Source organism: Notamacropus eugenii, chromosome 3 (assembly GCF_028372415.1).
Source record: "Notamacropus eugenii isolate mMacEug1 chromosome 3, mMacEug1.pri_v2, whole genome shotgun sequence".
Lineage (NCBI taxonomy): Eukaryota > Metazoa > Chordata > Mammalia > Diprotodontia > Macropodidae > Notamacropus > Notamacropus eugenii.
In genome coordinates this window covers 211364672-211425619 of record NC_092874.1, presented here as the reverse complement: position 1 = coordinate 211425619, position 60948 = coordinate 211364672, and the positions used below count along the sequence as shown (strand labels likewise).

Sequence of the window (60948 nt, the reverse complement as noted above, 5' to 3'; positions counted from 1 at the left end):
AACCTCTGTACTCTTCTTCCATTCTTATCTTGACCCTTTAGTAAACCAATTCCACTCTACATTATCTTCTGATCTTAATTCTTGGACCTATAATTTTATAGCCTTATTAAGCCCAACCCTCAGATTATCAACATCTTTACTGTTGATCCTTCTGAATTCATGTATTGCTAAATGGAGCTAGAGAAAATCATGAAACCATGAGAAATCATTACAAATTAGGTTACATAATCTCAAATAGGCCTTAACTCCATCAAGGCAATCCTTTTACACCTCTGTAGCTGATTCACTATCTCACTTACCAAAGCTATTTCAAACCTTTTGTTTCTTCCTCCATCTTCCCATTACACACCCTCACCTCACTCTTTCATCAGAAGACCTTGACTCATACATCACAAATAAATAATGGACAAAAAAGACCAAACACTCAAAGGTCCTTCTTCTCCCTTTCTTCTCATTTTACATCACTCATGTGTCTTACCTCTTTTGCTCTCCTTCATCCTTTCCACCCTTCTCCTTATCAAAATATGCACCCTTGAACCCATTACATCCTACCTTCTCCAGCAGATTGGACCCTCTATCATACCTACTCTCAGTAATCTTCAGTCTCTATCTAATGGCTGCTTTCTATCTGCCTACAAAAAGTCATATATCTCCGTCATCCTTAAAAAAAGTCAGAATCAAGTGATCCTTCCATTCTTAATAATTTTCATCCTATATCTCTCCTTCTTGCCAAATTCCTTGAGAAAGCTCTCTCCCATGAGCATCTCATCTTCTGTATCTCTTACTTTCTATTAAACTCTTTAGTAATCTGGCTTTAGTAATCATTCAAGAGATACTTCTTTCCACAGTTACAAGTGATTTCTTCATTCACAAATCTAATGGCCTTTCTCATTCCTCATCTTTGACATCTTTGCAGTCTCTGACAATATCAGTCACCTTCTTCTCTTGGATGTTCTCTCTATTCTAAAGGTTTTATCATACTATTTTCTCCTGTTTCACTTCCAAACTTCATGAATGCTCCTCAGTCTCCATGGCTGGATCTTCCTTTGTACAGGTCAAGTCCACGAACTATGGGTTTCCCCCAAGAGTCTGTCCAGGGCTTTCTTCTCCTCTCCCTCAATAACTTGACTTGGTGAACTCATTATATCCCATGGGTTAAATTATTTTCTCTATACAGATCTAACCACTTTCCTTAGCTCTAGTCTTACATCACCAACTGTGTCTTAGACATTTGAAACTAGATGTCCTTTAGATATCTCAAATTCAATATGTTCAAAGGCACAATTCATTATTGTAGCAACCACCCAGGATCAGGTCTTCATCACCTCATATTTAGGCTATTACAATAGACTTATAATTGGTCTTCCTGCCACAAGCATTTCTCCACTGCTTACCATCCTGTCAAAGTGATCGTCTTAAAGCACAGGTTTGACCATATCACCCACACTCAATAAAATCTAGTAACTATTACCTCCAGTATCAAATATAAAACCATATTTAGCTTTAAAAGCCTTTACAATTTGCCTGGTTCCTATCTTTCCAACTTTCTTATACTTCAATACTCATAGTCAGCAATTTAGTGATTCTGGCCTTTTTGCTGTTTCTCACACAATAATATTCTATCTCTCAATTCCATGCCTTTCCATTTTATGCTTAGAATGCTCTCCCTTCTCACTCTTGTCTTCTGGCTTCCTTCAAAACTCAACTCAAATCCCACCTTCTGCAAGAGACCTCTTCTTTACTCCTCACTGCTGGAGTCTGCCCATTCCTTGTTCTTCCACTTTGAGATTATCTTCTATTTATACTATATTTTCTATGTATTTTGAAAAGATAAAAATTAATATTACCTCTGATTTCTATGGTATAGATTTTACAATGTAATTGATTTTTATGATGTATTGAGCTAAAACTAACTGTCTGAATTCACCTTGCTCAGAAATTCAATTTTTTCTCCAGGTTACTTTAAAGATATAGTTGAAAGCGTATATTATCACTCATGCAATTAGCCCTTGAGACATCTTTTTGTTGTCTGTAAACCCCAACCAACTTGACCTGGTGCCATCTCTCCAAAAGACCACACCTGTCCTTGTACAATTAGAGGAGGCTAGATACCCCCGAAGGATACAACAAACCCAGTGGTTCTGGTTTCCTAGCCAAGATTACATGAAGCAGATGAGTCCTATAAAATAATTAACATTCATTGTCAGAGAGGAACATAATTAGCCACACCTGAATGACACCCATTTTTCCTAGTATCAATTGTAATATTTCAAAACTACCCAGATCACCCCTTCCCCACCATTTCTTGCATACCGGTAAAAAAAAGATCCATGCTTCTTCATTGTAGTCATTGGTCTTACTGAGGTGGCCAGTTTGACCCTCTTTGTTAACAAGTTATATGCGTCATTGCTAATAAACTTACTATGTTTGGACTTTACTGCATTTACTCACCACAGTTTATAATTCTTTTCACATTGTCTCCTCATTTAGAGAAGACCCTCAGGGTTCCTGAATAATGAATATCAGGCCACTGGATCCAGGTGGCTCAGGAGAAGAAAGTGAGGTTGGTGACCAGCCCTCCCTCACTCAAATCAAAGTCAATTGCAAGTCATGTCATCATCTTGATGTCTTGGTCCTCTTTAAGAATGAAGGACAAACACAACCTGTGAGTGAGTAGCAGCTCTCCTCCTCCTCCTGCTCCTCTTCCTCCTCCTTCTCTTCCATTTCACCCCAAAAGCTGCCTTTTTTCCTCTGGGTTCACTGGCTACATTTCTTGCTCAAAGATTAAGCCTCAAACCCAAATCATTATGGAGCTCATAGACTGTACTATAAGACTGCACTCACCTAGCACAGAGTGGATTTAAATACTAAATAGCAATTATTTCTCTTTTACCCAGGAACTCTGAGGGTCTTCTCCTCCCAGTAGGTTTTTCTCTCTCTCTCTCTTTTTTTTTTTTTTTTTGATTAAAGGAGCCATCCCTTGAGCAACTACTTAAGGAAGCTTATTCATTGAATGGGTGTATCTCACTCAAAGTGAGAATGCTATAGGACCTTAGCCTGAAAGGGCCACGATCTTACATTGCATCCTGGGCCATCTCCAGTCATTCTGATGAATATAAGATCGCTGCATCTAGATGGTCCAGCAGGGGAAGTGAGGCTGGCCACCTTGCACAACCCTCCCTCACTCAAATCAAACAACAACAACAACAACTTTCTTTAGAATATGAGCTCCTTGAGCATAGGGGTTATGTTTTGGTCTCTATATCTTCAGAACTCAACACAATGCCTGGCCCATAATAATCACTTAATAAATGCTTCTTGACTGACAACCCCTCTGGGCTTCAATTTCCTAATCTGTAAAATGAAGTGGTTTGATTGGAAGACTGCTAAGGTCTGTTATAGCTCTTAATTCATGATCCTATTACCTATGTATGTTTATATGCACCTATTTATATATGCATCTATGTAAACATTTGGCTATGTAGAAAAATATATATGCATGTTAGCACATATAGACACAGTGTTATAAAGATAAATGTATCTGTATAAATATAGGTAAGGATGTACATATAGAACCTCAACTGAAGTCCTATGCCTACACCTCATTATAGTGTAGAGGTGACTCTAGGTTTCTGAGGTGAATAAGTATTAGCAAGTGCTACAAAATTGGAAACTCTTTGAATATGGACCTGGTGATTGAATGCATGTCTTTTGTCCTAACTATTTTAGGATCCATGGATCAACCTAGCTAATTTATGAGAAGCTCATCACCAGGTCAGCTACAACAACCACAAAACAAAATCAAATAAATTGCATATGAATTGTGATCTGCACTGGTAGAGGAAGTTTCCACATTAATTTAATTATGAGTATTGAAGTACATACGTACATACACACATAAATATGTGCACATGTGAGGCAGTGAAATAAAACAAAGACAAATTTCAGTTTCATTTTGCACTTATATTTCCTTGAAATTTCTACTACAAATTTAGCATAAGAACAGTAACAAAATGAGAGAAAAATGAATAATGGAAAATACTTCTTATAGTAGCAGTTTTCACATTTTTCCCCAGTGGTGTTAAGAGCTTAGACACTGGTGATACATAAACTAATTGGTTTTAGTGTTCCAGTATTGTTAACTTTTTAAAAAGTATCCATTTCAACTCTCTGCTTTTGCAATCAATGTATAGTTTTCAGTTATTTTTCATATGGCTTCAGTAATTCCCTTGTCTTTAGTGTCTGCTTCAGAGTACAAATGCAATGAATGATAGGAGTTTGCTTGTGGGAATGGCTGCAATGAATTTTCATTGTTCAGTCTTTCTGAAGGCTCTGGTGAATTTTCCCCCCATCTTGAACTTGAGTGCTGTTGAGATACTTTCCATATTCTGGAACAGGGGGATGTAAAGCCTAGAGTAGATCTTGAAATTTGATTCTCTCGAAAACTTTCTTCCTTGATATACTGATTGGAAAGTAGTTCTTTTTCTTTGCAGTTTCGCCATTTCATTCTTCTATTTTGAAACCAAATTTTCACCTATTTGTAAAAATAATTGAATAAGTAATTGGTCTTATCATTTTACTCAACTTTTTTAAATCCACTACCTGTGCCAAAGATGATTTGAAAAGAATAGCTGAACCTGACATTTTTTTTTTTTGCTAAACTTAGTGATGTTTCTTACATATTTTTCATAAAATATCAGACAATATTATATGTAATCAGTACCAAACAAAGATCTGGAAAACTTGTACACAGCACATATCCCTAGACATAGATAGATACATGTGGATAGGTAGATACATACATACATACACACATGCATGCATGTGGATACATATTACAGCCTAAAAGAAAGTCAGACACACTTAGAGACTACACTGTTTTAAACCATAAAGAGCATTTTTAATGGGAGTCAAAGATTCAGGAGGAATTAGGTAGGCAAAGTTGAAGGGAAAAGGAATAGTATAAATAAGTGCAATCACAGAACAAGAAAAGTCCATGATATATTCAAGAAATTTCAAGCAGCCCTGAATATTTACATGGTCATATGCATATAGTGACTGGAAAGTCATAGATATAACTGGAAGGTCACTGAGAATCAATCATAAAAATGATTTGAATCTCCCTCAGAAAGAGTACTTTTGACCTTTATGTGGTAGATTTTGGATTATATTAAAAATTTTTGTCATAGGTATGTTATGATGAAATTTATACTTTAGGAAGTTTAACCTGGTAGTGGTATGTAGAATAGACTGTGTGTATGGGAAGTGACTAGAAGTAGTGAGACTAGTTAAATGACTGTTCCAATAGATCATGCACCAAGTATTGAAGGCCTGAATTATGGGACAGTGAGAATGAAGAGAAAGGGAAGGATCCAAGAGATACTGGTGACAGAAATTAATAACTGATTGAATGTAAGAAGTGAGCCATTAGCAGAAATAATAAAGTAAAAAGGAGAAGAGTATGCTTTATGTGTAATAATAATAGCAGCTAATTTTTACATATCACTTTACATTTGCAAAGAGCTGACCATCTCAAGTATAAAATGATAAATTCAGTGGTAGATTTGTTGAATTTGAGGTGTTGCCTGGACATCCAGGTAGAGATAACTATCAATTGAAAATCGTCAAAAATGTGGATCTAGAACTTAGAGAGGAGGTCATAGGTACAAAAGTAGATTTGATTGTCAGACATTTAAAGTTGAAAGTTTGAAACCATGGGAATTCAAGGGACTGACAACAGAAATAGTGTAGAAAAAAGAGAAATCAAGAGCAGGACACTGGGGTAATACACTTTTAGTGGATTAGAGGAAGAGAATGAGGAGATAAAAAGTGAAGTATCACCTAACTCCTAGGAAAATAGAATTTCAAGACAAACAGTAAAACTAAAATCCATTTGAACACAGTTTAATCTAAAAACGAGACATAAGCTCTATACTTTTGTATAATCTGAAGAATATCATTATTTATTAGGGTAAAACCAAAGAGCCTTTTACCAAAAGTTGGCCAAATGCAACAGCAATCAAAGTATGATGTTTTGCTCTTCTTTTGGATTGAGTTTTAGTTAATCAAGTGGCTTTGACTGAGTTTTGACTTTGAATCAATCAAGAGTCTTTGATTAGAAACAATATAAATTGTAGAGAGAGTAGAAACAGAAGCAAAGCTGAGAGAGAGAAGTAATCGTAAGCAGGCTAGGAGAACTTGCATGTTAGAAGGCCCAACAGAAAGAATATTTGTACTCTGTTAATCTGTGTCAGTTCTTCAGACAGAAGCCCTGTCTGTTGATCTGTGTTAATTTCTCTGACAGAAGTGCCGTCTGTTGATCTGTATTGATTTCTCACACGGAAGTTGTGTCTGTTGATCTGTGTTAATTTCTCAGACAGAAGACCTGTCCATTGATCTGTGTTAGTTTCTCAGACAGAAGCCCTGTCTGCTGGTCTTTATGAACGAATTGAGATGATGACACTGATAATGCGTATAAATATAGCTATAGCCCTGTTAAGCTTTGTTTTTCTAGAAACAGAACCTGTGGATAGGAACCCCTGGAGCCTGCTGTTGGGCAGAAGCAGAAAGAGTTTTGAGTGGAACAGTCCCGATGAGCTGAGACAAGGAGCAGGAGTAGAGAGCTGCCTGTGTGTGAACCCAGGCAAGAGCTAGGAGTTGTTAGCCCACAGAGGAGGAATCATGGGGCTTGGAAATAAGCCTTGAGTCAAGATGAAAGAGAACTTCACTTAGACACTGTGTATAGATTAAGGATATTGTTCTTACAATCACCTAGGGGTGGATGGTGTGGTATTTTCTGCTACCTCTGACAGACACATGCTGCTAGAGAAGACTCTAGCTTGTGACCCCCTGACTTTGGGGATGTAATGATATATGCTATGGCATACTGAGAGTTATGAGATAAATATATGACATATGTTTTGCTTAAATATATTGTTTTACTTTATTGAATAATTTTTAGCTTATTGCTGAATAAATAGAGAGTCCATTACACTATATGACTGGACTCTGAAAATAATTCACAGCAGCACCAATCCTCAAGTGTGCTGTTGTGATTGACTTTGCAACACATCTACAAGATTGACTTTGCAACACATCTACAAACACACTAGTTTTCAAACACAAACAAAAATACATAATATGAATATTTTTGTATCTCCAGTATTTAGCACAATGTCTGGAACATAATAAGTGCTTAATAAATGTTTTTTGATTGTTTGGTTGATTGATTGAGCTCAAATTAATGGAGTTTCAATTGTGCTCATCATTTGATAAGCATTTATTCAATGCCTACAGATAAGATACTAGGCAAACAATGATAAAGCACAAGTCCAAGTGAAAAGATAAAAGTCTATGAACACTTTTTTATCATTAGTACCTGTGACTCCTTAAGTCCCAAATTGATGGAGAGTTTCTTTCTGTCTGTTTTGTTGATATACTTCTGCTTCTGAAACATTTTCTCCAGAGATTTTCTCTGGTCATCAGAAAACACAGCTCTTCTTAAAACTCCTCTTTGTGCTTTGGAATTGGAGTCTTGTGTCAGTAGAGGCAACATGGTATCCTCTCCTAGGGGAAACACAAGGTACAAGCTGAATTTAACAAATTTAATGAATTTAAGTATTTAGTTTATTTTAAGTATTACATGAGAGTTGGGGAAGAATATTAATTTGGACTCTTCAAGTTAAATACTAAGGACTGTATTAATTTGGAATTAGAACTCAAAGAGACCTTAAAGATCAACTAATTCAACTCTCTCATGTTAGGAAGCTTATTCAAGATTACTTACAGGGTACTAGTAGCAGATTTCGTATTTGAAACCAGATTTTTTGTTGTTGGGTTTTTTTTACTCCAAATTCAGGGTGCTTTCTAATATATTACTTTGCAATTGAAATGAATAGACTTAGAGTCTATGTATTACAGGAATTTGAAATGAGATTGAAGCAAGAAGAAGATTTGAAAGTTGGTGTACTCAATGAAAGATATACAATTCAAAGAGATGAGCAGAAAGCCTATAATATGAGATTTGGGATACGCTTTCAGTTAGGGTTTAAGAGCACATAAAGAGAAACTGTAATATTGTGGAAGTCCAAGAATTATAAGATGTCAACAACGTCCAATGCCAATCATGTGAACTGAAGAAAGGTCAATGGATTTGGCAAGCAAAAAGCCAATAAGAGGGCAGCTTCTGTAGGACAGTGATAAAATAAAACTGAGTATCCATAAAAATAGAGGTGAGAAGGCCATATAGAAGAAGAAACTAGAGGTGCTAAAGAGGATAAGCCTACAACCAGTCTGACCTTGTGCAAATGAGTTAAGCTCCCTAGGCCTTAATTTTCTGACTGTAAAATGAGAGGATTGAGCTAGATTTCTAAGATAGCTTCCTGCTTTAAATCTATGATTCTCCATCCTTTATCCTTTTATCCAGTATCAGAGGATAATTATTCTCTCCATCATCTCTGTAGTAATATTCTAGATTCCATTCCTTCCCACATCTTCCAGTACCTCACCCCTAAAATCCCGGATTAAAGATACCTAAGGAAATCCTTTCTATAAAGCAGGTTGTAAGGGGTCATCTGCTGAAAGTATGTATGGAGGAGTAGGAGTGAAAATAGAAAAATTATACTTTTGAAAAGAAAGGGTAGGGGGCGGAGCCAAGATGGCAGAGTAGAAAGACACACATACACATAGCTCCGAACCCACAACCCACAGAACGGCTAGAGGGGACCAACTCACGGTGAATTCTGCACCCAGAGGCCACGGAATATTGGAGCGAGGGAGATTTCTGTTCCGGAGAGACCTGCAAACCTCTCGCGGGGGGTCCTTCACGCTGCGGACTGGGTGCCGGGACTGGGAGCAGAGGGCAGCCCTGCAGTGGCTGCGACACCGTGAGGAAAAGACCTGAGCGGGCTACGGGGACGGGATCTCCAGTGGCCACGCGGGTCCCTCCACCCACAGACAGACCTGCAAACCTCTCCCAAAAGGTCCGTCGCGGTGCAGACGCGGAGCCCAGCCCAGACCTGCCGTGGCCGCAGCACCGAGAGGAACAGATCTGAGCAGGCTTCAGGGATGGGATCTCTAGCGGCCGCACAAGCCCCTCCACCCACAGGTGACGGGGGTCGGTGAGAGAGTCTCTTTGGTGGGTCAAGAGGAGAGTGGGGTGCCCCCATGGCTCGGGCCCCCCCGGCAGATAGAAGCTGAGAGGCGGCTGCAGACAGGGGCTCCCCAAGCGGGCGGGAGCCTGGATCCATTGTGGAAGGTCTGTACATAAACCCCCTGAGGGAACTGAGCCTGAGAGGCGGCCCTGCCCTGACCTGACCACCTGAACTTAATTCTCACACTGAATAGCAGCCCTGCCCCCGCCAAAAGCCCTAAGGCTGGAAGCAGCATTTGAATCTCAGTCCCCAAACACTGGCTGGGAGGACCAGGAGGCGAGGTGGGTGTGAGGAGAATATTCAGAGGTCAAGTCACTGGCTGGGGAGAATGCCCAGAAAAGGGAAAAGAAATAAAACTATTGAAGGCTACTTTCTTGGAGAACAGACATTTCCTCCCTTCCTTTCTGATGAGGAAGAACAATGCTTACCATCAGGCAAAGACACAGAAATCAAGGATTCTGTGTCCCAGCCCACCCAATGGGCTCAGGCCATGGAAGAGCTCAAAAAGAATTTTGAAAATCAAGTTAGAGAGGTGGAGGAAAAACTGGGAAGAGAAATGAGAGGGATGAAAGAGAAGCATGAAAAGCAGATCAGCTCCCTGCTAAAGGAGAACCAAAAAAATGTTGAAGAAATTAACACCTTGAAAACTAGCCTAACTCAATTGGCAAAAGAGGTTCAAAAAGCCAATGAGGAGAAGAATGCTTTCAAAAGCAGAGTTAGCCAAATGGAAAAGGAGATTCAAAAGCTCACTGAAGAAAATAGTTCTTTCAAAACTAGAATGGCACAGATGGACGCTAAGGACTTTGTGAGAAAGACAGATATCACAGAACATAGCGAGAAGATTGGAAAAATGGAAGATAAAGTGAAATATCTTATTGGAAAAACAACTGACCTGGAAAATAGATTCAGGAGAGACAATGTAAAAATTCTGGGACTACCTGAAAACCATGATCAAAAGAAGAGCCTAGACATCATCTTCCATGAAATTATCAAGGAAAACTTCCCTGAGATTCTAGAACCAGAGGGCAAAATAAATATTCAAGGAATCCACAGAACACCGCATGAAAGAGATCCAAAAAGAGAAACTCCTAGGAACATTGTGGCCAAATTCCAGAATTCCCAGGTGAAAGAGAAAATATTGCAAGCAGCTAGAAAGAAACAATTCAAGTATTGTGGAAATACAATCAGGATAACACAAGATCTAGCAGCTTCTACATTAAGGGATCGAAGGTCATGGAATAGGATATTCCAGAAGTCAAAGGAACTAGGACTAAAACCAAGAATCACCTACCCGGCAAAACTGAGTATAATACTTCAGGAGAAAAAATAGTCTTTCAATGAAATAGAGGATTTTCAAATTTTCTTCATGAAAAGACCAGAGCTGAAAAGAAAATTTGACTTTCAAACACAAGAATGAAGAGGACCATGAAAAGGTGAACAGCAAAGAGAAGTCATAAGGGACTTACTAAAGTTGAACTGTTTACATTCCTACATGGAAAGACAATATTTGTAACTCTTGAAACATTTCAGTATCTGGGTACTGGGTGGGAGTACACACACACACACATGCACACACGCACACATACATAGAGACAGAGTGCACAGAGTGAATTGAAGAGGATGGGATCATATCTTAAAAAAAAATGAAATCAAGCAGTGAGAGAGAAATATTGGGAGGAGAAAGGGAGAAATTGAATGGGGCAAATTATCTCTCATAAAAGAGGCAAGCAAAAGACTTATTAGTGGAGAGATAAAGATGGGAGGTGAGAGAAAAACATGAAGTCTACTCTCATCACATTCCACTAAAGGAAAGAATAAAATGCACAATCATTTTGATAGGAAAACCTATCTCACAATACAGGAGAGTGGGGGACAAGGGCACAAGCAGGGTGAAGGGGAGGATAGAGGGGAGGGCATGGGGAGGAGAATGCAATCCGAGGTCAACACTCATGGGGAGGGAAAGGATCATAAGAGAACAGAAGTAATGGGGGACAGGATAGGATGGAGGGAAATATAGTTAGTCCTATACAACACAACTAGTATGGAAATCATTTGCAAAACTACACAGATTTGGCCTATATTGAATTGCTTGTCTTCCAAAGGGAAGGGGTGGAGAGGGAGGGAGCTAAAGAAGTTGGAACTCAAGGTGTTAGGATCAACTATAATGTTCTTACCACTAGGAAATAAGAAATACAGATTAAGGGGTAAAGAAAGCTATCTGGCCCTACAGGACAAAAGAGAAGACGGAGACAAGGGCAGAGAGGGAGGATAGAAGAGAGAGCAGATTGGTCACAGGGGCAATTAGAATGCTTGGGTTTGGGGGGAGGAGGGGATAAAAGGGGAAAAAATTTGTAACCCAAAATTTTGTGAAAATAAATGTTAAAAGTTAAATAAAAAAAAATAAAAATAAAAATAAAAAAAAAGAAAGGAAAGGGTAAAAGAACCTGGAAAAGATGGTGGAGTAAAGTGAAATAGTACAGCCAAGCTCTCTCACACAACTCCAATAATAATGATGATAATGATAACATAACATTAGCATAGTGTTTGCCATGCGGCAGGCACTGTGACACTCACTTTAAAATTATTCTTTCATTTGATCCGCACAGCCCTGGAGAGGGAAGTGCTATTATAACCTTCTTTACCGATGATGCAACTGAAAAAAATAGAGGTTTAGTGACTTGCCCTGGGTCACAAAACTGATTAGTATCTGAGGATGGATTTGAACTCAGGTCTTCTTGACTCCAGGACCAGGGTTCTATCCACTGTACCAATAAAAAAATTAAAGAACAGCAACAGATTGAGTAGTGAAGAGGAAATCCAAAGTCCAAATCCAGAGTAAATTATTTTTTTTCAACTCAGCCAACACAAGGAAAGAACTAAAGGCCAGTGGTACTGGGAAGAAGATTCAACCAGGAAGGCCTATATAGAGCCTTATAGCACTCAGACTAGATTCATTCTATGGTCTATGAACCAGACGTGGAACATGGATTAGGCCTGAGATTGTGTACCAGGCAGGGAAGAGAAACAGAAATGAGTCAGTAAGCTATATCATTCTGATCTGGGAGCTGGGTGACAATGCTAGTATAGATTGAGTCTGGGCCTATAGCTGTGTAGCAGGGCATGAATAAAGAGTCAAAGAACCAAAGATCCAGGACAGCCAGAACATGAAACTGTATAGCTGTGAGGGAGCAGGATCAGGAGGAAGCCCTTCCAGTTAGCCAACAGGGGTTACAGTCAGCAACTTCAACTAGGGCAATCCTGCAGTTGAGTTGGTCACACTCAAACTAACCGGGAGCTTACAAAACTCAGGCCAGGAGGGCAGTGATCAGATTTCACCAAAGAACAGACAACTAAGGGTGCATGGAAAGTATGCAGTTCATAGGCCTGAGTCACTTATTAGACCTTGATGTACACAGTACTCAATACCTAGAGAAACTAGCAATAAGACCCTAGTATATATAAATTAGGATCAAAAAAAGGAGGTGATATACCTTTACATAGTGACAAAACCTAGAATGAGTGAGTAAACAAAACAAAACTAAAGGCATCCACAACGAAGAGCTGTTAAGGAGTCTGGGATGCCCGAAACCAAAACCCAGAAGAGAATAGCTGCAATATCATGGTCTTCTTCAAAAACAAACGATGAACACAGCAACAACAACAAGTGCAATGTCTGCAAACAAAGTCTCATACGAAAACATAGCTTAGATACCAATTCAGCTAGAATAAGGGAAGCAAGAGGGTTTTTTAAAGTTAAATATATGTTTTTATAAGTGAAATGAGAACACAATGGGGAAAATTAGAAAGGAAATCAGAGAAGAAAGAATAAGAAAAGTAATTAAGTACAAGAGATACAAAACCATGCTGAAACAACCAATTCCATACAAATTAGAATGTACCAAGTAGAAACCAATGATTCCATGAGACAAGAAATATTAAGAAAAAAGTCAAATGAATGGTAGAAAATAGAAGAAAACATAAGACAGCCCACAGCAAAAACAACTGACCTGGAAAGCAGATAGATAAGAGACAATTTTAAATTAATGAAAAGCTATGAAAACCATGGCCAAAAGAAAAGAGTCTAGAAATCATATTTCAAGAAATTTTGAGAGGACACTGCCCAGATCTTTTGGAACCAAAATGTAGAAATAAGAAGAATCTTCTTATTGGTTATTGTCTTTTGTTCTTGAAGAGAAGTAAAATGACATCACTATGTTGAGTCAAGGTACAGTGTATCTGACTGTGGCTGATTAGACCAATATAATCATGGAAGACTCACAGGTCAGGCACATTATCCAAAACCTGTGTGAACATGCCATCATAAAATTGATGTATAATATTGATGAACTCCAGAAAATCAAATTTTGCCACAATTTTCCATAATCCCTTACAAGTGAAAGTATCAAAGGGTTTGGTTAGATAAACATGTATACAGATCTGTTTGTGCATTTGTTCTGAAATTGTCAAACAGCAAAAATCATATCAACCATTCCTCAGCCCTTTCTGAAGCCACACTGACTCTCAGGTAGATGACCATCTTCAAGGTGAAGAATCAGTCTATTAAAGAGGACTCTGCAATCTTACTGGCAATAATTATTGTCACAGAATATCCTCTTTGCCTTTCCTTTTTAGAAATGGACAATGGAGTCATCCTTGAATTCCCAGCGGATAACCTCCTCTTGCCATACAACCTGTAAAATTATATATGAGTAGTGGACTCGTCTTATAAGTCTCAGTTTGAATAGAATTAGCACCAGAAGTTTTTCCATATGAGAGGAGCTGAATGACATTCAAAACTTCTTCAGTTGGAAGTTTTGCTAGAGAGGGATTGACTTCAACTTGAAATATATGGTCAATGGATCAGCACTGATTGGTTATAGTCCATTGCAAACACTATGGGAATATTCAGTCCATCTTTCCAGGATCATGTCCTTATCACTAATCAATAGGGTTATATCAGCACTGAGTGGTCAAAATGCACCATAGGCCTCTGGTCAAATAGTACTTTGGATTGTTACGATCAACATAATACTGAATTTCATATGCCTTCATACTGAGTCAAGAAACCTGCATCACTTTTAAGCTTCACTTGCACTTTATTTTTGATGGAGTTAAAGGCTGCCTTCTTTGAGATGAATGAATCATCCTGCCAGTAAATCCTGTGGAGTTCTAGTTTTTTGTTTATCAGCCCCTGAAATTCCTCATCATTTTCATCAAACCAGTCTTGATGTTTGCAAGTGTTCTGGCCTAGATGAGTAAATGTGATGCTATACACCAAATCTCTATGAGCTGCCAGCTCCTTTTCTGCTCCACTGTTGACAACCATGTGTTAATTCAACTTTCCCTCCAAATTAGCAATGAGCTATTCATGCTCAGAGAAACCCTCTAATCTGTTGATATTAAGTCTTCTGGTAGTTGTCTTCAGTTGGAGTCACCACTTTTGTTGAATGTGAATGTTTAGCTTGGAGAGAATAAATCTATGATTGGTCCAGCACTCTGTGCCACATATACCTTTATTACTCTTACATTCTGTTTATCTCTTCTCCTTACAATGGCAGAGTCTATTAAATGCCAATGTTTGCTGGAAAGGTCAATCCACAAAATTTTATTGTGTTTAGGTAAACAGAAGACAGTGTTGGTGGAGGTCATGAGACACACAAGTCTTTAGTAACAAGTAACTTTAGCTGTTGCTTGTTGGACTCCATTCCTCCCAAGGACTCCCTGCCATGTCTGATAGTCTATGTCTACTCTGGCATTAAAGTCACCCAGAATTATAAGCTTGCCCTCTTTTGGCATGTTGATGATGAGGGTCTCTAGGTCTTCATAAAATTTTCCTTTGATCTCATTAGGGCTCATGATGGTGGGAATATGTACACTGAGGATGGTGACGTGGCATCAAGTAATAACAGCATTGTCATGAGCCTGTCCTTCACTCCTTTTGGTAGACATACAAATTTGTTGACTACGTTAGTTTGGATTTCAAAACCTATACCAGCCTCACAGTGACCCACTTCACTGTGGCCATTCCAGAAAAATGATATCCAGCTCCAATTTCAGTAAACTGGCCCTCATTTGCCAGCCTTGTTCCACTCAGTTCTGCTATTTGGATACGATGCCTGCTTAGTTTTCTCACCACAAGAACCATTTATCTTTCAGGTCTAGTGAATTTGATGTTGTCCATAAGTGTGTGCACATTCTATGCATTGATAGTGAGTGGAATTATCTTTGCAAAAGTTTTTGTACATTTTTCTGTGTTTCAGCTATAGGGTTGAATCCCTACATGCCATGGTAAACAGACTGGGCAAAACAGACAATGACTGTTTAAGACACTTTTCTAGTCTCTTCCTCATGCCAGAAGTTGAGCAGTGCAGTCCTTCAAAAAGACTACTCAGATACCCAATGGGCTGCCAAAGTCCACTGCTGCTTCAGTTCAGTAAGAAAACAGCCCTATAGCCTGGGTTGCCTGTAGATTGTGACTACAGCTCCCAATGTATCTGCACCTGCTGTTTTGTCACTTGTTTGTTACCACAGGACCCTAAGGTAAGTAAAAAGGGTATGGATTATGTCTTTTGATTAGTACATAAAACTGATTTAAGTGAGACAGAGTTGCATGAAATGGTCCTCACTCTCTTCCAGACTCATTGAAATCTAGTGTCACTGCAAAATCAAGATGACTTGGTGATTTCTCAAGATACAGTAGATGACTATAGCATCTTCAATGTCTAACCAAGTTCTAAGTGCTTGACAGCACCTGCTTCAGCCATCTTCATGACTATTGGTACAAATTGTTCTCATCTGCCCATTCAACCAGAGAAAGTCTTTATATGCTTTGTGTAGACACCCCCTAACTCATTGACAGGTTTGGGACCACTCAGTGACCCTCAACCTGATTTGGCCTGTCTTCCAAAACACTTTACCATGGTGTGGGTCCTGTTCACTCTACAGCTTCTTGGAGCCGCAGAAAGCTGGGTGAATCAGGAGGGACACCAAGATAGAAAGCAATCATGGAAAGGTCTCAGAATCCCTCAAACCAGATGTTCTTCCCTGAACACTTTATACTCCTGGGAAAATGCTAATCACCTTCTATAAGAAACTCTGAAATAAAAACTCCCAGGAACATTATAGCCAAAATCCAGAGCTTCTAGGCCTAAGACAAGAAACTTAAAGTAACCAGAAAGATAGAATTCAAGTGTTGAGGAGCCATGGCTAGTATCACACACGATTTGGCAGCTGGCACTAAGAAGGAGTGGAAAACTTGGATATTCCAGAAGGCAAAGTAAATAGACTTACATCTTACCTAGAGAAATTTACTATAATTCCATATAAGGGAAATGCACACACACACACATATATGTATGTGTGTGTGTATATATATATATATATATATATGTATGTATGTATGTATGCATGTGTGTGTGTGTGTGTGTGTGTGTGTGTGTACGTGGGAAAATGGACCTTTAATGAAACAGAGGACTTCTAAGCTTTCCTAATGAAAACCCAGAGTTGTATGGAAACTTTGAGTTAAGAAAAACATAAAGAAGTAAACATAAATAAATGAGGATAAAAGACTAAACAAAGATAAACTTTAGATTCTAAAGAAAGAAGATGATACCTGTGTCCCCTCTGAATATCATGATGATCAGGGGTAATAAAAAGAATATAATTACTCAGAAGGCTTGGGGTGGGTTTGTTACATTTTAATTATCTTAACATGAGAATGAAAAGGGAGAAGTAGAGGAATATATGGGGAGGGGAAAAAAGGAAAGAAAGTTAGGGGAAAACATCACACAAGAGGAAAAGGGAGGAGGAGAATAGGTATTAGTGTAATGACCAATTCCAGACTTCTTGTTATGAAGCATGCTATCAACTTCCTGACACAGAGACAAATCTTTAGGAACATGGTAATGTGGGAATTTATTCTACTTAATATATTTATACGTATATACCCACAGAGAGATTATATACGTATGTATATTAGTAAGTATGTAGTCTATGTGTGTATATATGTATATTTCTGTAACATAAATATATGTATATATATATATATATATATATATACATGCATACACATTATATATATTAAAGCCTTGCTTTTCTTTCCTTTTTTTTTCAATGGAAGAGAAAGGGGTTTGGGTTAGAAATAGAATTTCTAAACAACCACAAAAAAGACAAAAGAAAGATCAGAAGGGATCACAGACAAGCAGGAAAGCTTTGCAAGTTACATGTTGAACTTATAAACTTTTTTTTTTAAAAAGCTCCACCTAATAGAGTATTGGATTTCCATGTACAGTCCTATATGGTTCTACAAAGTATGTGGAATACATATTTTATTTCAATGTTTGTTAAGTTCTCAATAAAAATATTGATTATCATAAACAACTTTTTCTGTTTTGTGGAGAGGCAGATCAAAATTTTCTATTAAAACAAACAAGCAAACAACTTTGGCTGTCAGACGATGAAGAATTTCCCTTTTCTGGATGTCTAAATATAGGCTAGATGACTTTTCCTGAGGTCATCATAAATAAACAAGCATTTATTAAGCATTTACTATGTGCCAGGGACTGTGCTATGTACTATGTGTGTAAATTATAGAAGGAATTTTTGTTCAGGACCCTGTTAAACTAGAGCTAGATGATCTCTGAAGTACTCTCCCAACTCTGAAGAGTCTATGAAAGATAAGCAGGTAATGAAGAACAAGCAATGACAAACCAACTTCATTTCTTTTTTTAGAAATATTACTAAACTGGTTGAAAAGGCCACATAGAATATATTACAAAGATTTTAGCATTTATCTTCTGTGCTTGTAAAGAAGATAGAAAAATATGAGCTTGATGATAGTAAGGCTGAACATCAGAACACAAAAAGAGCTAATTAGTGATTCTAAGTCAAAATATTGAGAGATCTAGTCTTTTCTCAGTATTGTTTAATTTGTAAATGGAGAACTATAACTAGCAATTTTGGCACCGAGGTCAACTAAGCAACATCATATGTGGTTTCAAATGAACTTTTAGTAGGAAAATGCCTGATATCAGTCTTGTCAGAAGATAAAGAGGCACTGACCCCTGCTAAGCTACTACTTGGGAAAGTTTTCCTACTTTATCAGATTACTCTTATTCACTAGGTTTTATACTTCTGAAACAGTAAAAGAGCTATGAAAATGTATGTGTAAAATACACAATGGATAGTCTGTCCAACAGTAAAGATTGAAACCTATCCATGCCTGCCTCCCCATTTTCTGCAACTCTATATGCTCTCATTAAACCACCACAGCAGTCTAACAATCTAGACTTCTTTGCTTTCTCTTAACATTATGAAGATACCATTTCAACACTCAGATTATCTACCTGTCATCCCTCACCTTTGACACAAAACCAGCCCACCTTTTCTTCCAAGAATACATGCCCCCAGTGACATCATAAATAATTCTTTAAAATTGTTACATTAAATTTTATTTTCTTGGGCCATAGTCCCAATTATTCTGTGTTTATTAATAATTTGGAAGAAAGCATTGAGATTTATGTAGCAATCACTCTGGTTTAATCTCCCAACTTTAACTTGCACTTGTGAATAGCACCGGGTCCCCAAAAGATGACTGTTACTCCCAAATTATAGAGTATAACCTCTGCAGTTGTACTTCTAAAATTATAGCTCAAGATCTCATGGATATAATTCTCCTCAATAGCCAGCCAATAGCCATAATTAACTCTTAGAAAAGGCATTTACTAAGATGATATAGTAAGAACAATAACTAAAAACATTTCTCTGCATAGCAGAAACCTGGAGCATGCTCTTCTACAAATAGTATCCATGAGAATATTGTGTATAGATTAAGAACACAATGGAAGTGAGTCACACATGTAGGGAACACATGTATCCAAAGCAATTTATGCCTCCAAAACTGCAGGGCCTTGAGGTCTCTTCTCTTTTTGTTGAGCCTTCTTGAAGTTTCCCCCTTGGACTCAGAGCTTCTGTTGGTAGAATCATTCAATTGGACTCCTCGTTGCAGCTTGACTCTCATTTCTCAGGGAGGTGGCCATCAACTCCATTGTTTACTTTTTTCTCTGTTGCCAAAGGATCTGTTCCTTTAAGCACCATCTGACCTCAAATGATTGCATTTTTATATCCATGTTTAATTAGACAGTTTCTTCCTCTGCTCCCTCAACTATGCCTCAAACATTCTTGAAGCAACTCTTCAACTGGTGGATAGGGTGTCTCCTTGTGGGTAAGTTATTCCAGTATTTAAAGGTCATGGTTGATTGATAGTGGGGAGAGAAGCTTTCTCTCACCTTGCTGTAGGGAACAATTCCCAGCACACTCTACAAAGTGTTCTTAGCCTGGAATCACCACCAGAACTGCCTGCTTTTGTTTTAAGGGTACCTTGAGGGAATAGCCATTCATTGTTCTGCTCCCTTCAGATTCAATCAGATGAGGAGAAAGAGAGAGAGAGAGAGAGAGAGAGAGAGAGAGAGAGAGAGAGAGAGAGAGAGAGAGAGAGAGAGAGAGAGAGAGAGAGAGAGAGAGAGAGAGAGAGAGAGAAAGTGGGAGGGAGGGAGAGAGAGACTGACGGAGAGATTCTCATTTCCTACAATGATAGCAGGATGTTAATACATTGACATCATATCATCTGTGATTAAATCTTGTTATTATATCAGCTGAACTGGGGGCAAACCAAATATCCTCTTTCTTTTAAACCCCCTACCCCTGCCAGATAAGCATTTACTTTGCCTAGAAAATCAATTCTGATTTTTTTTTTTTTTTGCAAAGCTCACATGGAACAAAATTCAGAAATTAACATTGAAAATCCCTTAACTTCTGCCTGCTTCAGTTTTTTCATTTGTAGAATAGGACTAATAATAGCACCTACCTTTCAGGACTGCTGTGGGGATGAAATTAAGTAATATTTGTAAAGTTTTTTGCAAAGCTTAAAGTGTCATACAAATACTATTGTTGTTACTGTTGTTGCTATTATTAGATATTAAGAAAGGTGTAAAGAAAATCAAGTCTTCCCCTGATTCTCTGGGAAAAAAACAACCAGTGTCTATAGAACCTTCAAAACATGTGGAGCCCTCTGTGGGGATTGAAGTCTTGAATCTGCTAGAAGTTGTCCACTTATCTTCACACCTTTAAGTGAGAAAGCAAATTTCCTTGTTTGGTTGCTTATGTAACAATACAGACCTGCTGGAGTAGGTGGTAGTTGTGGAAGGATGAGGCTGGGACACTCAACCTCTTCTACTCCAATGTTTTCTGTAATCTCTTTGCTATATACATACACATAGCTTGAGTTCAGTCCTGGGGGAAGTAGCGGGGGTGGTAAATATTCTTCTGGGCGCCTGTCACACAAAGGACACCTGAAATTTCTCTGAGGCAACCTACAACACATGGATCATTCCAAATGGAAATTCAAACAGAAATTTTCCCCTTGTTTGCCACAATACAAAGGACACTGGAATTTCCCATTGGATCCTTATAACATAGGATCAAGATAAATGGAGGTTTGAACTCATCCCTTTCTAAGAATATGCTAATTTAAAAAAAAAATAAAATTCATAGATCATAAAAAAGGGAAAAGGACCCACATGTACAAAAATAGTTATGGCAGCTCTTTTTGTGGTGGCAAAGAATTAGAAACTGGGTGAATGTCCATCAGTTGCGGAATAGCTGAATAAGTTGTGTTATATGTATGTAATGGAATACTATTGTTCCATAAGAAATGGTAAGCAGGTGGATTTAAGAAAAACCTGGAAAGACCTGAATGAACTGGTGCTGAGTGAAATGAGAAAAACCAGAACACTGTACACAATAATAGCAATATTGTACAATAAGTAACTTTTAGACTTAGCTCTTCTGAGCAGTGCAATGACCTAAGACAGTTCCAAAAGAGTCATGGTGGAAACTGCTATCCAAATCCAGAGAAAGAACTATGGAATCTGAATGCAGATTGACACATTCTCTTTTCGTTTTTTCTGTTGTTTTTTTCTTTCTCATGGTTTTTCCCTTTTGCTGTGATTTTTCTTTCACAACATGACTACTGCAGAAATATGTTTAACACGATTGTGCATGTATCACCTCTATCAAATTGCATGCTATCTTGGGAAGTGGAGAAAAATTTAGAAACCAAAATCTTATAAAAGTGAATGTCAAAAACTAAAAAGAAATAAATTTTAAAAAATCACACTCTTAAAAGCAAGACTCATTCCTCTCCCCACCACCAAGAAAAATCAATTAAGAACTTGTGGCTTGTTGTTCATGGTTTGTAGGCCAACAGGCAAACTTTAACCAATGGAATTGCAGTCCATAAGAATCTCAGACAAGTTATCTATATTTAGGTCTCATTAAGACAAGTGGTCTGTCTGCTTAAAAATGGGAGAAAAACTGATCATAGATGAACTCCCATAATATGTTCCAGGTGAATTATTAGGCTTCATTATTCCAGGGATGCAATATTCATATTGCTCATATTAGCTGCCATGCCCATAATGGCTGAAAGCATCAGTCAGTTTAGTCAGCAGGCATTTTAAAAACATCTATTTTCCAGGCACTTGGTCAGGCACTGGGAATACAGAAAGAGCCAAAAACAGTCCCATCCTCAAGGTCAACAAGTGAACATTGTGTATAAACAAGTTATATCCAGGATATATTCATTTTCATAAAGGATCAATGACATCACATAATGGGTAATGTCTTCACTTACACATTAAATGGATTTAAGAGTCAGAGCTTCACAGTCATCAGGCTCCCTCTTTTTTTCCAGAATCACCAAAATCCAGTGACAAGACAAAAATCAAGATGACTGGTGGTGGCCTGGGATACAGTGGATGACCTCAATATCTTCAACGTCTGTCCAAGCTCTAAGAGCACCTGCTTCAAGCGTAGAACATTGGAACATTCATCTGACTTTTGCACCAGGGGAAGCTTTCCACCAAAGATCTTTGAGACCCCTCAATTACTCCCAACCTGGTTTAGCTCAAGTGCCAACATAATTTTACCATGCTGTGGGCACTGTGCATGCTCAGGCTTCTTGGACTCACAGGTGAGAGTGAGAGATAAATAGGAAATAATCAAAAGAGGGAAGGCACTAGAAGTAACAGAAGAGGGAAAGCCTTTCCATAGAAAATAAGATTTTAATTGAGACTTAAAGTAAGCCTGGGAAGCTAGCAGGTACACATGAGGAGGAAGAGCTTTCCAGATATAGGGGACAGCTGGAGTGTCTTGTTTGTGAAACTGACCAGGATGCAAGTGTCACTGGATCAAAGAGTTGATGCTAGAGAGTAAGATATAAGCAGACTGCAAAAGTAGGAGAGGGTTTGATTATAAAGGGTTTTGATTGCCAAACAGAGCATTTTGTATTCATTCCTTAAGGGAACCATTGGAATTCATTGAGTAGGGGGTGACATGTTTCAATCTGCATTTTGGGAAAAATCACTGTAGCAGTTGGAGCATGGATTGGAATGGAAAGAAATAGACCCACTAGGAAGCTATTACAATAGTCTAGGTGTGAGGTGATGAGGGGTTATATCTGAGTGGTAACAGTGTTGGAGGAAATAAAGGGGTATATTGGAGGAAAGTTACAAGGATATAATCAATAGGCCTTTGCAATATATTGGATATGGGGTGAGATGGGAGGGAGAAATTGAGGATGACACCTAGGTTGTGAACCTCAGGGACTGAGGGGATGAAGTTGCCTTATACAGTAATAGGGAAGTTAGGAAGGGGACAGGATTTGAGGGAAAGATAATGAGTTTGATTTTAGACATGTCAAATTTGAAATGTCTACAGGACATCCAAGTCAAGATGTCTGAAGAAAGAGATAGAAGATTAGAGTTCAACAGAGAAGATGCAGGAGAGTGGGTAGATTTGAAAATTAACAGCATAGAGATGGTAATTAAATGCATGGAAGCTGATGAGATTACCAAGTGAAGTAGAAGAAGAAGACAAGAGGACCCAGGACAGAACCCTGTGGGATAGATACCTGCAATTAGAGGGCATGATCTGGATAAGGATCCAGCAAAGGAAACTGAGAAGGAATAGTTTGATAGGGAGGAGGAGAGCCAGGAGGAGTAGTGTCACAGAAAACTACAGAGAATAAAGTATCAAAGAAGATAAAGTGACCAATAGTATCAAAGGCTACTGAGAATTTAAGGAGAATGAGGATTGAGGGAAAAGCTGTTGCGTTTAGCAATTAAGAGATGATTGGTAACTTTGGAGAGAAAAGTCTTCATGAAATGAGATTAGAAGGGGTTAAGATTGAAAGTAGAGAAAGTAGAGATAGTCTTTTCAATGAATTTAGCCACAAATGGAAAAATAGGTATAGGATGAGAGTTAGAGGGGATAAAAGGTTCAAGTGAGGGTTGTTCAAGGTGGAAGATACACAAGCATGTTTTTAGGCAGTAGGGAAAAAGCCAGTAGACAAGGAGAAAGTGAAGAAAAGGGATGGAATGACAGAGGGGTCAATCTGTTGGAGGAGTTCAGTGGAATAGAGTTGCTTATGCAAGCAGAAGGGTTAGCTTTGATAAGGAGTTAAGGCCACCTCTTTATATGAGATATAAGTAAAGGAAAAGATAGTGACTGAAAGCATATGAATGAGGAATATGAGATGAGGAAGAAAAGATTAGAGTAAGCTCACAATGAATAACTTCAACTTTTTGTGAAGCATAAAGAAGGTTCTCAACTAAGAAGATGAGGAGAAGCTGAGTCATAGGAGGTTTGAGGAAGGAAGAAAGAATTAAAAGAACCACTGTGGAGAAGAGAATAGTGAGTTGAGAAAAGAGGTGTGGTAGGATTCCCTAACCAGTCAGGGTCAAATGAGGTTGTGTAACTTAAGTTTTAGTGGACCTAATCAGAACCATTGCTTGATTTTCTCTACTCTCATTCAGCATCATGTGTGTAGGAGCAAAGGCAGTGGATGGTGGGAGTTTTCTAATGCTGAGGCTTAGCAGGGTACAATTAGTGATACGATAAGCAGGTTAGGGATTCAAGAGGACAATGTAGAACTGAATTGTTTCACCAAAGGGTCAAGAGAGGGAAAAGAGTAGAGAGTGACAAGAGAGGAGAAGGCCTGGGAGAGATTTGAGAAGTTGAGGGATTAGACGTCATGATACAGAGAGAGGTGGAAAGCCAATATGGTCAGATAAGGGGATTTCAGAATTCTTAAGTATGAGGTGGTACATTTATGGCCAATGACAAGATCAAAGTGTTGTAGAGAAGTAGGCCATTATTAGGATTTTTGAGGGATACTCTCTCTCTCCTAAACACATACACACATACACACACACACACACACACACACACACACACACACACACACACACACACATTACTAAGTATGAGAGCAGGAGTTTGGGAGGGAAGATTGTGAACCAGGTACTGAACTCACTGAGGAAATAAGGGAAGCAGCCTGGAGGTCTATAGACAATAGCTAAGAGATTAAGATTGTATATAAATGTAAAATCCTATGTGCATTAAACTCTTTACAAATTTTATGGCACTGTTCTGTAATAGTTGCCCAAAATCTATAAATGATCCTGGTTTCTCACTTTGAAAAATTAAAACTATTCAGAAAAATTGCTATGTTGCTTTTCAGAAGTGAAAAATCTGAGAAACTGTCCAAAAAATTCCCAGGAAAAAATCCCCTGTACTCTCTGATAGTGTTTTAGCAATTTTCCGTGATTACTTTCTGATTTAAGAGAAACAAAAACCTTCAGCCTACTCATCCTGCTGGAACATTTCTTTCTACTCTATTTCAACAGTCTTGATGATTGCTCTTGCTCTATCTTAAACACACACACATATACATATATATACACATATATAAGTACATATATAAACATATATCTGCGTGTATGTGTTTTATGCTTCCTTTAAATGTTTTAGTTAGTTGACCAAATGTAGAACATCATACTCTCCACCTGGAAGGTCAATGGCTATTTAATATATCTCTACCATTATTTCCATTCACCATCTTGATAAGCCTTATAACAGTATAATTAAGTTCCCCTATAAGATTAATAATATTAACAATAAAAAGCATATGACCTAGGAACTTTGAGTCACAAAAGCCAAATCTCTACTTTTATAACATATTCTTTTGCAATTTAGTTCAGTTTCTAGAGACCCAGATACTCCTCTGACTAACACCTCTAATACAGACATCGTTTGTCCATTTGGCAAGGAGTTGGTATTAACATACCAATTATACTATTAGAATCCACAATCATCTATTTGATCATTTATTATTTATTTGATTATGGTTATTATGCAGCATTTATTAAGCACTTACTTTATGAGCCAGACACTACTAGAAACAACACATACAATCTATCCAAAAAAATTAATAATGAATTTCCTGACTTTGTCACCTCCAAAGCCATCTCAATTAAATAATTAATCTTATTAGGTTAAAACCATTAAGTACTTTGAGGTAAGGAGCTTAAGAGAAGATAAAAAGGAAAGAACATAAAATCATAGTAAAAAATAAAGGTTCCTCTCCTAAGCATGGGGCAGGTTTTATTGAGAAGAAGACTTTGCTTGCTCTGGTCAATGAGCAGCTTTATCTATAAAGCTTTTAATTCTTCATCAGCCAAATACAGACTATGGATTCAAAGGCAGAGTGAAACAGTTGATGGGTTTCCAAAATTTCCTTTTAAAATGTAGAAATAGAAAAGACATTATTTAGGTCTATTTACATTATCATTTAATTTTGTATTTCACTTTCCCCATATAGATACAGTTATAATTTATTTTCAAAGAGAGGAAATGGTTCTATAGATGTAGTATAAAAGGTTTTCCATGGAAAGCTTTGAGGAGAACTCTTACCACTATCTTCTAATTTTCTGAACAGGCTATTCTGAAATAAACTGGTAAAAAAAAATATACTACAATGAGAAGAGTGGGTTAAGAATAATTGTTTTTATCTTTTTTTAAAATATGGACTTAATTTCAGAAATTTAACAAGCAAAACTAATATTGGTGTTAAACAAATGAATCATGATAAATTTAAAGGGCATAAATTAGTAATTCCTTGATTACTCATAGAAGTGCTGATCTAACCTGTTCCCATTCCAAATGTTAATGAAAAGGGGTAAAAATCAGTATTATTAAGTGATGATGGGACATCCTGATCATTCAGATATAGAGCACTTTGTTTATGAATCTTTGCACTGAATCTAATCTGAAGCTTAATCTTTTGGTTTACTTCTGTTTCACAGTGGAGGGGATTTGTAAATCATATGCAGAATTCTTGTTCCTTTATCTGCAAGAGTCAGTTGGACTAGGAAATACATGGCAGATAAAAAGTGAGTTCCAGTCAAGATGTAGTAGTCAAGAATAAAAGACAGAATAGGTTGAGAAAATAGGAATATGGGACAGAAAATAGGAATATAGAACAGAATAGAAAAATTCTCAAATGGTACAACTAGCTCAATGGCTCAAATAACATCACCTGTAACATATGAAGTACATAGCATTTAATTGTTTTGGGTGTTTGAAAATATGATTATATATTTGCGTCACTTTGACAAAGAGACTAACATGAAAAAGAAAAACATGTAGGTAAGTTAAATGAAGCTAAGTTGGAATTTCCTCTTCTCTTTCACCAATTTACAATACTTAGAAAGATTTAATTTCACACTGATGTTATCATTGGTTTAGCGACAAATATTTGATTTTGAAGATTTTTTCCTAAAGTCTTTCCAATATACTTATGTATGTTGATAAATGTCATTCTAAGTATAAGATGTATAAGAGTTTGCATTTATTTGCATGGAAAATTACATTGAAGGAGTAAATAGAGAGGCTAAGTCATAGTTTCTATTTTTTTCCCAAATGAATTGTTAACATTGTATTTAAGTGGACAATTAATAGATCATTTCCAAAATGGTAATGTATCATCTTGTTAATAAACAATCCCCTCAGGATTATGGGTTTTAAGTATTCAGCAAGTCCCTGTGTACACTCAGGTCATCCACTAAATCTTTTTTCAGGTAGGTAGGGTTATATGGGAAGATGAGCTAGAATGAGTTCATAAAAGTCAGTTTCATTCACTGTGCATTTTTCAGTCAAGTACTTTATATGCCCAGAAATTTATTTGAAATGTGAGACAGAAGAAAAAATTGGCACACAGAGTATTGCTTTATGACCACACAAAAGGGCTGCTGACCCTTACCAAACTTTTTTCTATATGAAACGGTTGCTAAAGTTCATCAGCACAGTGAAAAATTGTGATGAGGTCACATGCGGATGAGTAAAGCAAAAGTGATGATTGGTCATGGTTCTCTCTGCCATTGTTATTGAGCCTGGACCATGTCAAATGCTCTGTGGGAAAGTGTCAACCTCTTAAATAGGTGCTCAGAAACTTTCAGCTCATTAAATTGCCCGCATTTGCTGCCTCACTTGTCCAGAATCATTCTGTTTAGCAACTGCTATCCAGTCATATTCATAAAGCACATCTTCATAATTAGCATATGTCTACATTAAAATGTGATATAACAATATGCTTTAGAAAAACTGAACTTTGATCTCACTTTTCACTTGAGAAAATACTCTATATAAGTGTGTGATGAGATATAAAGATAAGCATATGATCCAATTTTTTCTTGAGATACTTCTTTAATTATAAACTTTAAAATTCCCTGATAGTGAAGAACTTTAACTTATCTATACATTTCAAGATCAAGTTTAATTTTAGTTAAAGACTTTTGAAATTCACATGGAAGAAAGATGTTACTTTAAAACATCAAAGTATTGTTTCCTAGTACTGGGGAAAAGTTGCTCTTCAGAATAATTCTTAAAAAGTCACTGTTACATTTTTTTTCAAAAATATGAGAAGCATTTAGTTCGTTATGGGAAAAAAGTTATTCAATGTAATTACTTTTCAAAAATCATAATTTTCTAAATCACAGTTTAAGAGAATCAAATATTTATACCCAGCTTATGCTTTCTCTACACATTTATTTTCATTTCATTTATGAATAATATTTCTGTACATTTCAGTAATAGCCAAGTTGATTCATTAGAGATGTTTAATATTAGATCAAAATCAAGGAGTTTTACTTGGCCAGCAGAGTTTCAGGATTTTGATGCCATTAGAAACTTCACACAATTGCACAGTATGTCTGTGACACACCATGAATCCTTGGAAACCTCCTGAATGGGGTTGCTGTGATTTTTATTGAGAAATTAGCTCCTTGACATTGCACTACCAATTAGTTTTCTAGAACACATTAAATCCTGCTGCTTTGGTTTACAGAATAATTCAAGCATTACTGATGAAGCATAAAAACTTACTTGGTAAAGCAGTGGGGGACACAGGGTGCTGACAGGACCCACCGCAGCAGGTTGAGTAGAATTGTGGGGATCTCAGAAAGAAAAGTTTGGAAGAAGCTGCAGATAAAACATCAATCTCATTGGTTATACATTTATTTTAGACAATATACCAGTTGTTTAAAAGTCACTAAATGGTGTCTTCTGAACCCCATTTTTGCTTGTCAAATAGCAATCCTTTCAAATTAAAGTCATGATTAGCCAAATGATCTGCCAAATATATTAATAGATTATTTTAGCAAGGTTTCATGGACTTTGCAGGTTGAAATAAAGTATGTTATGAAATAAGGAACATATGCATATCTGTATACACACACATCTATGTATATATACGTACATATGTTACTTCTACCATGTAGTCATATTTATTAATATAACATGTTCTAGATGCCCTGAAAATCAGGAAATAAACATGTTTGCTACATGTATAAACATAGATTTTTTCAAAAATAAACTATTTTACTATGTATTTATGGGAAACTATTTAAAATAGTCAGATTCCATGGTTACTGACATTATAACACATTATTTTATAGTACAATGAGTGAGTACATATAAAATATTTCAGATTACATTAGCAATATGCTAGTATCTATAAATTTATAAAACTATTTTATTTGAGAAAAAATCCTATTTAAACCAAATCACTTGCAAACATAACATATATAACACTTCTGCTTTTAAAACTTTGCACAATTATTTGTTTATATTTTCAGCCATTGATTCAAATTACTTTTGGAAATACTTGAACTGAATTATAATCTCCTTTCCTCATGACATTTTACATTCATATCCCTCTACCTCCATTCATAGATAAGGAAACTTAGGATAGGAAATGGCTAACACTTATCTTGGGTAGAAAATGACAATAGTTGAACCCCCTAAAACCTAATATGATATCAAATGAAATGGAATTTTTAATTATATACTTTAAAAAATACACTTATACTTTGTAGCATATTAAACTAGAATTGTCAACTATCAGTCATGAGTGTTTGCTTTAAAATGTCCACTTTAATCATGATTGTCTTAAGACAAAACCAAATGCAGAAAGATAGACAATGAAGCCTAGTAGATGACACCGGTAGAAGGAATCATAATAGTTATTAGAAACTATTCTTACAAATAATGTAGTGGTTTAAGTTCATTCATTTTTTTATTTAACATCATAAATTATGTTCTGATGTCCTAAGGGACAGTTAGTTATATGAAGATGAATGACATATATATATATAAGGGAAGAATGTGGCTCATTATTTAATACTTTTAAATTTTATACTTTCTGATTAGACATTTCAATTAATTCCAGAATTAACATTCCATAGAAAATTAAAAGTATAGCTGCAATGTTGGTTGACACTCTTTTTTCCTTTAAGAGGAGAAAAACTGAAAAACTGCATGTTTGCTTTTCTGTAAATCTGTATGAATTGAACACAGATCATGTCAACCGACAAAGCTAAGTAGGGAAATCTCACTAAATAATTATCATAAACCAACAGCAAAAACTGTACCAACTGTGCTATATGTGATTTTTATTTTATTTAACCTGAAATATTTTATTTCCTGAACAACATGTAAAGACAATTTTTAACATTCATTTTAAAATTTTTTGTGTTCCAAATTCTTTCTCTCCTTCTCTCCCCTGGATCATCCCTGACACAGTAAGCAATTTGATATAGGTTTTTTATGTGCAATCATGCAGAACATATTTTCATACTAGTCATGTTGTAAAAGAAAATAAACCAACTTTTGCTATTTTCATCTGTAATTCATTTAACTTTTTCCCTTAAAAATTTGGAAGCTATAGTATTTAGTGCATACATGTTTATTACTTCTTCATCTTTGGTGTCTTTTATCATAATATAATTTCCCTGTTTATTTCATTTGATTACATGTATTTTAGTTTGAACTTTGTCTGAGATCATGATTCCTACCCCTCCTACTCCAGCCTTTTGTTTATTCTCCACATGTATTTCTCATTTTAAAATGTTTTTTCTTGTAAGCAACATATTGCTGGATTCTGGGTATTACTCCATTCTGATATACTTTTCTATTTTATGGATGATTTCATCCCATTCACTTTCAAAGTCATAGTTATCAGTTGCGTATTTCTCTCCATTCTTTTCTTCTCACTTTTTATCTTTCTCACCTCTCTTTTTATCCTGTCCTTCCTCAGAAGTCTCATTTACTTCTGACCACTGCCTCCCTAATTTATACCTATTCTAAGAATCCTTCCTTTATTCTCTCCTCTTTCCCTTCTATTCCTTAATTTGTCCACCCTTCTAAGAGTTCCTATTTTTATCCTCTCCCTTTACCCTCTTATTTCTTGCTCTGCACACCCTTGTGAGTCCCTACCTTATCTATCCCCTTGCCCTCTTATTTCTTAATATCTGAGTTTCTCCCTTATCCTTTCTCCTCACCTTCCTATTTCTCTGTAAGTGAAGAAGACTTTTATACCCTTCTAAATGTATGTTATTTTCTCTTTAATCCAATTCGGATGAGAATAAGATTCTAGCACTACCAGCCCTCCACCAATTCCTGTCTTGTAACAATTCTTCCATTTATATCTTGTTTGTCTGAGATAATTGCTCCATTTTGCCTCTCCCTACCCAATTTTATTTTTTAGGATCATTCCATCATATTCAACTCAACCTGAAATTTTCTATCTGTGTAGTAATGACAATGTTCTTAAGAATTATAGCTAATTTTTCCCATATAAGAAGTAAACAGTTTGACTGTACTCAATCTCTTATAATTGGTCTTTCATGTTTGCCTTCTAAAGTTTTTCTTGATTCTTTTAGGTAAATTTTTCCATTCAGTTCTGGTTTTTCCTCACAAATATCTGAAAGTCTTTTAATTCATTAAATATCCATTTTTTTTCCAAACAGAATTACACTCAGCTTTGCTGGGTAAATTTTTCTTGGTTGAAAACTCAGTTCCTTTGCTCTTCAGAATATCATGCTCCACACCCTTCAGCCTTTAATTCAGAAAATGCTAAAAATTGTGTTATCCTGTCACTCCACCATATATAAATTTTTTTCTTCCTAGTTGTTTGTTGACCTAGGAAATTTGAAACTTTACTGTAATTTTCCTGTGAGTTTTCATCTTAGGATCTCTTCCAGATGATGATAGGTGATTTTTTTTCCAATTTCTATTTTACCCTTTAGTTCTAAAATTTCAGGCTAATTTTCCTTGATAATTTATTGGAGTAGAATGTCTACATTCTTTTTTTTTATTATAAATTTCAGGTAGTCGAACAATTTTAATATTGTTTATCTTGATCTGTGTTACAAATCAGTTGTTTTACTAATAGGATATTTTACATTCTGTTCTATTTTTTCATTCTTTTGATTTTGATTTATTATTTCTTAGTGCTTCATAATATTACTCTCTTCCTCTTCCCAAGTTCTAATTTTTAAAGAACTGTTTTCATTTTTGCATCTCTTTTTCTAATAAGTTGCCTTTCTTTTTCCCCCTAATTTGTCCTCAGACTCTCTTAATTTTAAAGTCCTTTTTAAGCTCTTAAACATTCCATTTTTTGAGAAAGCATTCACTTTTACATGACTCAAGGGCCAGTCTGTTTGACTTGGTGATGGTGGTAGTGTTCACTGCCTCTAGAATGTAGTCACTCAGAGGTAATACCAAAATATTTAACTGAAATAGATTTTTTTTAATTATAAAGTATTTTCAAACACTTAGAAACCATTCACTTTTTTTCTAAATGGGAAAAAATTAAAACAAAGAACTTAAATTCCAGTTTACATAAAATAAAATTTAAAATTTAAATTACAGGTGTGAATCTAGGGTTGTGCTGGTAAAAGTTTAACAACTAGTTCTCTGGAGAAAACAAAAAAGAATGACATATATTTATGTTTAACCTGAATTATTAACATTTTTTCATCACTTTTTTTCAGTTCAGACAATCAATAAAAGTATGATCCGGTGAACTAACAACCAAAAATTGAAAATAGAACAATATATGAAAACAAGATAATGGAAACTTAAAAATTACAATTAAAATACAAGGCTAGTGCCTTGTATACATGGGAAATGAAAATGTTCAGAAAACATGTCATTATGTAGACCAAATATTCATATATAATAAAAGTACTAAACTCTCAAGGTTATTGTGAGGATAAAATGAAGTTATATTTGTAAAGTGCTTTGGAGACAATAAAACATCGTCTAAATGTTAGATAGTAGTAGTAGTAGTAGTAGTAGTAGTAGTAGTAGTAGTAGTAGTAGTAGTAGTTGTTGTTGTTGTTGTTGTTGTTGTTGTTGTTGTTGTTGTTGCTGTTGCTGTTGTTGTGATACTTAACTGGAACTTTAATTTTTTTTTATTCTGATGTTTTGGCTGATATGAAAAAATTAGCTCTAACTTGCTCACCAAATAACCACTTGATTCATTCTAAGATTTTATCAAGCTAGATATTTTCATGATACTTACTACATTTGACATTAACACACTAATGCTGTTAAGTACTTTCTCATAGCTAATTCAAAATTAAAATACTAAGGTTGGATTAGAAGTTCTTGAATGTCAAAGGAGAACAAATTATTTTTAAAGATCATAGCTATATTTAAATATGTCATGCTAAATTTCCAAAGAATGAAAACCAAAGGCAAAAACAAACAGGTTCAAACTAATTTTTAGAAAAAATAGAAGCAGTATTCAAAGAGCTGGCCAAAAGAATCATCCAAGGAATTAAATCATTTCAACAAGAAAATATTTGAATGAGTATGACAATGTTAAATAAACTTTTACTAAAATTGGTGAAATAGAGAACTATTATTATTAAGCAATATAATAGTAATTATTATATTAAACTAATTTAATTAATATAATGTATTTATAATATAATGTATAATAAATATGACATAATATGTAATGTAATTATTACATTAATTTCCTGACAGTCAATCTTTGCAATATCCTTAAGACCACTGAGAATAGGAAAAACCACTCACATGTGCAAGCATACTTATAGCAGCTTTTTTTGTGATGACCAAGAACTGGAAATTGAGATCATGTCCACCAATTGGTGAATGGCTGAATAAGTTGTGGTATATGAATGTAATGGAATACTATTATACTATAAGAAATGGCGAACAAGTGGACTTCAGAAAAACCTGGAAAGACTTACATAAACTGATGCTGAAGTGAACAGAACCAGGAGAACATTATACACAGTAACAGTCACAAGACTGATTTTGATAGATTTAGTCCTTCTCAGCAATGCAAGGACCTAAAACATTTCCAAAAGACTCATGATGGAAAATGCCATCTACATCCAGAGAGAGAACTATGGAGTCAGAAAACAGAATGAAGCAGACTATTTTATTTTTTGTTATGTTTTGTTTTATTTTTCTCATAGTTTCTCAAATTTGCCATAAGTCTTCTAGGCAGCATGACTAATGTGAAAATGTGTTTAATGGGAATTTATGTGTAGAGCCCACATAAGATTGGGCTTGGGGAGGGAAGCAGGAAGGAGGGGGAGAAAATTTTAACCTTATGGAAGTGAATGTTGAAAACTGAAAAAAAAAATCCATTAATAAGTTTGGGGGAAAAATTTTTTTAAAAGAGTAAGAAAAACCAGTCATCTGTCTTGAATGGCTAAATCTGGGAGGAAAAAACCAGCTACCTAACATTGTTTCATTAAACTTGCATGGACTCAGTGACTTGAATTTGGTAAGCTTTTCACTTTGATTCAGTAAGGCAGTCAAAAAACATTAAACACATACAATGTACAGGCATAGTGTTAAGCACTAGGGATTTTTTAAAAAGAGGCAAAAAGAGCACACAATCTAACAGGGGAGACAACAAACAAACAAATATGTGCAAACAAGTTATGTCCAGGATATATAGGAAATAGTCAAAAGAAGGAAGGCACTAGAACTAAGAGGGTGGAGAAAAGACTTCTTGTAGAAGATGACATTTTAAACTGGTACTTAAAGGAAGCCAGCAGATAGACATGATGAAGGAGAGCATTCCAAGCATGGGGGACAGCCAGACAAAATTACAGGAAGCAAGAGATTCTTGTTTGTAAAATAGTCAAGAGGTCAATCAAAAAGTACATGGTGGGGAGTTAAGATATAAGAATACTGGAAAGGTAGGAGAGGGCTAGTTTATGAAGGACTTTGAATGATAATTAACAGCTGTGTAGCTCAGACTTCAGCAATAGAGAAGTATCTCAGTTCTTGCTTCTAGTCCAGTCTAAATCTTGCAAAGGGATAACCAGGGTAGGAAACCCATATCAAAAGGAAACCTACAGCTCTATCAGTCTGAATCAATATCACTTCCCAGATGGTTGATAGTGGTTGAGTAAAGCAATGGAAACTCCAAATGGGAGAAAAAGGCCTATTGCTCAGAACCAAACCCAGATCTGGAACTTATCCATCTCAATGGTGAGTGGGAGGTGGTTCAATGATCAGATTGTGCCCTGGATCACATCACTTTGGGAGCACTGAAAGCTTTCAGTTCCTTTCTCAGAACTGTCCCTGACATTCTAGAATAACAAAACACTCAATACTGACAATAAAACAGCAATAGGACAAGTCCAGACCTTCCCTCCAGAAATGCATAGAGCTTGGCCCCAACAAAGTCAGAAGTCAGGAAGCAGACTAGAAGAATGAGTAAATAAAAAGGACTCCACTTTTAAAAAACTATTAGGTGACAGGGAAGCTCAAGAAACAAGCCCATAAAAAGAGAACTCTTCAAAATTCAAAAAGCAAAGTCTCAAAGTAATCTCAGTTTGGGCAAAAAAAAAAATGAGCACAACTTTTGGAACAGATAAAGTAAGGACAAAAACAAAACAAAAGTTTTTATAAGTAAAATAAGAACACTAAAGGAAAACAATGGAAAAGAGATGAGAACTGTTGAAGAAAGAATTGGAAAGGTAATAAACAACTTGAAACAAGTACAAAACCTTGCCCAAGTAACAAACTCCCTGAAAATTAGAATGAACCAAATAGAAGCCAATGAGTCCACAAGACAACAGGAAACATTAAAATGAAGTCAAAAGAGTGAAAAATAGAAGAAAATATAAGGGATCTCACAGTAAACAAACAAAAAAGTACTTGGTAAACTGATAGAGGGGAGATTATTAAGAATCAGTAGACCGCCTGAAAGCCATGACCAAAAAAAATAAAATAAAACCAACCTACACATCATATTTCAAGAATTCATAAAAGAAAATTGACCACATTTCTTAAAACTAGAGGACAAAATAGAAAGAGGGAGAATCCTCCAGTCACTGCCTGAAAGATATCCCAAAATGAAAACTCTCAGGAATATAGTAACCAAAATCCAGAGCTTCCACCAAGGAAAAAATACTTCAAGCAGCCAGAAAGAAAGAATTCAAGTACCCAAGAACTACAGTCAGGTTCACACACAATTTAGCATACACAACTATGAAGGAGCAGAGGGCTTGAAATAATGAAATTCTAGAAAGCAAAAGATATAGAATTATAACCAAGAATAACTTAACCTACAGGGTAAAATTTAACCCTGAATCAAACAAAGGATAAGTATTCCTTATTCAGAAATCAAAACTTCATGGAAATTTATAAGTACCAACACAATAACCAGGAGAAACATAAAAAAAAGATAAACATGAGCAAGAAATTGTGGGGTTTGTAATTTCCTGATCTGCAAGAAAAACCACTGGCGCCGAGCTTTGAGCCAATGGCACTTCATTAAAGGGTCCATGGTCCCTCTAATGAAGTGGTCCTCAGATCTTCCTCATGATCTGAGATGCCTTCTTCTTCCAGGGCTTCATTTTTATAAGGCTTAATACCAGATTTGATACTTGAACACTCTAGAGGAGCTACACAAAATGCATAACCTCTTTGGTTCATAGACCTTGCTTTAAGAGCTAAAAAATTATGCATCAGCTGGAAATGGTATATCAGCAGGCATCTCAAAATAGGCAAAGCGTGGGGTAACTCCACTGATCAAGTGGTCATAAGATGGTCATAAGATTTCACCTGCTCAGGTTGGACAAGAGAGAGAGACCTTAAGGTACAAAAATAAGTTGGAGGACATTCCATGTAATTGAGTCCCTTCTGTCATTCTAGGCTAAGGAGAAAGCAAGGGTAGAGGGCCTCTAGTTAGCTTCCGATGAGTAAACAAGTGAACTTACAACCTACAGTTCACAGCTCTGGGGTCTAATATACAGAACTTATAATCACTACCCCTATGAAATCACATCAAACTGATTAATACTGATTTAAACAGAGTAGGGGTCGAAATGAATTATTTCTCACACAATCATAAGGGAACTAAACAAGGATAAACTATTTATACTCTAACATAGGAAAATGATTTGAACCCTTTCATCACTGAGACCATAGACGTGTTTAATTAGACATGAGGTCTAAAAGTGGATTTTTTTATGTATTGATCATGAAAGAAGAATGGAAAAAGAGGAGAGGGAAACACTGAAGAGGAGATGAGAGTTAGGGAAAATTATCTCACAAAGCTGAGGTGCGCAAGTCTATACCAACAAAGAGAATGGAATGGGAGAGAAAGCAGTTGACACTTGAATTTCATTCTCTTCTAAACTGGTCAGAGAAAGGCAGAATGTACACACAGTAGGGTATAAAACTACACTTCACAAAACAAAACAAGGAAACACAGAAAGGGAAAAGGGGGTATTTAGAGGGAGCGTGGATTAAGGGAGAAATTAGTACTAAGCAAAACAAACTTTAACTAAAAACATACAAAAATATTTGTAGCTCTTTCTACAAATGCCTCACATTATCTTTCTTTATAGAGGGCAGAAATTGGACTCAACACACTCTACTTTGCATCTGCTGCTCTGCCTGGTTTCACTTACATAGCGAACAAGATACCCATACAGCAGGGAGTCTTGTTTTCTTCCCTCTGCTTTCCTACCTCTTTTTGTTTGTTGTTTCCCCCATTAGATTGTAAGCTTCTTGAGGGAAAGTACTATCTTTTATTAATTGTATGTCCAGAGCTTAAGACAGTGCCTGAAACATAGTAGGTGCTTAATAAATGATAATTGGATTGGATTAATAGTACAGATTTTGAAACTAAGAGGATACCCATTGATTGGGGAATGGCTGAACAAGTTATAATGTAGAAATGTAATGAGATACTATTTTGATATATGAAGTAATGAAGGAGATGGTTTCAAAGAAACTTGGGAAGAATAGTATGTAGCATGAAGTGAACAGAACCAACAGAACAGTTTTTATAATGGCAACAATAACGTAAAGACAAACTATTTTGAAAGATTTAGGAACTCTAATTATCATAATGATCAACTATCATTCCAAAAAGCTCATGATACCCACCACTTGACGGAGATTTGACAAAGACTCTGGGAGGAACAGTAATTTCCTGACATAACTTCCCTCAACCTGATGTAGTTTCCATCCCCTCATACAACTTCAATTGCCTCAACTTCCCTGAAGCAGCTTCCTGGTATAGTTGGGGTTTCTCAGATTTGGTGGGTACCTGACACCATATAAGTTGTCAGATTCTGATAACTAAATGACTAGACATGTTTCCAGATGGAGATGGGGGGGACTGAGGTCAAGGAAACTAAGTGTCACTGTGTCTTTGTTGTATATCCTGGCTATGTTAGGTCAAAATCAAACTCCTATTTTGTTAAATATTCAGTGTTTGCAAGTACTTCATTTCTTCCCAATATGAAACTATATCTTTAAAGGTGTGCCTACACAGATTCTTCATAGGATAGACTTTTTCCTTTGTATATGGTCAATGTGGAGATTTGTTTTACTTGACTATCTCTATTTGTTTTAAGGAGAGAAAATATGGATTTGTGCAGATTGAAAAGAAAAGAATTTAGTTTTTAAAAATACAGCATGAGAAAGACCAGATAATTCCCCAGGCTTTTTTCAGATTAAATTTTCTGGCCTTTTCCATCTGGTATTTATTTTAGTTAAATTCTGTTTGTTTGTTTTTTTAATCAGCAAAATTTCATATTCTCTCCCCCTTAAAACAAGACCAATGAGTTCAGTTTGTGACAGCATTCAAAAAAGATAGTCTCATTTGGGCTGCATTAGGAGAGGAAAAGTTTTCAGGAATATGGGAATTACTATACTTTTTCCTGGACAAATCACATTGGGAATACTGTGTTAAGTTCTAGTTGCCATTTAAGTAAAGACATTAGTAAGCTAGAGTGTATTCAAAGAAAGGCAACAAGAATAATGAAGGATCTTGAATTCATGCTGTATATGGATCATGTGGGAATGTTTAGCCTGGAGAAGATAAGACTTTGGGGGAGTATGATAACTGTCATCATTTTTTGAAGTACTGTCATATGGAAGAAAGACTAGACTTACTGTTTGGACCCAGAGAGAAAAAGTGGGAGCAGTGTGGGAAAGTTTACAAAGAAACAAATTCAGGTTTGATATAAGAAAAAAGCTTAGAAACAGTTGGGATTAGAGATATCCCTAAGTGGTCTTTATGCAAAGGTAGGATGACCAATGGTCTCCTGGTCCTTTTAGGCCAAGGTCTTTTCAGTTTGTCACTTTGAGTGAGGTAACACCCATTCAGCGAATAGACCTCTTTAAGAAGTCAGTCAAGGGGGTGGAGCCAAGATGGTGGAGTAGAAAGATGCACATATACTAGCTCTTATGCCACAGCCCATAAAATACCTGTAAAGAAGGACTCTCAACAAATTCTAGAGCAGCAGAAACCACAGAACAACAGAGTAGAGGAGATTTCTAGCTCAGAATGACCTGAAACACTGATGGAAAAGGTCTGTCGCATGGGACACAGAGCAGAGTCCAGCCCAGCCTTGGCCATGTGGCACCAGGAGGAGCAGAAATGAGCAGGTTTCAGGGATGGAATCTCCAGCAGCAGCACAGATCTCTCAGCACAGATCTCTGAGCTAAAGGTCAGTGAGAGGGTTTTCTTGGCTGGCTGAGAAGGGAGCAGATTGCCCCCATAACTCAGGCCTCCTCAGGTGGCAGCAGTGGAGGCAGCAGTAGACGGGGCTCCCAAGGCAGGCAGCAGCCCGAATTCATTGTTGAAGGCCTCATCATAAAACCCCTGAGGAAACTGAGCCCTGTGTGGTGGCCCTGTTCCTACCTGAGCAGCTGATCTTAATCTCACACTAAATAGCAGTCCTATCCCTGCCTAAAACTCCTGAGGGATTAGAACAGCTCATCTGAATCTCAGCCCCCAGTGCTGGCTTGGCAGAACTGGAGGCGAGGTGATTGTGGAGAGAAAACTCAGAAGTCAAATAACTGGCTGGGAAAATGCCCAAAAAAGGGAAAAAAAAAATAAGACCATAGAAGGTTACTCTCTTGGTGAATAGGTGTTTCCTTCCATCCTTTCAGATGAGGAAGAAAAAGGCATACTGTCAGAGGAAGTCAAGGCCCTTGCCTCCAGGTCCTCCAAAGGGAACTTAAACTGGGCTCAGGTAATAGAAGAGCTTGAAAAATGAGTTAGTGGTTTACCAAAGGAGAACCAAAAAAATGCTCAGGAAAACAACACCTTCAAAAAGAGGCTAACTCAACTGGAAAAAGAGATCCAAAAAGCCAATGAGGAGAAGAAGGCATTAAAAAGTAGAATTAGCCAAATGGAGGAGAAGGTTCAAAAGCTCACTGAACAAAACAATTCTTTGAAAGAAAGAATTGAGTTCAGGGAAATGAATGACTATGAAATAAACCAAGTAGTTAAAAAACAAAACCAAAAGTTTGAAAAAATAGAAGATATTATGAAACATCACATTGGAAAAACAACTGACATAGAAAATAGATCCAGGAGAAACAATTTAAAAATTATGGGACTACCTGAAAGTCATAATCAAAAAAAAGCCTAGACATTATCTTCCATGAAATTATCAAAGAAAACTGCCCTGATATTCTAGAACCAGAGGGCAAAATAAATATTGAAAGAATCCACCTATCACCTCCTGAAAGAGTCCTGAAAAGAGAAACTCCTGGGAATATTGTGGCCAAATTTCAGAGTTCCCAGATCAAGGAGAAAATACTGCAAGCAGCTAGAAAGAAACAATTTAAGTATTGTGGAAATACAATCAGGATAACACAGGATCTGGCAGCTTCAACATTAAGGGATCGAAGGACTTGGAATAGGATATTCCAGAAGTCAAAGGAACTGGGATTAAAACCAAGAATCACCTACCCAGCAAAACTGAGTATAATACTTCAAGGGAAAAAATGGTCATTCAATGATATTGTGACTTTGAAGCATTCATATTGAAGAAAACACCAGAACTGTATAGAAAACTAGACTGTCCAATACAAGAATCAAGAGAAGCACGAAAAGGTAAACAGAAAAGAAAAATCATAAAAGACTTTCTAAAGATGAACTGTTTACACTACTACATGGAAAGAAAATATTTATAACTCTTGAATCTTTTCTCAGTATTTGGGTAGGTGAAGGGATTGTACATACACATACATAGACAGAGAGTACAGGTTGTGTTGAATCAGAAGAGATGATATCCACATACACAAAAAAAAATAAAATGAAATAAAAATTAAGGGGTGAGGGAGGAAAATACTGGGAGGAGAAAGGGAGAAATGAAATGGAGCAGACTATAACTCATAAAAGAGATAAGAAAAATCTTGTTCAATGGAGAAGAAAAGAGAGAAGGGGAGAGGGGAAAAGTGAAGCTACTCTTTCCACATAGGGCTGAAGGAGGGAATAACATGCTCACTAAATTTGATATGAAAATCTGTATTACACTATAAGAAAGTAGCGGAGAAGGCAACAAGTGGGTTGAGGAGAATGATAGAAGGGAGGGCTATTGGGAGAAGAGAGTTACTAGAAATGAACACTTTTGGGAAGGGACAATGTCAAATGAGGGGGAAAAGAAAAAAAGAAGTCTGTCAAGGGATAGATTCTTTAATTAGAAAAATGAAAAAAAGATCCAAACTGGGCAGGGAAGACCCTCAGGGTTGCTACTCAAAAGAGAAACAATTACTATTGACATTCGCTCTGAGGCAGGAGGGAAGGAAGGAAGGAAGGAAAGAAGGAAGGAAGGAAGGAAGGAAGGAAGGAAGGAAGGAAGGAAGGAAGGAAGGAAGGAAGGAAGGAAGGAAGGAAGGAAGGAAGGAAGGAAGGAAAGAAGGAAGGAAGGATCCCAATTGCATCCTGGGACATCCCCAATTGTCCTGATGAATATCAGACCACTAGTTGCAGATGGCTCTTGAGGAGAAAGTGAGACTGGTGACCTTGCATAATCCTCACTCAAATCAAAGTCAACTGCAAGTCATGTCATCATCATCTTCCTCATGTCGTGGTCCTCTTCAAAAATGAAGGACAAACACAAACAACAACATAAGGATGATCACTTAATAGGTATGTCAAATCATACCTTAGAGGCGAAGTGGCTACTGTTCAAGTACCAGTTTGATTAGATGTCTTGAGGTCCCTGTCAACTTTGATTCTGCAATTAAATGATATTTCAATTCCATTCAGCACTTATGATCTCCTCCTAAAACTCCTAAGTTTATGCACATCGAAAAAACTTATTTTCCTCTTCCCAGGGCTTATACCTCATCCCTATAATCCTGGAATCTTACTGGTGATATTTCACTATATCTATTCCAATGTCAGGGTCACTGAGTCATTTTCTAGTCATGCATTAACAGATGGAACTTGCAGGCTTGCTTTTAATGGCATCCTAAATACTTAGCATAGTGTCTGGCATATAGTAAATGTTTTCTTTTTCATTCATTCCATTAGTCATTCAAGAGAATAAGAAAATGTTTAATGCTCTAATAAAATTAGCTCCATGTCTGCTTTCTTTGTACTTGATCTTAATAAAAATACTGATTCTTTTAAATCTGCAGGTATCCCTAGCCTTAAAGATTAATTTGGTGGAGGATGGGGAGTTAATCCACTCAACAGCCTCAGCTCTACCCAAAGTCTGAACTCTCCTGGCTGATGAGTGAAAACTTACTTAACACACTATATCTAGCTGAATGGAGACCATCATGCTTGTGTCCATCTCAACAGATGGCTATCCACTAAGACATCAATCTACCTTGAACATCCTTCCATCTGCCTTACTCCAACTCTGTACCATATCCTCCTTCCCTAGCCCTTCCTTCCTTCTTAATTTTTTAATAATAAAGCAATACTTCTATGGGAAAAGTCAAATATTCTACCTTATGACTCTACTCACAATCCCTGATTACCTACCAAAGGTAAGGAATCTACATCCTCCAGGCCACATGTGGCCTTCTAGGTCCTTAGGTGCAGCCTTTATTATTATTGTTATTAATTTTATTTATTTTCAGTGTTCTACAATCACTACCATATAGCTTAGACTTTTTCCCCTCCCTTCCCTCTCCCTCCCCAAGACAGCATACAGTTTTATATAGGTTCTACACATAAATTCCTATTAAATACATTTTCACTGTAGTCATGCTGTGTAGAATTAAAATGAACTGGAGAAATCATATAACAAACCAAAACATAATACAAAAGAAAATGATCTGCTCCATTCTGTGATCAGATTCCATAGTTCTTTCTCTTGATGTGGAAGGCATTTTGCCTTAAAAGACAACTGGAAATTTTTTTAAGTCCTTGCATTGCAATGAAGTTCCAAGTCTACCAGAAAAACTCTTGCACATTGTGGTCATTGCTGTGCACAAAATTCTCCTACTTCTGCTCCTTTTGCTCAGCATCAGATCATATAAGTCTTTCCAGGCCTCTCTGAAGTCTTCTTGTTCATCATTTCTTATAGCACAATAGTATTCCATTACATTCATATTCCATAATTTATTCAGCCATTCTACAATTAATGGGCATTCCCTTGACTTCCAGTTTTTGATCACCACAAAGGGAGCTGCTATAAATATTTTTGTACATATGGGACCCTTTCCCATTTTTGTGATCTCTTGGAGATACAGTCCTAGAAGCGATATTACTGGGTCAAAGGGTATGCATATTTTTGTGGGTGCAGCCTTTTGACTGAGTCCAAGTTTTATAGAACAAATTCTTTTATTAAGGGGATTTGTCCCGTAAAGTTTGGATTCTGCCAAAGAGTCATGCTTGAGGTTTCCTACCCCTTTCCTAGATAATAACCCATTGTCACTGATCTTTATATGTTATATCCTCCAACTTGAGTACGTGAAAAATTATTTTAAATCTTAGTGATCAGTGTCTTAGAGACTCAGAGTTTCCCCCAGTCCCCTCCCCCTCACAAATTCAGTCTCTCCTTTAGAAGGACGTTACTATTGGTAAGATTGCATTGAATCTTCTTATCCTGGTCAAACTCCAGCTCAGGCCTGAATTAATTTAATCTGCTCAGGTTTAGGTGAAGATAGATTCTTCTGCCTAGACAGCCCAAGATTGGAAGTGGTATGGTATGATGAGGGGGCTGATTTGATAGAACAACTATTTCCTCTGAAGATAGAATGATAGTGGGTGATATCAGCCCCTATTGACCAAGATTAAGTGACCTAAGTCATGTACTCAGGACCTCATTTTAATATAGCCCACCTCCCAATGTGTTGAACAATCAGAGTTGAGTGACCTCCTTGGGAACACCTACTCTTTGAAGAGCATATAACCCTGTACCCCCAAATCCCAAATCAAGCTAGTTCTGAACTGACGCCCTTAGGGGGGCCCAGTTTTGGACTGAACTCCCATCCAATGAATGTCAAGCCAGATTGAGAGAAATAAAAACATGACCTTTGGTTCTGAGTTCACAATTTAAATTGGGGTTCTACAAATGCAAACTCCTTGAGAAAGCACTATAGCAGCAGCAGATGGAATAGGATAGAGAACAGGAACAGAAGCAAGCAGTGTTGAATAAACACATACACACACACACACACACACACACACACACACACATGGTAGTAAAGTGTACAACTTTCTCTTCTCTTCCACTTTGGAAGAGAAATGTAAAAAACATTGACATTGGGGTCAGAGGAATTGGGTTAAAATCATTGCTCTATTATTTGCACAAATATATTGATTGTGTGACTTTTGACCTCTCTGGGTCTAAATTCTTCATATATAAAATGAGATCAGATTACATACCTTCTGAAACCACTCCCAGTTTTGACATCTATGATCTTATGATAATTTTCCCCACCCAAATCCAAATGCATCAGATTTCTTGGAAACTTCCTTTAAGATTTATGTATTTTTATGATATATATATACATTTGTTTTTATCCCTGATCTTTGAGATCAAATATTGAATTAAATTGAATTTGGAAATAGATTTTCAAATTACCATTTCAATATTCAACATATTGCTAAAAAGAAATAATTTTGGAGAGAAAAAAGGTTTTTGTAATACAAACTAAAAACCATTTTATAAAATTACTTAATTCATCTTTATCTCATCATCTAAAATATATTTTGGTATATTTTTTCACAATGAACATACCATAAGTGTAATTAATTGTAAATCTATAAATATGATAAAAATAGTTTGGGGATCACCACTCTAGGAGACATTTTGAATATTTATAAAGAAGAAGCTTTCTTAGCATATAGAAAACTAGCTGAAAGCCAGTTCATTGCCAGTTAGTCTGAAAGACCCTGTGGAATTCTTAAATCACTTCATGACATAAGGAACTTCTAAGCCTAAAAACTGCAGAAAAGGTGCTAATCTGCATTAGCAGAGGAGGTTACCAAAGAAATGACAAGTCTATATATGCTTATATGTCTATGTGGATATGCATATATCTCATATATGTGAATACATGCATGTATATACATTTTATATATATTTTGTTACATACGCATATAAATATCTATAGTAGTAATTGATGATTGAATGAAAGGAAAACAGAAAATTGTCCAAAGATTAACTGTTTTAAAAAAATTTTTATCTGAGTCATTTGATATTATGTAGAAATGCACTAAAACTTATAAAGGTTTTTCATCTTTTATTTCAGAGAGAAAATAAATGCCTGAATTAATTAACCGTATTACATCTCCAAAAATCATCTCTGAATTATTGCAAGTAATAACTGACCATCAAAATAAACAATATTCTCAAAAGTAAAACCAACTTTATTGCCATGTCAAATATTTAAACTGGAATCCAAATGAATTTAAAGATTTCATTAAAAATGGAAACATTGCTAAAAACAAACTAAATAATTTTGAATGAATTAGAAACAGGTTAATAATATCTCTGTACTAAGGCTTTAAAAATTTTGTGAGAAACAATAAGATTATAGAGTTGCACAAACATCCAACAAGTATTCTGATGCAAAAATTTGGATTTTTTTTTTCTTTCTCTTATTCTTAAGACATTGGCAATCTCAATAGTTTGCATAGGAATAACGAACTGAACTAGGTTTGTTTGATGTTAAAGGTCTACACTGGCATTATGAAAACAAAAAATCATTACAGTTAGGAAAAGGTTTACCTGATGTCCCTATTAAGCCAAAAAAAGGGGGAGGGTAAAAAGAGTCCTAGGAACTTTAATTCAATTTAAAGGGAAAGAAAATTATGCATGTCAGCCATGGGATGCTACAATAGGAAAAATAAAATTTGATATAGGAAAGGGAGAATTACATTGTCCCTTTGCAAAAGAGGAAGACCTTTTGGATGGAAATTTCATACTTGAATTCAACACAAGTATAGAGCGTATTTCATCTGAAAGAACCTCAAAGGATTCCTAAAATAACTAATATAAAGCTATATATAACTATTGTTCCATTTAAATTTGAATTGCAACTGCTTTTTAGGCTAAAGCTGAGGAACTGTAATCTATCAGTGTTAATAAATACCAACCTCAGGCAAGTCTCTTTGATGAAGAGGTATTTCTCAGGTCATATAATCCAATTTCCTCCTTTTTAAGATCAGGAAACAGATGAGAACAAAATGATTTGCCCAAAGTCACACAGCCAGAAAGTATCTGAGGCTGGGTTTGTACTCACAAAGATGATTCTCTCTAACTCCAGGCCCAGCATTCTATCCACTGTACCATGTAGCTGCTCCCATGCACATATGTGTATGTATATATATATATATATATATATATATATATATATATATACACATATATATATGTATGTATATGTATATGTGTATGTATGTGTGTACGTGTATGTATATGTATATGTGTATATACATATACACAATTATATATGTGTGTGTAGAACACAGGAGTGTGCATGTATGTTTTGGTGACCTGATTTCACATGTATTTCTTCTTTCCAAAAAAAAAAAAAAAAGAACAAGAATAATATAGAAGCTACCTAAGCATCAGTGAATTGGAAACTTTTATATACTAAAATCTGTCTTTAGAAGTTGTATGAAGAATGACAAAAAGAAAAAGTACCATGCTCCCTTATGCAGTTTATTGATCGACAAAATCCCAAATGTGACTTTAAAAAAATCAAAGTTCTTGTTTTGTTTGTGGGTTGATGACTCTTGTCATGCCTCTGTGAAGCCTACAGATTCCTGAGTAATGCTACCCAACTAAAACCATTATTTTAACTACTCTTGCATGCTGTAAAAATATGAAGGCGTACGTCTTTTTGCTTTCTCATGTATTCAAACAAACAAAAGTGGATACCAAATTTTGGGAAGAAAAGGTATGGATTGTAAATTATATGGATGAGAATATAGTGTAAGACACCAGAAAGGTAGGAAAGGACCAGTTGTGAAGGGCTTTAAATGTCTAAGGGAGAATTTTATATATTATGGGTAGATGACTTCTATAACCTATCCAGGTTTCAGTTTCCTCATTTTACAAATAAAGATAGACTATCTCTAAGGTTTTTTATGTTTCATTTTCATTAAATGTGTGAAGTTTCTAATCCAGTGTTTTTCCCACAATATAACAGAATTAGTCTAAGCCAGGGGTGGGGAACCTGTGCCCTTAAGGCCACATGTGACCCTCTAGATGCTTAGGTGCAGCCTTTGACTGAATCCAAGTTTTATTAAGGGAATTTGTTCTGTGAACTCTGGGTGGTGTCAGCAAAGAAGTGAAAGACATAATGAAGGCAAAATCAAAAGACTTTTTCAATACATTAGGTATGAGAGGGAGAAGGTGAGAGTGAGGAGTCAAGGATGAAAGCAAGATTTGGAGCCTTAGTGACTGGGAACATGGTGGTTCCTTCAACTTTCAATGGTAAAGTTAGGAAGAGGGAAGAGTTTTGGGAAAAGATAATGAGGTCAGGTTTGAACCTATTGAGTTTAACTAGGGGACATCCCAGCTCGATACATCCAATAGAATTTTGGAGATGTGAAACTCAAGATTGGCAAAAAGAGGGATGGACAAAAAGATCCCCTGACTATCTGAGTAGGGATGATAATTGAACGTATGGGAGGTGAGGCAGAGTCTAGAAGGTGGAATAACAGTATGGACTGGCTATCACTGTCCCCACAAACTGAACAAACACCTGTAAAAAATGACTAAACAAATTCTGGAACTGCAGAACCCACAGAATGATGGAGTGAAGCAAATCTCTAGCCCAAGACAGCCTGGAAGGCTGCCAGAAAGTGTCTATATTGCCATGCTGGAAGCAAAGTGCAGTCCAATGTGGGCCATGCAGGCACAGATGGGCCCTGAGCAAGTCTTAAGGTAACTGAATCTCAGGTACCTGTGGCAGTTTCCAGACTATATGACTCCAAAATGCTAAGGGCAAATTGAAAGTTCAGTGGAAAAACCTTTGGGACCTGTGTGAGAGAGAAGAGAATGGTCTGACCCCTACCGCAGGGTGGCAGATGGAGTGAAGCAAGGGGCAGGGGCAGAGGCAGTGGCAGCAGCAGCAACTGTTTGTGGAGCTCTAGGCCCACAGAGTGTGGGGGGATCAAGCAGCTGATATTACATCTCCCCCCTTAAACCCCAATGAAAGCAGAGAACTACCTTGACAAAGAGCTCAAAAGTCAAGTAAATGGTGGGGAAATGAGTAAAAGCCAGAAAAGAATCGGATGATAGAATCTTACTTTGGGCAATGGGGCAAATTATCTAACATAAAAGAGGCAAGAGAAAACTTTTTCAATGGAGGGGAAAAGTTGGTAGGTGAGAGGGATAGAGTGAGCCTTACACTCCTCAGACTTGGCTTAAGGAGAGGAAGCCTCCTTTTTTAAAAAAAAGAAAATAAAAAGAATGTATTAGAACTGATGAAATCACCAAGTGAAATAGTATAGAAGGAGATGAGAAAAAGAATCAGGAAGAAACCTGAGAAGGCACTGTTATTGGGCATGACCTGGCTGAAGATATAGCAAAGTGACTGAGAAGTAGTGGTCAGACTAATGGAGAACCTTGGAGAACTAAGAGAGCAGCAGCAAGAAGAGAGAAGAAAACATCAAAGAGAAGACAGTGTTTAATAGAGTCAGCCACTACAGAGAGGATAAGAAGAATGAAGATTAAGAAAAGGTCATTGGATTTGGCAACTGAAAAATAACTGGTAAACTTGGAGAGAGCAGTTCTAGTTGAATGATGAGATCAGAAGCCATGTTGCAGAGTTAAAAAGAGAGAGAGAGAGGAAAAGAATTGTAAATTGCCCTCTCAAGGCATTTAGCTATGAAAGAAAGGTAGTATGATAATAGCTGTGATGGATAGATAAAGTAAAGGTTTTACTTTGGTGACAAGGAAGACCAAAGTATACAAACAGAAGACAACAAAGTCAAACTTCCTGCATCCAAAGCCTCCAAGAAAAATATGAATTGGTCTCAGGCCATGGAAGAGCTCAAAAAGGATTCTGAAAATCAAGTAAGAGAAGTAGAGGAAAACTTGGGAAGAGAAATGAGAGTGAGGTAAGAAAATCATGAAAAATGAATCAACTTCTTGCTAAAGGAAACCCCCCAAAAATGCTGAAGAAAATAACACTTTAAAAAACAAACTAGCAAAAATGGCAAAAGAGATCCAAAAAGCCAATGAAGAGAAGAATGCCCTAACAAGCAGAATTGGCCAGATGGAAAAGGAGGTCCCAAAGCTCACTGAAGAACATAATTCCTTAAAGATTAGAATGGAACAGATGAAAGCTAATCACTTTATGAAAAATCAAGAAATTATGAAACAAAGTCAAAGGAATGAAAAAATAGCAGACAGTGTTAAATATCTCATTTGAAAAACAACTGAGCTGGAAAATAGATCCAGGAGAGACAATTTAAAAATTATGGGAGTACGGGGAAGCCATGATCAAAAAAGAGCCTAGACATCATCTTCTAAGACATTTGGAAAACTGCCCTGCTATTGTAGATTCAGAGGGTAAAATAGATATAGCAAGCAAAGATTTGGGGATGATGGAAGAGACATGAGTGTATTTGTAAGCAGCAGACAGGGAGATTTTGAAGAGAAATGACAAGAGGATGATAGAAAAGCCATCTTCTGGAAAAGACAGACTGGAATGGGATTACTTGTGCATGTAGAGGGGCTCCATGGCAAGGCAAAAGAAGCACTTCTTTATGTGAGGCAGAGGTGAAAAGGTGGTGGAAAGAATCTGAGCAACATGAGATGAGGAAAGGAGATGAGGGAATTTTCAGCAAATACTGTCCTTTTTTTAAATGAAAAATGAGGTAAGGTTCTCAGAGACATCTAATGACACAGTGAATAGAACACTGGAGCTGGAGTAAGGAAGACAATTCAAATTTGGCATCAGGTACCTGTCAACTGTGTAACCCTGGCAAAACCACTTGACCTATGCTGGCATAGATTTCCTCAGTTGTAAAGTGGGGTTAGTAATAGCACATGCTTCACAGTGTTGTTGTAAGGATCAAATGAGATAATATTTGTAAAGTGCTAGCACAGTACCTGGCACAGAGTACATGCCATATAAGTACTTATTCCTTTCTCTCTTCCTTTTCTCAGCTGAGAAAGTCAGGGTGCTGTGGAATGTCTCAGAAAGGATAAAAAGGTTTAGAAAAATAACTACAGGATAGTCAATCAATTGGGGAGGTGTAACAGATTGCCTTGCCCCAGTAAAAAACCCAGTTTAACTTATGCAACATATTTTTAGAGGAATTAACACAATTTCATGATTTTGTCCTGTTCCATTTACCAGCAAATGAATTGCTGTTTGTCCTTCATTTTGAAAGAAGACCGGTGGATTTCACATGAGAATGAATGAAGACAGTGGGTGGCAGAAATAATGCATGACTGAGGTATGTTTAAGGCAAGAAATTTTATAGAATAGGGTGCAAGGGACTGGACAGAAGAGGATGATATGGATTGTGCATGTGATTTGTTATCCTGTGATATTTTAAATGGGCACCACCACTGAGAAGTCTTATGGTAGAAATAAAGAAAACATTGATTTCTTATTAAATCCATGAGTAAATATACTCATGTACTGTTACGTCTCTTTCTTTACTCACTTGCTTTATTATAATAAATTTGTAAAGTTCATTTTAATCATTCTCTAGGTAATCTCATATAAAATATGAACCTGATATAATTCAGTCATGTTATTACTAGACTGCAGAATTTTTCATTCTCCCCAACATTATGCATGATGTAAAGCTTTAACTAATCCTCAGAATGAAAATAATTTGAATTGCTTAAGTAATGTTATAGAATCAGTGACTAGAAATATCTTCTGTTCTAAAGTGTGTTCTGTGTCCCTGATTCAAGGGATTGATTTTAATAAAAAAAATTTCTAGGATAAGGACATCCTTGAAAGCTTTGGGAACAGAACATTCAACATTCAGGTTTTTTTAATTTAAGAAAAATTAAGAACTAAGCAAAATACTCAAACATTTAAATCAAAAGATTTGGTGCTCCCATTTAGTAATTCTTTAAAAGAATAAATTTATTTCAATCAAAATTCAGACAGCTGAAGCATAGCCTATCAACCACTTGTAATATATATATATATATATGTGTCTGTGTGTGTGTATGTGTGTGTGTGTGTATATATATATATATATATGTAATATCAATGTATATCCCTTTCTAATTTATTTGGCCTGCTTCTTAGATAAAGTGAAAATTATAGGTTTGTATAATAAACCAAAATCAGTAAACTGAAAATACTACATAAATTCTATTATTTTTCTAGCAAAAATTCTATCAAATTAAGAAGTAGGAAAAAGCTATTTATTCTCTAATAAAGTTGATAAGATTTTCAGAAAATCATCTTTCTCTCTGGAAATTGTAGAAGTCACCCTGTCTACCTTGTGACTTAAAATTGTATAAATGTATAACCAACATTGCTATCGTTCACTTTTAGTTTTTCATTTTAAAATCAACTGAAACTATTTGATTTAATGATTAATAAAAATTAGCAGTTTGAAAATTCTATCATCAATAAGTTTCTAATCACAGATTATTTAAGTAGTAATTAAGGGAACACATTTTCAAAGACAAAACTACTATTTTAAAATGTTAATTTGAAAAAAGATTTGTTGCCTTTATCTTATTTACCATCTAAAGAGTTCCAGGAAATGTCCTAGCCAACTTAGTGTTTTCACATGCATATTGGAAACTATTTTAGTTCATTTAAATATGTACATATTTGTAGCATTCATTAAACAACACATTTTTTAAAAAATATTTCCTAAAAGAGGGAGTTTGGATGGTGGTTGTGTAACCACACCTGGGTAAGATTAATTTACAAATACTTGAAATAGTGGTCAAGAATGTTTACAAGCCAAATTACCCAAAAGAGATTCTGGATGTTAATTACCTGCTGTTTTCATATGCAAGGTTCATAACAGGTAGATGACTCTTCCACTATTTTATACATTTCTTATATTCCTGATATTTCTTTTTTACATAAAACTTGTTTTCAATTCACAAACATTTTTCTCTTCCTTTAGAGGAGAGAGAAAAAACTCCTGTAACAAATCCCCTGTATTGATATTGAAGCTAATTAAATGACCTTTAAAACCAGCAAAAAAAAAAAAAAAACGGACCCCGTCACCTGAATCGTGATCCCCTTCCCTTCCAAAGGACAAAATTGATTAATTAGAATTTTATTGGTGACATTAAAAAAGAGACTGATTTTGGAACTTGATACCTGTCCTCTTTCCATCAATAACCACTTTAAACTGAAAAACAATGGTTAAGTTTTCGCTAAAATTAAATGAAGTCATTAACATAAGATTTGCTCTAGGAGCTCGTAGCCACAGTAGGATACGTAGAAGAGTTTATTAAATAAGTTCAGAAAAAAACAGCTAAAGCATTGATTAGTGCATAGTGTTTCAATTTTTAAAACTCTATGTAGTTCAATGTGTATATGGTCTATTATAGTGATAAAATTATCTCCCACTTCCGAAATCACTTTTTATCACCGGGATCTGAACCTCTCTAATGCCTTCACAAACTGGGGGTGTGGGAATGGGGTGAAGACAGTCTTCTCTTTTCTTTTGGTTCGGTAAATAATTAGGTTGGAAGTGTCTATCACAAAGATAATTCTGAAGGTAGAAACCGGGAAAACTTCCTACTTGGATTGGAACTTAAAATGTTTCTCCCTATCTTTAACTAGTGGCACTGAGTTAAAATGCAGATGGACAGACACAGAGAGAGGAGAGGGCGGAGGAAGGGAGGGGAGGAGGGAGGGAGGGAGGGAGGGAGGAAAAGAGAGAAAGAGAGGCTACCTCCAAGTCTAAAAGAGATGAAAAAATTATGTGCTACTATGGCAAGAGTTTCGAAAAGCAGAGTTGTGATCCAGGGCGCGCGCACAGACACACACAGACACAGAGACACACACACACACAGACACACACAGACACACACACACACACACACACACACAGACACACACACACACACACACACACACACACACACACACACACACACACACACACACACACACACACACCACTAAACTGTGTCTGCTAGCAGGACCATCGGCAAGTACCAACCTGAGCTAGCTTTCTTTGGAAAGTCTACTTCTCACTATGCCCCAGCCCCTTCTACTAGCACAGACCCTACAGAATACCCCAAAAGGCCAGGAGGAAAGTGTGCCTGATCCCTACTTAATTCATAAAAAGAGAGAAAAAGGGAGCTCCGGGAAAGAGAAAAACATTTTGTTCCTCCATGACCCGTAAGGTGGCAACTATACTAAAAATGATGTCCTATCCAATCAATACAAATTAGGAGCAGTTTCTACAGAAACTGCACCCCAGGAGTTGCAGTTTCTTCAGCCTCTACACTGCAGGGAAGGAGAGGGCTCACCTGGGACAGCAAGTTGGAAAGCTCCACTTTGGTCTCCCCGAACCTGACCTGGCAGCTGACTGCAGTCAATCGAAGGATCAAGCACTTGAAAACCCCAGTGAGTCCGATAAGGACTCCCGATTTGTTCTGCTCCTGGGCACAACTTGAGGGGTACGGAACTGGGTGAGAGGGCATGCTCCAGGATTTCCTCCGCGGTTTCTGTAGCTGCTACTACTGGCAGAGTTAAGGGAGACGGAGCTGGAAGACACTGTGGAGAATCATCGCTGGCCCGCAGCAAGTTGTCAATTAGGAAACTCTTTCCCAGGTTCCCAAAGCCTTGAGTTGTGTCTAGTAATGCAGAGGAGCCCAGTATATCCCAGTACACGCCAGTGCGGGAAGATAAAGCAGTAGGAAGCATAGTGAAGAAGAGCAGGTAGGCAAGCAATTCAATCTTTTCCACACTTTCTTCTGTTTTTAATCTTGGCTGCAGCCAGGCAGTTGCAAATGAACTTGGTCTAAGACTCTGCCGCTACCGCCTGCTCTCTTGCCACAGCCTCCCATGAAACTAAAGCAAGTAGAGAGGGTGGAGAGGGAGGGGAAGAAGACTAAGGACCATGGGAAAAGGCGGTCGGGGAAAAGAATCATTATTATTTATTTGGGTTGACTTTTTTTTTTTTTAGAAGAAGGGAGGAGCCAAGCGTCAGGTTTCCTAGGCAATGTGGACTTGGCGGGTGTCTCTCATTTTCTATGTTAAACAAGGTTTGTTTGGTTTTGTCCCCTTGTGGACTGGAAGGTGAGTACCACCCATCTAATGTCATTAGGAAATTGTAGATCCAGCCAACAATATAATGTGGTTCCAAGAGTCTATGCAAGAGGAAGGGGCGAAGAAGGAAGATTTGGGACGAGGGGAAATGAAATGTGAAATGCTGTACTCTACACAGTGAGTTTGTCAAACTCTGATTTTGCGGCTTTTCGCCCCTGAGAGAAAAGAGACAGAACAGTATGTTCTAACCCCAAGTAAAGTTTCTGGTCCTGAGCCTGCATCTGTCTTAGAGCCAGACAATGTTCTCTGGCGCTACCCATTTTGGAAAACTCCTAGGACAGAGTAGAGACACAATGTAGGGACTGGGAAAGTTGTAATAGAAAGGAATCTCTAATGAGTTGTAAGAAGTTTCAATTGCAAAGGAATCTTTGTAAGGGAACAGCTTTGGTTGGACCCCACAGGGGAAAAAATTGCTTTCTAAAATGCATTACTATTTGAAATTTCTCATCCTTGACGAGCTTATCCTTTGAAAATGAAGGACAAACAGCAACAATCTTTCATTTAGAGGAGAAATCGGTCTCTCCTCTACCACCCCACCACCCCCATCCACTCTACCCTACTATGGAGTCTTTCAGCTTCCTGTGGTTCTTTTCTGAATATGTTTCAAATGCTATTTGTAGTAGCTATCTTGAAAGTAGGTTAGTGCCTTTGCCCTAGAGAAGTGCTGACTTCCAAACTAAAGAGTGGATGAAGACAAAACTTCTTGGGTTGGGCTTATTCTCAAGTTTCTCAAATTTATGACTGGAGAAAGAGGTTGAGGGAGCCCGAGACAAAAGTGAGGTTGGAAAGTTTTTTGTTTAATCCTCAGACTTTGGAAGGATTATATTTGACATTTCTTCATTTTGAAATCTGAAGACACTTATTTAATCTGGTACTATCAGGCAGTCACGTGTAGACCATGGGAATAAATGAAGAAAATGATAAAATATGTGTGATCCTCCAACTGCAATACAACTTGAAGAGGGCCTCTTTTACATCCTGGCATAGGTAAAAATTATCTCCCCTGTAATCAGCTTTTGTTGGTTGTTGTTGTTACCAATGATCTCTTAATTGCCTGATCAAATGGCCCTTTTTTCAGTCTTCATCCTTCTTTTGACCATTCTCCTTCCTTTAACACTAGTGATTGCCCTCTCCTGTGGAAGTTCTTTGGTTGGTGATATTATTCTCTCCTTATTTTCTTTGTAATTTTCTGATTGATGCTTACTGTCTCTTTTACTGATTCTTCATCCAGGCCACACCTACTAATGTGTGTTGATTCAAGTCTCTCTGGTTCTCTTCTCTTTACATTCTGCAGGTAATCTCATCAGCTCTTAGAGGTTCAATTGACAATTCTATCCACATTTTTATATTAAAGCAGAGTTTGTCCTACAGGCACACATCACCACCTGCCTACACTATCTCTAACTTTGAGACTCCTATGGATATCTGTATTGATAATACATTTTTGCTTATTGTTAATGTAATTTTGCTTCTTAATGAGATCTTTTCCATCCATTAATAGGCCTAAGTGACCTGCTTAAGTCACATAGAGACTTGAGTCACATAAGCCTAAGTCACAAGTGGTAGGAAAAGTAGGGGTAGAGTAGGAAGGGTAGAACAAGAAGAGGCAGAGCTGGAGCAGAGCTGAGAGAAAATTTGGCCAGAGCAGTCATAACTGAGGGAGAGAGAGAAAAGCAGCCAATGGCTAGGGTGAGTGAGAGAGATTGTTTGTGATTTATTTAAGGGAGCTGGTTTGTGAGAAGCCTAACAGAGGGAAGGCTTGTCCTCTGCATTGCTATTGTGTATAGATTTCTTTGTTACTACGATGGATTTGGTTTTCTGGTATCTGAATAAATGTTTCAATTCTGTCTTCCATGTGGAAAGTCTGTTGTATTTCATGATTCAGAATTGTGTGGACATATTCATGGCCACTGTAGATGCTATGAATATCACATTGATCCTACAGCGTCTCAAACTCAGCATGTGCAAAAGATAATTTGCTATCTTTTCTGGAAAAAAAAACCCTCTTCTTTTCCATACTTCATGTTATTCTTTTTCTTTTTCTAAATATTTATTTTTTATTACATTTTGAGCTCCAAGTTATTTCCTTCCATGAGAAACATGCTCACCTTAAACAAAGAACAATATTTGTTGTGAAATCAGGAAAGCTTTTATTAATTTTTACATTCATTGCCCCCCTCCCTCAAATGAACGGATAGCTCCTAAGGGACTGCTACATTTGCTCCTACCAATATTAGTCTTTTTATACTATCCCAAATTAGAATCTTCCACCTTGCTCTTCACTGACTAGAGAAAGCCACCCCCCAACTTTCTCCTCTCTGATAGGATTCCCCTGAAACAGCTCATTAAGCATGCACACAAGTTTCTGATCTTTGACCTGATCAGGGGCCTGTTTCTGCTAGGTCACAATTCTGATTAGCTGCTATCACTCAAAACTGAGAGGAGTTTTAATCATGCGGAAATAGAAGCCCTTCTTTTGTTTCCCACACCTCTCTCCCTCTCAATCCTGCACTAGAGAAGGCCAACATTTGACAGATACTCACACACACACACACACACACACATACATGCATGTGTGCATGTGTGAAGTCATATAATATATACTTCCATATATCATCCCTTTTTCTGATGGTAGACAGCATCTTCCTTCAAAGGTCTTTTCTACTTGATTTGAATATTCATATAACAGATTAGTTATCACAGTTGCTCTTGGAACAATATTGCTGTTACTATATATATATATATATATATATATATATATATATATATATATATATATATATATATATATCTTGGTTCTATTCCTTTCACTCTTCATTATTTCATACAAATCTTTGCATGATTTTATAAAAACCAATCTGCTTATAATTTCTTACAGAATATCTTATCATTGGAAGCAGATGGCTATGGAGGAGAAAGTGATGCTGGTGACTTTGCACAGCCCTCCCTCACTAAAATCAAAGTCAAGTGCAAGTCATGTCATCATCTCCCTGATGTCATGGTCCTCTTCAAGGATGAAGAACAAACCACAACCACATTTCTTACAACACATTAGTATTCCAGCATAATCACAAACCACATCTTATTCAACCATTCCTCAGTTGATAGATTCATAGGTAGATTGATAGGAATTGATAGATCAATTCCTCAATTTCCAGTTCTTTGCCACCATAAAGAGTGCTACTATAAATACTTTAGAACATATAGGTTCTTTTCCTTTTTCCCCGATCACCATGGGAAACAGACAATAGTGGCATTGCTGAGTCAAAGGGTAAACACAGTTTTACAACTCCTTGGGTATAATTTCAGCTTGCTCTCTAAAAATGGTTGGATCACCTCACAGTTCCACCAACAGTATACTGTGTCCCAATTTTTCTATAAGCCCTCAAATTTTTGTCATTTTCTCCTAACATTTTAATTAAACTGATAAATGTGAGATGATATTTCAAAGTTGTTTTAACATGCATTGCTCTAATCAATAATGATTTAGAGTATTTTTTCATATGACTATGTATAGCTTGAATTTCTCCATCCAAAAACTGTCTGTTCATGTCCTCTGATCATTCATTGATTGAGGAATGACTCATATTCAAGAGAAGGATAAAAAGATAAACAGGGTAGTGATATATAGAAATGATAACTTTTTGTGTTTATTTATATCCTACTACTTTGTTAAAATGATTGTTTCTACTAACTTTTTAGTTGAATCTCTAGGATTTTCCAAGTATATTGAAATATCATCTGCAAAAAGAAATCATTTTATTACCTCATTATTCATTCTGATTCCTTCAATTTCTTTTTCTTCTCATTGCTATTTCAAGCTTTCTTCTCCTCTCCTCTGCTCTCCTCTCCCTTTCCCTTTCATTATATTCATCTCTCACCCCCTAATTTTAGGTTTTAGATATCATTCTTTCGTATTCAATTCATATCTGTACCCTCTGTCTTATTATATACTCCTTCTAACTACCCTAATAATGAGGAATGTCTTAAAAGTTACAAATATTATCTTCCCATGTAGAAATGTAAAGTATTTAACTTTACTAGGTTACATGGCTTTCCTTTTCTTTTAACTTTTTTCTGCTTCTCTTGTGTCTTGTATTTGAAAGTAAAATTTCTATTCAGTTCTGATCTTTTTATCAAGAATGCTTGAAAGTCCTATATCTCATTGAATACATTTTTTGCCTGAAGGGTTATACTCAGTTTTGCTGGGTAGGTGATTCTTGGTTGTAATCCTAGCTCCTTTGCCTTCAAGATTATCATATTCTAATTCCTCTGATCCTTTAATGTAGAAGCTGCTAAATCTTGTGTTATCCTAACTGTGGCTCTACCATGCTTGAATTGTTTCTATCTGCTGGAAATATTTTTCCTTGACCTGGGAACTCTGCAATTTGGCTATAATATTTCTGGCAGTTTTCATTTTTGAAATCTCTTTCAGAAAGTGATCAGTAGATTTCTTCAATTTCTAGAATATCAGGAACAGTTTTCCTTGATAATTTCTTGAAAGATGATGTCTAGGTTCTTTTTTTATCATAGTTTTCAGGTGGTTCAATAATATTTAAAGGGTCTCTCCTGGATCTATTTTCCAAGTCCATTACTTTTCCAGTGAGATATTCCACAATATCTTCTACTTTTTTATTCTTTTGGTTTTGTTTTATTGTTTCTTGATTTCTTATAGAGTCATAAGCTTCCATTTGCTCCATTCTGATTTTGAAGGAATTATTTTCTTCTTGAGCTTTGGGTCTCCTTTTCCATTTGACCAATTCTGCATTTTTAAGGCATTTCTCTTACTAGTGTTTTGGACCTCTTTTCCCATTTGGCTTGATCTGTTTATTAAGGTGTTATTTTCTTCAGCTGTTTTTTGTGTCTCCCCTACCATGATGTTGACTCTTTTTTCATGATTTTCTTGCATCACTCTCATTTCTCTTCCCAATTTTTCCTCTACTTCTCTTACTTGATTTTCAAATTCCTTTTTGAGTTCTTTCATGGCCTAAGACCAATTCATATTTTTCTTGAATGTAGGAGTTTTGAACTTTGTGGTCTTCTGAGCATATGTTTTGTTCTTTCTTCTTACCATAATAACTTTCTACAGTAAGAGTTTTTTCCCAGGTTTTGCTCATTTTCCCCAGTCTATTTGTTGACTTTTAACTCTCTGCTAAAGTAGACATCTGCTTTTAGGATGGAGGGTGCACTGCCCTAAGCTTCAGGAGTTTTATACAGCTGTTTTCAGAGATACTTCTAGGGACCTTTAAGTTTTCAGTTTTCCCATGGTGGTATGATCTAAGGAGAGATGGTTACTACTCATCTGGTCTGTGAACAACCACAAGCACTCTTTTTTGTGCTGAAACTGTGAGGAGGGTCCTCCCTCCATGGTGGTTACAAGCTCTGCTAACCTAGTGCTACTCCTAATGTTGGGACTGCCAGCCAGGACTGCAATCTAGATCTGAGTATGGGCAAAACAACAAGAGTCCTGCTTCAGTACAAACAAAAAGACTCCTGTAATCTCCTTCTGACCAGTTGTTCCTGATATCATGGTCCTCTTGAAGAACAAAGGTCAAATCACATATACCCTAATAAATTCTACTCTTGATCTTTATTTTATGATTGTGTTTATCACTTATTTCCTATCCCTCTTGATTCCTCTACTTCGCTGCAATTCATCGCCTTGCCCTTCTATTATTTAACTTGTCCCCCCTCCAGAAATCCCTCCCTTATCCTCTTCACTCCATCCTTTCCCCTTACCCTTTATCTGAATTTAGAAGACTTTTATAACCTTTGAAATATATATTATTACCTCTTTATCCCATTTCTATTAATCTAGACACCCTTCTTCCCCCTCCCCATCCTATTTGCTTGCCCTTTTATTTCTTTATTAAATTTAGAAGACTTTTATTCCATTCTAAATGTATATATTTCTCTCTTGTTAAAGAGAGAATCTGATGTGAATAGGGTTCTCTCTAAAAATCCCTCCTTTCTTTCCCCCCCACTCCTTATCCTCTTAGGCTTTTATTTCTTCCTGAATTTAGGAGACTTTTATATCCTTCTAGGTACATGTGTATTATTCCCTCTTTAACCCAACCCTTACAAGAATAGGGTTTCAGAACTACCAGCCCTCCTCCTCAATCTGATTCCTCTGTGTCATTTCTTCCTCTCACACCTTGTTCGTATGAGATAATTAGTCTTTAATTTTTCCTAAACAGTTTTACTTTTCAGAATCACATCATATTCAGGTCTACCTGAATCATCCTTTTGAACTACTCAATTACTAATGACAATTTTAGACACATAGTTTCCATTTCCTCATATAAAAAGTTAACAGTCTGCCCTTGTTGAGTCCCTTCTAATTAGTCTTTGATGTGTACCTTATTTTTTCCTTGGATCTTGTACATCAAATTTTCTATGGAGGAGGGGTTGGAATAAAATGCTGAAAGTCTGGCAATTCATTGAATGCCTTTTTTCATTCGGGATTATCCCTTTGCTAGGGTTACCTTTGCTTAACTTTGCTGGGTCTGATAGTTTTGGCTTCAACTCCAGTTCTTTTGTTCTTCAGTTTATAGTGCTCCAAGACCTGTGGTCTTTTAGTGTCACTACTGTCTATTTA

The 60948-nt window shown here is 36.6% G+C and overlaps 1 protein-coding gene across 2 annotated transcripts; it reads right to left on the bottom strand.

Moving 5' to 3' along the window:
- Positions 1-3948: 3948 nt before the first annotated feature.
- DBX2 (developing brain homeobox 2) lies at positions 3949-54167 on the bottom strand. Of its 2 annotated transcripts, XM_072654265.1 has the most exons (4): positions 53549-54107; positions 28434-28529; positions 7379-7566; positions 3949-4534 (listed from the first exon to the last, which is right to left on the bottom strand). In XM_072654265.1, the coding sequence occupies exons 1-4, from the start codon at positions 53943-53945 to the stop codon at positions 4208-4210; spliced, it is 1008 nt and encodes a 335-aa protein (XP_072510366.1). In that variant the 5' UTR covers positions 53946-54107; the 3' UTR covers positions 3949-4207. The 2 variants fall into 2 exon arrangements, with proteins under 2 accessions (XP_072510366.1, XP_072510367.1); XM_072654266.1 differs by lacking the exon at positions 28434-28529 and having other exon boundaries at positions 53549-54167.
- Positions 54168-60948: the final 6781 nt, after the last annotated feature.

Bases quoted from the DNA above. Each gene is read 5' to 3' on its own strand.
- DBX2 (XM_072654265.1), bottom strand. From the start codon at position 53,945: ATGCTTCCTACTGCTTTATCTTCCCGCACTGGCGTGTACTGGGATATA. The intron at 7,567-28,433 runs GTAAGTTTTTAT...TGTTTCCCCTAG, and splicing joins GTCCCCCACTGCTTTACCAA to GAGAGGATACCATGTTGCCT. The intron at 4,535-7,378 runs GTACTAATGATA...TTTTACAAATAG, and splicing joins TGGGACTTAAGGAGTCACAG to GTGAAAATTTGGTTTCAAAA.